Source organism: Prosopis cineraria, unplaced genomic scaffold (assembly GCF_029017545.1).
Source record: "Prosopis cineraria cultivar Desert tree isolate PC_DT_omini unplaced genomic scaffold, ASM2901754v1 PC10, whole genome shotgun sequence".
NCBI lineage: Eukaryota > Viridiplantae > Streptophyta > Magnoliopsida > Fabales > Fabaceae > Prosopis > Prosopis cineraria.
Window position 1 is genome coordinate 8,777,726 of NW_026555341.1, and position 72,089 is coordinate 8,849,814.

At 30.2% G+C, this 72,089-nt stretch overlaps 4 protein-coding genes and 1 long non-coding RNA gene across 10 annotated transcripts in view; 3 read left to right on the top strand and 2 right to left on the bottom strand.

Annotated features, from left to right (window-relative positions):
- Positions 1 to 23,087: 23,087 nt before the first annotated feature.
- On the bottom strand, positions 23,088 to 26,873 carry LOC129323038 (uncharacterized). Its single transcript, XM_054969577.1, has 5 exons — positions 26,316 to 26,873; positions 26,138 to 26,215; positions 25,360 to 25,441; positions 24,666 to 24,808; positions 23,088 to 23,494 (listed from the first exon to the last, which is right to left on the bottom strand). Exons 1-5 carry the CDS (start codon positions 26,583 to 26,585, stop codon positions 23,285 to 23,287), a joined length of 783 nt encoding a protein of 260 aa, XP_054825552.1. The 5' UTR covers positions 26,586 to 26,873; the 3' UTR covers positions 23,088 to 23,284.
- A 9,886-nt stretch (positions 26,874 to 36,759) lies between these two features.
- On the bottom strand, positions 36,760 to 38,341 carry LOC129322061 (uncharacterized). Its single transcript, XM_054968094.1, has 3 exons — positions 38,009 to 38,341; positions 37,395 to 37,910; positions 36,760 to 37,164 (listed from the first exon to the last, which is right to left on the bottom strand). Exons 1-3 carry the CDS (start codon positions 38,339 to 38,341, stop codon positions 36,760 to 36,762), a joined length of 1,254 nt encoding a protein of 417 aa, XP_054824069.1.
- A 5,996-nt stretch (positions 38,342 to 44,337) lies between these two features.
- LOC129322062 (NDR1/HIN1-like protein 12) lies at positions 44,338 to 44,958 on the top strand. The gene has a single exon (XM_054968095.1). It carries the CDS (start codon positions 44,338 to 44,340, stop codon positions 44,956 to 44,958), a length of 621 nt encoding a protein of 206 aa, XP_054824070.1.
- Positions 44,959 to 48,122: 3,164 nt separating this feature from the next.
- Positions 48,123 to 53,291, top strand: LOC129321701 (uncharacterized). 4 transcript variants are annotated; one of them, XM_054967577.1, is made up of 6 exons: positions 48,123 to 48,441; positions 49,057 to 49,386; positions 49,821 to 50,009; positions 50,912 to 51,459; positions 51,624 to 51,694; positions 52,348 to 53,291. In XM_054967577.1, the coding sequence occupies exons 2-6, from the start codon at positions 49,144 to 49,146 to the stop codon at positions 52,488 to 52,490; spliced, it is 1,194 nt and encodes a 397-aa protein (XP_054823552.1). In that variant the 5' UTR covers positions 48,123 to 48,441; positions 49,057 to 49,143; the 3' UTR covers positions 52,491 to 53,291. The 4 variants fall into 4 exon arrangements, with proteins under 4 accessions (XP_054823552.1, XP_054823555.1, XP_054823554.1 ...); XM_054967579.1 differs by having other exon boundaries at positions 48,152 to 48,242; XM_054967578.1 differs by lacking the exon at positions 48,123 to 48,441 and adding an exon at positions 48,455 to 48,907.
- A 16,674-nt stretch (positions 53,292 to 69,965) lies between these two features.
- Positions 69,966 to 72,089, top strand: part of LOC129323099 (uncharacterized) — a 5,774-nt gene continuing 3,650 nt past the window's right edge. For 2 of the 3 annotated variants that reach the window (XR_008596360.1, XR_008596359.1), the window contains exons 1-2: positions 70,209 to 70,542; positions 71,807 to 72,020. This is a non-coding gene — a long non-coding RNA (uncharacterized LOC129323099). Of the gene's footprint in view, positions 70,543 to 71,806 lie in introns of all 3 variants that reach the window. The other variant, XR_008596358.1, reaches the window with a different exon arrangement.

The window sequence follows — 72,089 nt, forward strand, 5'->3', positions numbered from 1 at the left end:
GTCTTCAAATATTTTTGCATATTCAAGTTCAAGTTTTATCGTTAGATAAAATTGACTTTATATTTTTATTTGAATAGATAAAACAGACTTTATGAGAATTATCATTCTTGCCTAATCTATTCAATCAATATAATCATACATAATGGGGAGATAACTTTCCGAAAATATTATCGTTAAGAAGTTAATTTTTGATAAGTTCATGCAACATTTACTTGTTTAACTTTTCTATTTCCTGATTTATTAAAATTAATTTTCAATTGAATATATTATTTTTAACATTAAAGACATGAGGATAAATTGGTTCATTGGCAAAAAAAAATTTATACCCAAAAAAATGGACTAAATTTCTAAAAATTTAGTACGATGACCGGTTCACATTAATATACAAGAGATTTATCCTTAAAAATTTAAAAATTTATAAAAAATTTGTCATTAATATAGAACAGTATATTATTGATAAATATAATAAATCGGTTATAATAATGTAAAATATAATAAATATTAGGTTATATGTTTGATTTAGTCTAATAACATGGGTTATACTAAAAAAAGTTCCAAAACATAATTACTGCAGTTTATTAATTTTGAAAAATTGATGATAAAATAACAAGGAGCTAGTCATGTGAGTTGTCACTCAACTAATTTAATGAAAAAGGTAAAGAGTTTAGAGTTTAGACTCAAGTTAATTTAATTCTTGATTGAGGGAAAAAGTAAAAAAGTTGTGTCATGAAGTTATATATTTGCAGACTTGGTAGTCCTATTATTATTTTCAAACATACAAACGTATCAAGCAAACCTTATGAAGTTGTAATATTTTTTTGGGGGCTTTTGTAAATTGATATAATACAATTGATTGACTCAAAGTGCCCCACTAACTATTGTCATGCATTTCCTAAAGAGAAATGGATACTTTATTGCCATGCCTCCGCAGCCTTTTCTCTATCCGCGATCTCCACTGTTGGCGTGATCCAATGACTAAGGTCCTGTTTCATTATTAAAATAAAATAAATTAAAAAAATCAACATAAAATAAATTAAATCATCTTTCTTTTTTATAATAAGCATGATAAAATTTATTAATATATATGATAAATATAAAAATTATTACACCCTTTTAAAATCTTATAAATTATGATTCTCAATTTTATAACTTGAGTTATCTATTTTTTTTATTAATGTAATTTACTATTTCTTTTGGTTATCTTATTGTTATCTTTATTTTTTTAATTCATTCCTTTCTAGTAACTCAAAAAGAATCTTAGAGTATTGCAGAGTTTTGGAAAGATACCGTTAGATGAATGCGATAGATAGGAGTTTAATTGAGATTTTCCTTTGCATTTGTAATTTTTTTGAGCTAACATGCTGCCAAATTCCATGAATCTTGGCAAATTTTTCCTCCATATGATCAAACTCGCGATGTGAAACTAGTGAAGACAAATGGTATGTTACTAGATCATGAGGTTATATATTGACCATTATCATTACGATCGCATCAAAATTAACTACTCTAAAATAAATTTGTATCATTAGCTTTTGAAACCATCAACAAAATTAGGTAATGTTGTTAAAAATATTTCAGAGCATTTCATGTCGGTGCGATATTCCAATAAGTAAGAGCATAATCAGTTAGAACTCTGGAAAGATGTGTGCTGTTGGATGAATGTGACAGATACGAGTTTAACTGAGACTTCTCTCAATTTGTATTTTTTTTTTTTTGGCATTAATCTCAACAAACTTTTTTTTCTACGACCTCCCACCAGTTTCAAAACTGTTTTAAAACTAAAAACTCTCAAAGTATTAAAAGCTCTTGCGAGCATTTACATTTAATAAAGGAAAAACATAATTTTAGATTCTCACGCTTTGCTCCAATTTTGCTATAGGCCCAACCTAAAACACTAAAAAAATTAGTTGATATTATTAAAATTACCTATTTACTTCAAAATATTTGAGCCCTAAAGGCTCTGTTTTTTCAATTAACCTTTAGCTAGCGTCAGTGGTGGAGATTGCAACCGGAGCGAAGTCTGTACAGGTTTGACTTACTTTTTTGTGGCTGTAATCAAGTAGTTGATATGATAGCTGTCGAAAATCTTTCTAACACATATATCAACACAAGATCTTGAACATATAACATTTTTTTAAAAAAAAAAATGAAAAACCAAACACTTTAAAGTGGTGACTGTTACATTGCATTGGCACTACTTATCAGATGACAAGACTGACACATTAAAAAAGATTAGCTTTCGATTAATTAAGAAATATCTTCAGATTTAATCAAATCTAGACATATAAATATATTACGTACGTGCGCCTTAGTGAAATCTGACTCCAACATTTACTTTTACATGTCTAAGAACAAATGATTAATCTCGTAGAATATCTATGGTTAAAATATTATTGATCATCAGAAAGATCATATATATAAAAGAAGAAAATGATTAAATATTGCAACAACCTCATGTCAGTTTACATCAAGATTTAGCGAAAGCGCAACATAGACGAAAAGAAATTAACCATACCACATCATGAAGAGACATTCATTTGATGATGCATTCCAAACACATACTAATTTCAACGACACTCAAAGCAACAGTAGTAGACAGATAAACCCACACACATACACGCGCACTCACACTCATATCTATATATTCAAATCCCAAAATGTCGGAATATCTCTTCCCTCTGTACCATACAACATAGTCCAATGTTGTTTATGCCCTCGAACCTGGTGGTGTTTCATGTCCCACTCCAGGGCTGTGACCTGGTGTTGTAGGACGGAAAGCATCATCTTCATTGACCTTATATGTGTTTGTGGTATAAGAAACATGCGAAGGAGCCTTCGGACTTTTCAAGGAATTATAGCTAGTGAGAGAAACTTGATGAGGTGGAGGTTGAATGTTGTTCAGCTTCCTTGATCCTGCTACTGAACTCAAGTTTAGTTGCAGAAGAAGAACGAAGAGAAGAAGGGTTAAGAGGATTGTTTTCGCAGCCATGTAGATCACCTAGAGGAAATTAAAAGAACAAGAGCTAGATCAAAACCTAGCTTTGCTAGTACTACTTGATCACTGAGATCGATGCGTCTGTGATCATCGCCTGAGGCTGCTATTTATCATGACTGCTAAGGTCCCACGTGCAGTCATATTCCACAGCCTTCAACATGCATATAAAATAAGGTTTTGGTTCACATGGAGATGTCTGTCTGAGATGTTAATAAAACAATGAGAGAGAGAGAGAGAGAGAGGTAACCGTTGGCATATTTTCCAAATGAGGCAAGTCCAGCACTTCCTCACTCTGCTAAAAATTTCCTCACAACCATTCATTCAAAAGCAAACTGGTTTTTTTAAAACGGAAAAAATTAAATGGCACGATATGACATTCATCGTTTGATTTGACAACACTAGGTACAGTAGAACATTTTGCATTAATATACACTCGTTCAGAGAGAGATCGAAATCTGCATACGATGCAAATTACTATGTTTTTATAAAGAAAATGCTTCTTCCACTAACTTAACTATGGACTCGCTCATACATATACATCTTCTTCCCCACATCCTGTTTTGGTTATACAATCATTCTCTAAAGATGAGAGTGGCAAGAAAAACATTCAACACTTGTGGCGCATTTTGAATTTTCTTGAAGAGGAATACCAATCAGTTTTGATGCAAGTCAGGAACACTTGCTCCATATGGAGAAGATGAGAATGACTGCATACCTAAATTAAAGTGAGTAGAGTCACGCCCACAGAATTTATTCAGTGATATTTTTCAGATACAGGCGGCTGTTTACAAGTCACAAGCTATATATGCTAAACTCCTAATACTGTCATCCGAACGATTTCTTTTCTAATACTGTCTATTGGCAATGACTTCTTCAAACCAGCTAGTTATTAAAATCCTTGCTTTTCTTCCATTATTTTTCCCCTCCTGTTCTTTTTTAGGATTTTTACTGGTTATCTTTGGGGAAGAAAATTAAAATGTTTAGAAAATCAAATGAAATAATGTAAATGTGATGCCTCACATTTGGGCTAAGTCTATCGGAGGTATTATCCATTTGATTTCTGACCTTCCAAGGACACTGAGTTATTCATATATATATATATATATATATATTTTCACAGGGAATATATTGAGTTCTCTAAATCTAGATAAATTTGAACCAGCCAAGCTCTGATTGCCATATCAGTGCCTGAACTGGCCTCCAATACTGTGGGTCCAACTCCAAACATCATACCTAAGCTTTGAAAGAGAGAACGAGATTCCCATATATGAAAGGGCTCAAACCCTTACTTTAATTTCATGCACTCATGTCTGCTATATTTTAAGAACGGAATCAAGCCACCCTTTTCTGATCATACCGGCTTGGAGATGTAAAATAATTGGTGATGAGCACTTTTGTCTGCTATGGATGCCCTAGCCTCTAAGGCAAACCTGCATCATTCAAAAGAAAGAATTTTTCCCTTTCTTCGCCCGACCTATCGCATGTCTGAAAATTATTTTTGTTCAGTTACATGTGATCCCATGAATAGAATCTTTTTCTTTATTTTAGGACAGTATATAATACAACTCTCCTTCGTACTCTTCCGTATGCACTTTCTCCCTTTTTTATTTTTTGCATGGGGGATTATGTTTCTTGGACCTGTCCCATGTCAAGCTAATCATGAGGGACTTAATCAGGTCCAGACTAATTTGGATTGAAGCTGAGAGACGAGTCTTTTCGATTGGAATAAGCTCTACCACCATTAATGTTACATTTTCAGGACTCAAGCTCAAAACTTTTGGTTGAACCAATTGTATGCACTTTCTCCTTTAAATTAAAGGAGACAGTACCAACTAGGGTCTCTACTTGTAGCTATACATATGTGACCATATAATACAATTAGCTAGTGGCGGCTAAACAGTAGTTTCGAAAACTAGGGGTGCGAATGAAGAATTCATCCTGGTTATCTTCCGATCAATAGGTCAAACCAAGACTGTAAAATGTTTAATTTACTCTGCAAAATTAACCATAAATCTAAACACTACCATAGTAATTAGGGATTAATTATCCTAATTACCTTACTATGGTAAAAAAAATTAATCACAGTTAATAAAAAGTTAATCATAATAGAAAGAGAAAAGACTCAATTTAAAGGTCTTCTATAGTTAGAAAATAAATATAAATTAGAGTATAAGAGCACACGGATCAGAGGCATGAAAATTCACTTTATAGTTAAAAGTATTGAAAATAATATTTAAAAGTTATTTTTCCCAAAACAGATTCATTTGCTATGGCTAACAGGTTCAAGGATATTCATTGCGACCAATGCAATAATATGCTGTAGCGAGCCTTTCTTTGTATAGTGCACCATGGTGAACAGTATAGAACATAATAATATTTTGCTGTCAACACATAGCACCAAGGGTGAAATTCTAACGCGCCTCAGATTTCCATCTAATGTTCAATTGGAGTAATTTAAGTGTTTACGAAAAGCTTAGACAATAAATTTGCTAATAGCACTAGTTTCAATTCAAAATGATATCACACAAAAAAGTTGGATGCTGAAAACCAAACTCACTTCTTTTTCACACTTAAACTATTCCAAAGTGTTAATAACCCACACCAAGTGCCAAAAACCTAAACACCTGCATAGACCAAGTCTTAAGGACTTAGGCTTACTTTTTGAATATACTAAATCACATATATACCAAATGCATATCATTTTCACTCATCAAACCCAATTTTAGCAAAAACTATAAGAGAGGTCAATATGACACAAATTCATGATTTAATCACTTTACAATCATCAAAAGTAGTATCAATCAATCAATTGTAAATCTACTTGTACTAGTATTTATGTCCTAACTCTCTGACATATATAGCTCATAACATATCATTAAGGCACTCAATACAATCATAAAAAATAATTAGCATGCATTGGTGCAAGTAAACCTAAACATATTGTTCTAAGTTGGCAATATATCATCATTTGAGTTACACATAAAGAAATAACAAAAGACAAGAGGTTATATAGTAGGAATCAGATTCCTAAGCCTTGAAAGCATTTCCCTTTTATTTGCTGGAGCTAGTGCTTATAAAAAGGTAAACAGGGGTGAGTACAACTACTCTATAACTAAGTAAAACTCTAAATCATACTCATGTAAATCAAATCAATATATGCATATATAGTGGGCATTTAAAAAAATCATAACAACAGTAAGCACAATATCTCAATATCACGATATCACATCTCATGATACAATCTAATGCATAATTATCAATTCCTTATTTCTTCCATATACTATTGACTAAATTCGTGGGACAATTCAATAGGACTAGGTTCGTGTGAATGAATTAACCCAAACTCACTAATCATGAAGAGTCACCCAGCCAAAGATGACTTACTCAATCTTGAACCATAAATTTTCCTAATTCTTGAATCTATTAGGGTGTTGCAATGCCCTACCCTATACCTAGTTCAGGGTGATAGGCAACAAATCAAGACACCTACACTTACACCCAGTCTAAGGTAAGATTCAAGAAGACTTAACAAGTGCAACCAAACATTGGGGTCACCTATAGTTTTAGTTATATAGTTTCATGTGGAAAATAATCTATAAAGTTGGAAAGCGGGTAGGCCTGGCCCTTAAGGGCTCAGGCCCTAAAGCCTAATTTTCTAAAATTCCTCCAAATCCTGAGCCTCGACCGTTATGTAAAGGGCTTAGGGCCCTGCCCATAAGACAGGTTATAAAAAAATAAAAAAATTAATATTATAATTTAACTAGAATATTGTAAAATAAAACATAAAATAAATCAAGGTAATTACTCTAGTTGGCAAGAAAATTACTTTCGTAAAACTTGGTGAGAATTAGAGCACCCATCTAAGACAATCAAAAATTAAAGGATAGGCCACCTAGCACCCATGGCAAGAAAACAGCTACGAGTTAAAAGCCGATTGTGAGAGGCACAAGAGAGAGCAGATATGATAGACTCAAGGAGCGACAGGGCAAGTAGATGCAAGAGGGAGAGATGAGTGACTCTAAGTAAGGCAGAGATAAGTGACAACTACCTGATAGGAGAGTAGATGAGTAACTATGAAATCTTTAATTTTCAAGTTGAAAGAGTGAGAGTTTTGATCAAATAAAGAAGGTTGATACAATGAGAGTTAAGAGATAAAAAATTAGAGAAGTTTAAATTTAGGTTTTTTCTTTATGCACCATTTTTACATAGATTGTAAAAAAAAAAAAGAGATAACAAGGCTTGGAGGGCTGTCCGGGCTCAAAAGTCTGATTACCTTAAAAAACCCCCATTTTCAAACTTGAACCCTTATTTAAACAAGGCTTGTAAGCCCTAGCCTTTATTCCCAACTCTAATAATCTACTCCTCTTAGGGCATCCTCCCACCTAACACATGATCATGCCACCATGCATAATATAACATCATGCACATCTAATAGCTTATAGTACAACATAAAATTCACAAGTATGCATATCACAATATAATCAAGTGTTGCAAGCATGCAAGTAGCAATTTACCATCTCATCGTAAAACTAGTTAACAATATATAAACATTTTCAACATAGTATGTTCTAATGAAAAATCAAGGAAAACCCTACTTGTATTTTGTTTTTCTAAAATATAATTAAGTTTATATTCCAATAAATTCACATTAATTATGTTCATAAAAAACCTAAATTAATCTAATAAGTATTAACATAAGTCAGAGAATTCTCCAATTACCTCAAATATTTGATAACTCAAAGGTTACCCCTAATATAACTTGCTTCTTGAGCTAGATTTAAGCTCAAAAAAATTTGTGTGACAAAGTTAATCTACAATTAACAACAACCTTACTAAATTTCAAACAAAGTACAACTTCCAATTCCAAATTCAACACTTTAACAACCTAAATTCCCAAATACTAGTCTAAACTCATGACTAATGAGTTTATTAGCATTTATTAACTTCATTTAGCTCCCAATAGCTTAAATATCAACTAACATAACACCTAACAACTCAAATTTCTCCTTAAGGTGGTCAGGGTTTGTCTAAAATCATAACCTTAACTCTAACCTTAACACTTTATAAAATTCAAGAAACTAAATTTAGATAAGTAAAATAATTCTTATTAGTCCTATTAGGACTATCGGATTCAGACCCTATGCCCTAGGTTTGAAAATGGTCATCACCCAACCTCAAATCTTAATCCAAAAACTTGTTGAGGGAAGAGAAGAGGGAGTAGAAGACTTATCCAGATGAAACTAAGTGAGAAACACCTCCAAATTGCCCTAAAGATGTTGCCCTATCATAGTATTAAAGGTTCTCCGTCGCCTCTTCTCTATTTCCTTCTATTTCTCCTTTTTCATAGCTTAAACACAAGCTGAAGATTTAAAATATTTGGCCATTTGCCACAATGAGGAGTGCATTTGCTGCTCTAGATGGCACAAAATTGGGCCTCCTAAATCTGTCTTGTTTTCTAGGCCTAAATTGGCCCAATCTACCTCTCAGATCCGATCTAAAGGCTGCACCCACAATAATAAGGTCCATTAGCTATCACTAACCATTATTAGCTTAATTATTACTTAACTACCCTTGATTAATTAACTTAGATTCAGGATGTTGCAAAGACAAAGTGAAACTAGAACAACTTTAGATATGTGATGAGATAGGACAAGGGATGACCATCAAGATGACCTGTCCTGTGTGTATATATATACATATATCTTTTTTAGTCTTTTATTTTTTTTTAGAATTTTAGATATATAGAGTTAGATCAATATTCAATATATATTTTTAGTTCACAAGAAGCTATTGGCATTACAACTTATAATTTAAGGCACTATGTTGATTTTCAGGATTACGAGATAATATATTTTATTTTATATTTGCAAGACTTCACAATATTTTATGTCTTGATGAGATTGTTGAAGGATGATCCTTGAAACAAATTGACCCTTCATAGCTAAAAAATGAAAAAGTGTGCTTGATTATTCAAAACTTGAAGATGTGGATATTGTTATGCATGGGTGTTAGTTTATTGCTTAATTCTTAACAAATTGATCTCTTTCTTATATTCTATCTTTAATTTTTACCGGAATTTTTCAGTCATGTCCTAATCCTGAACAAGACCAAATCCACTTCATGATAGGACATGAGATAGGGCCATCTTGCTTTCATCCAGTCACTTGTACAACCCTATCAAAAGCCGCTCTTCATAACAAGACACCAAATTCCTCAAAATATATTAATATTGTAAGCTAGTTGTGAATACACACACATTAATTATAAGCTTGATCCATGATTTTAACTTATATGCATGGTTAGTTTAGTTGACATACGGGTCAGTTTCTGACAAATAAGGTGGGCAAAAAGCATTAAAAAAAATTAAAAACCTATGTAGTTATTGATTATATCATTCTTAATATTTTATGTGTCACTGCCATAATTATTATTTATTGGGGTTATAGAAAATCATATCTATTCGCATTGATTTGGAATAAACATATGGTCATCTAATATATCTAAGGGAGTACACTGAGTTTATAATTTTATAATGATAATTAATTATGATAATAATGACATCAATAGTATGCATCAAATGTACTCCTTTAATCTTATTTATAGGGTGGAGGGTATTTGTTTTGGTCTTATTTATAATTTACTTTAATGATTATTATGTTTCTCTTTATCCTTTTACCTCTATTAAATGCTGAAAAGGTTATTAAATATTAAAATATTTTATTTTTAAAGTATGTATTTAATAGAGATGTAGTTGAAAACTTATTGAATTTTAAAATGGGGGATGAGATTTAAGTTTTTCTTGATTCGTATGAAACATATTCTATATTTTATAGGCACTAGCTTCAAGAATGATCAAGTGAAAGTTATTAAAATAATTTTAATCTTTTTACCATGTTAGAGTCTATTCTATCATGGCAGGGTCTATTTATTTTTATTTTTATTTATGTTAAGTACAAATTGTAAGTTTAATTTTATTAATCATAATAGACCTTCAATATAGGTCTTTCCCTTTTTAATTATGGTTAGCTCTTTTTAATTACAATTCATTTTTTTCTACCATGGTAAGGTAGTTAGGGTGTTTAATCTCTAATTACCATGATAAATTATGGCATTATTGTTAAGTTCGTGGGGTTAACAGGGCAATATTACACCTTACCTGATGGAACTCAATTCCATCTCCTCCTTGGACTCAATTACCCCTCTTCTCCCTTTTGTAACGCGTTCTCGGGAGCAATGACGGCCCTTCACCTATGACGACGATAACCCTCCACCGTCAACAACAGCGATGATTCTCTGTCATCCTCAGCCAGCAACATATACGATCCTCCACCCAATAATGACTTTCATCCTTCACGCAGCCACCGCCTTGTACGAGCATTGGAGCATAGCTAGAACACTTGCTTCAACAACAGTGATGCTTAAAGCTCTAACAAATTGGAGACATTATTAATGAGCTCAAAAGTGGGTAAATCACGTTGGGTGGAGCAAATCAACTAGCATGAAGATCTTTGTCTTCAGCGTCACATGTCGAGTAGGAGATCTGGACTGCTGATCTAGTTTAAACAAGTTTCATGATTTTCCAGTTTGGGTTGCAAATCTTTTCTTTTTGAATGAACAAATGAAACCTAGGCAAACTAGCCTCTATACCCTATCAGAGACTTTGACTCCTTAGCCACAATTGTGCTCAAGTCATCAGGTAACATTGAGAAAATTGTGATCCTAGGCAAAAGTTGTAGATGTTGGGTTGCAAATTTAATCTTATTATTTTATGTTTAAATGCTTTACTAATTGAATATTGCCATCTTCCTCAAATTTTCTTTTTGGATGGTGGTTTTTTTTGTTCTCCAATTGCAGTATTCCCATAGCAGTTGCTTCATGCGTGTGCTGGCAATTCAATAGCTTTTTTTTATTAGAAAAATTAATCTTTTAGTCCTTCAACTTTTAACTCATTTATAATTCAGTCCCTCAACTATGACTCACTGTGACTCAGTCTCTCAACTATAATTCGCTGTAACTCAGTCCCTCAACTTTTGATTTACCTATAACTCGGTCCTTATTTTTAAAATTTTTTTAAAAAAATTTTATCAAATAAGAGGGATAAAAAAAATATTCATATATTATTTTAAAATACCCTCTTCTTATTCATTAATGTGAGATATAAGTTAATATGAAAAAAAATTAATAAAGGTTAAGGGACTAATTTGTAAGTGATTCAAAAGTTGAGAGACTGAGTCATAGGTGAGTTATAGTTGAGGGATTGAGTCACAGCGAGTCATAGTTGAGGGATTGAGTTACAAGTGACTTAAAAGTTGGAGGACTAAAAGATTAAGTTTTTTTTTATTTTATATTAGTCTTTTTGAAATATAAATACAATATTAAATAAAAATTTTATCTCACCTCCATGTGCTATTAAAAAAAATTTTATCTCACCTCCGTGTGCATACCAAGCATATTTTTATACTCCTCTTCCAGCTCCATTCCTATTTCCACCTCCACTCCTATTGCCACTTTCATTTCTATCAAAAGCAATTCTCTTTGCATAAAACTAGCTTTGAGAAGAAAACATATATATCACCTAAGGGAAGGAAATTAGGATAGGTCATGTGAAAAGCACATAGTATCAAGTCAACTTGTGTACTTTAAATATTTGCAATTTTGAAAACAAAGCATGCCAAAAAAATTATATTAAAAGACTCAATCATTATCAATTTGACAAAAATAAAATCACCACGTTATCAACTAGTTCAGTGTGGTTGGTGAAGAGACTATACAAGAATTCCCAAAATATCAGTTTATATAAAACAATGACAAAAAATTTATTATGAAGTGCGAGGACTGAAAAAGACAAAAAAATAAAGCGGCTGCAAAAAGAATATATATATGTATATATGTATATATCAAACACAAGCTAGTGAGCACTTCAATGTACGAACATCAACTTGCAACATTTGATATGATGAAACCTTGGACGCCTAGGAAAGAAAAAGTATCTTGTGTTTTGTGTTTTCCATTCAAGTAAGGACGCATCTCTGCAAATCAAATGAGTAATTAACCAAAAATCTTAAGGAAAGTGAAACAATTTCAAAATATCAATTAAATCTCTGGATCTTTAAGTGACACTTTAATATATTAGGAAAAGTCTCAAACAACCTTAATATATTGGGAAAAGTCTAAAACAACTTTGATAAATTTAGGTGAAAATTTTTTAATTTTGTAATTTTTTTGTGATTAATTTATCACTTATTTTTTTATTTTTAACAAGAAATAAAATTTACAAGTTTGACTCCTAATTTTATAACTTTAAACTGATGTATTTGCAACTTTTTTTTAAATTTTAAGAAAAAACATATACATTAATATTTGAAGTTGAAAAGTAATAAAATTATTATTCAAATAATTTTAGAGATTTGTAAGTTTTATCCCTCATTTTATAACTTTAAATTGATGAATTTGTAAACTGTTTTTAAATTTTAAAAGAAAACACAAATTAAGTGTTAAAATTTAAAGTTAAAAGATAACAAATTCATTATTCTAACAACATCTATAATTTGTAAATTTGATTTTTAATTTTTAATTTTACAATTTTAAAATGATGAATTTACAATTTCTTCTTCAAATTTTAATTATATATCTAATTTAAGAAAATTTAAGCCAATTCATTTATAATTATATTTGCCAATAAACACATGAAATTTATTGATATTTTAAAATTAATTAAAATTTAAGTTGAATTAATTGATATAACATTTAATTGTCATTTTTTTCAAAATGTTCTCACAAAAACCAATAAAAACCTAGGACCGAGAAGATGATGAACACGATGATCGAGAAGAACCATGTACGAGAATACCTTTGACAGCCGTTTTCAATTAGTGGCAGGCCGGCCACTAGCATCACGCAAACAAACACCAGACATGTGCAGATGCACAAACACATGAGCTCACTGCAGGCCGCACACACATATACATTATTTAATGATATCTCACACCAAACATTGATAAACCCTAACCCTGCAAATTGACGTGTTTTAATTTATACACTCCCTCCGTCTCTATTTGTAAAAAAAAATAAAAAATAAAAAATATATTTTTTTTATTTAAAAATGTAAGATATTTTTAAAAAAATTAAGCATTTAAAAATATAAAATATTTTTAATCTTTCGAGATATAATTATTACTTTTTTTCAAAAGTACCTTTATTGATAATAACTTTATATTTATTATAGGACGTTTAATAAGGATAAATATTAGAAAATAAAATTAATTTAAAAATAAATAACTACTTTATTGAAGGTGAGATTCGATTAAAAATACCTTTTATTTTTAAATAGAAGGAGTATTACATAGTTTAAAAAAGTAATTAACTATATTAATTATGTTTAAAAATAAAAAATTAAACTATAATATCTTTAATAATTATGTTAATCAAGTCTTCATTTATTGTCCTTAATTATGACTATGAATGATAAAATTATAAAGGATAATTTAAAAAGTTTGTAATAAATATTTATTGAAAAGCATGATTTGACTTATATAAAAAATAAATTAAAAGTAATAATTTCTTCTATAAATAAAAACAAAGGAAGTATATAACAAGATGTGATTCTCATATATATATATATATATATATATATTGTACAGGGTCTAAGAAATAAGACAGAGCTTTTACAATTTGTATTAATATTGATATCAGGATCATTAATCTAGGGTTCTTAGATTGATTTTGTTTTGGACATTTTGAATGAGTACACGAGAGGAAATTAAATCCCTAAATGCATATCATTGTAAGCTATATATATATATATATATATAGCCTTGATTGAAGAGCCAAAATAAGATGTTACCTCCAAATTTGAGCTATATATACACAAATGGGCATTAGCATCAAAAGGTTACCCTAGAGCAAAGGGAAGACAGAACATATGAACAGTATTGCAAATTTAACAATATTCAAGTTAAAAATATTTTGGATGGTTGAAATAGAGAAATAACGTATCCATCAACAACCATTTGCAACAAAATACCAGCCAAAGCATAAAGGAAAACTTTATTGGACATCCATGAAACCAATAAAATTATAAGATATATAATAGATGTTGGGCATTGAAGTGATCTGTAACAAAGGGCACTAAAATGAATAGCCATGTGATTATATATGTGTATATATATATATACACATGTATGTATGTATACATATACGTATATATATAGAAACAAGATCCAAAATGATTTTATATGACAAAAAGTTAAATGAGCCAATGTTAGATAGAAAGTGGTAGAAAATTAAGGAGGTTAGAGGTTTCTATGAAAGGAATTGAGCACATAGTATTTAACCAGTAAACATTTATACTAGTAGACCATCAAGAACATACAATAAAATGTTATAACCCTTGTTTTTGACGGTATCATACAATCAATAAAATGATCAAATTCACTTAATTAATTGAATACTACTTATTATTGTCCTAATGATATGCGGTTGTTGCTTCAATGCCCATGATATCATTACATGAAAGAGATTTATTAGGTCTTATTTTATTTGGATTTTAGAGATCACTCATCTTCTCCCATTTATTCTCTTTTTCCATTTCTAGGTTGTCATTTTTTTTATTTTTAACAAGTAGAATCAAAACAAAATTTTGCTTCTGGCCTAGAACCTTGTGGTATGCACATGTTTGATGAAGTCTAAAATGGGAGTGGCTCTAGGTAAAATAGGGACTTATATGTGTGCCACCTTGCTTGAAACTCATCTTTGGAAAAAAGATTGTTAAGTTGTTTAAGTGAGAGTATGTTTAAGTTAATGTGAGAAATCTGACACTAAATAAAATTAAGTTTAATAACTAATATATATATATATATAAGTAAAACTGCAAGCAATATCTAATGACGACATGTGTCTTTAATTATATTATTTTTAAATTTTTAAAAATGGATAAAATTTTTAAAAATAGATAAAACTATCTCACCTTCAAATATCTCCCCATTATCTCAACTTCTTCAAGTAAAATTATTTATATTAATTTTAAATTTCATAAATAAATAAAATTACCTTACTTCTAAATATTTCTACATTATCCCAATTTCTTATTAACTTATTTGTCTCTGTGTATGTGTATATATAAAAGTATAACTACAAGCAGCATGCTGGAGATGACATGTATCCTTATACAATTTGATTTATTTATTTTTTAAATTTCAAATATAAATAAAACTACCTTCCCCAAATATCTCTATATTATCCAACTCTTCATTAATTAATTTATTTATAATCTCAACATTTCTAACTTTAAAATAAAAAAAATTATTTATACCTTTCACGTCTCAAAAAATCCCTCCATCATCTAAACTTTATAACTTCTTACTCATAATTATAAAATTAAATTTCAAAATTATTAAAAATTTGAGATTTTAATTTTAAACATTTGTTGAAATTACAACTAGATTTATATTTAAATTTTACAAATATTAGTAGAACCATAAGTAACATCCTCTTAATGACATGTGTTTTTGATGTAATTTTACTTTATTTGATTTTTAATTCTTAAATATAAATAAAACTACATCACCTCTCTAATATCTCTATATTATCTCAACTTTTCATTAATTTATTTATTTAAAATTTTTACTTTCTAATATAAAATATTAACGAAATTATGTATATCCACCTCATCTCCAAAAAAATCTATCCATTATCCAAATAGACCAATTCTTGCCCATAACTTTAAATTTTAATTTTAAAAATTTTGATTTTCAATTTTTTTTGAAATTTTAATTTATATTTAAAATTTCATGAAATTACTCATAATTTAAAATTTAATTTTTAAAATATTAGTATAATTTTAATTTTGATTCTACTCATAATTTAAAATAAACATAAAACTACTTCACCTCAAAAATCTCTACATTATCTCAACTTGTCAAGCCACATTAACTTTAAATTTAAAGTTGAATTTAAACTTTTTAATTAACACTGATATGTCTAATGTGGGTAGTATAGTTATATGAGATAAGGTGGTTGTAGAATGAGGTGTTAAATAGTGTTTAGTTTTTTCTAACATGGATCGGTTGCACTAATTTTCACTTATTGTGCAAATTATAAATTTATAATTACTATCTTCATTTTATAACTCTTGCAGTTTAAAGGCTACGGGCTACATGCCTTCTTTTTTGTGACCATCGATGGAGACCAGCCATCTTCTACACGTTCAAAGGTAAAAATTTTTATTTGAATTCTCAAAATTTTCTCTCATTTTATCAAACAACATTTGTTTTTTTACTCTCGATGAATTTGCTTTTCTGTGTAAGTAAAGTTTGTTTTGAGATTTCATCCTCTACCATAAAGACAAAACTAAAGATGCCAAAGTTATAATTTCTCAAACTTTATTGTGAATTTCCACCATTTTCCTTTAAAATCTATACAAAAATTTCTTAATTATAATTGTTGTTGATGCATCGAAGGTGGAGATAAAAATGATGGAGAATGTGCTCAAGCTCTGCATTATATGAGCATGAGTCTATCTTAAGCTTTACATCATATGAGCATGAGTCTATCTTATTCTATGACTTTAATTTTGTTTTCATTCAACTATGAGTCTGAAGATCTGGAATTGGATCATATTATTTTTACAAATTCTATTCATATGCTTATTTTGTTAATTTACATGTTATTCAAGTGATTGTTAGCTTTGTATTTTAGTCTTTAAGATAGAAAACCAAATAAAAAAATTTACATATTTTGCCATAAATGAAAATAAAGAAATGGATTTTCTATATTAGAAATATGTGTTTTACTTTATTGTCTCTTTTTAAATTCATCTTTAAACATTATTTGTTGAATTGATTCCTTCAAGTTATTTAAATATTAGTAAAAAAATTATTTTTACATAATAACATTTTAGATTTTTTATTTTTTTAATTATTTTTATTTATTTAAATTATTTTTATTTTTTTAGATTTCTCACACGAGCCACATACTAGTATAACAAAATGAAAGAATACATAAACTTAAATTTTAAAGTTTTAAGTTAAGATATGATATTCCTTCATAACTCTTCATCCATTTGTTCGCTTTCATGTTTTCAGATAATCACTCCCCATTCTTAGCAGAGAAAAATATATTAAGGAAAATTGACGCTTCAAATTGACTCTTATTCTTAAAATATTATATTTATGGCCCTGTATCGTGCATTTATATCCTTCCTTTCTAATCTAATTTTTATCTAACGTGAAATTAATTTCTTCATACTTTAAAATCGTCTGAAATAACTGCACTGGGCTTTATAGGAATATTAAGTATGACATTTGGATAAAATTCAACAATGATAGTTTACAAATTTATTTTCAAAAAAAAAAAATATATATATATATAAACTTTCAAAAACATACTTCATTTAACCTAACTCTAATTTATACTCTCTCTGTTTTCAAATAGGAGGAAATTTTAACTAAGTCATAGAGTTTAAGAAAGTTAGTTAATTCTAATAATTATATCTAAAATTAAAATATTTAGATTAAAATATCCTTGTAATTAATGTTTATTTTTTTTTTGTAATTTAATGACATACTATCCATCTATGGAGGCAATATGGGAAAAATATAATTAATATTTCTTTTTTTACCAGCTAATTAATTTTTCTTGAAATTTTTAGATTTGCTTATAATAAAAATAATAAAATATATTCTTATATTTTTGACAAAACTTTATTTTTGTCAAATTGTCATATATTTTGGAATGATAAAATACTATTAAAATTATCTTATAATTTAGGATGAATAGAGTATAAAATAGATTCATTAAACTATATTCTCGTTGATTCAAAATATAAGCATTTATCTTCAATTAATTTTATAATTCAAAATATAAGTAACATAATACATGTACATTTTTTTCCTATCTTACCTTTTATATTTATTAACTTAAATTTTTATATAAATATAACTCTCACTTGTCACGGAGTGCATTAGTAAACATGACTAATGGTAAAATATATATACAAAAATAAAATTTTATTGATATGAGAATATTTTTTAATAATTGTTTATATTTTAAAGCATAGAAGGAGTATAGGTGTGCATGTGGGCGAGACCTAGTTCGGTGCTAAATTTTAAAGCTATTTAGTGGAAGATTTGTCTTGTCAATCATCATGAACGAAAAAGTCTCATAATTATTATGAAGAGATGAGACAACACAATAGTACATAGATTAGCGATAGGGCATTGATCCGTGACAATAGTAAATAGGTTTTAAGAATTCAATGTCTAGACCATCGAGCTCCCTCTCTCGGGTCCCATTTGTTTAGTCGCATTCTGGAAAAATTAACTTGGTTTTCAATGTACTATTCCAAGCAGTCTTGTTGGAAGCTTTTGGTTCTTAATACTCTGTCCGCCCTTTGTTTGAAAAGTTTATCATTTACTTGAAAATTAATAAAATTATAATAATTTTTTAATTTTATCATTAATAAATATTATAATTATTATCATGACAGTGAGTAAAGTACATGATTAATATTTCTTGATAAGTTTAAAATTATTTAATTATTTAAAATTATTATGACACCTCTTGTATTTAAAAATAAAGGGAGTATAAAGCATTTGATGGGATATTAATTACATTTTTTTTAATATTACTCTTATTTAAACTCATCATAAACTATAAAAGAGAGTATATTAAAAATTTGAAAAAAAAAATCATTTAAACAGGGATAAAATTAAAAGTTTATTCTTTTTTTAGACAAAATTAATAACTTAACCATCATTTTTTTATTTAGTGAGATAGTTAGAGGTTCTTTATAATAAAAATTAAAAATGTTAAAGGCCGGTTTGTTTTTTGCTTTTAAAAACTATTTTTTAATTTTTAAAAACAAAAAATTTAAAAATTTGTTTGAATTAGTGCTTTTTATTTAATTTTTTTAATTATTTTATTTTTTTAAAAAATAAAAAAAAATAAAATGGAAACTCATTATATTATAGTTGATTATTGAAAATTATAATTATTATGATCAATTTTTATTATTAAATCACCATTATTAATTGTGTATGATCATTTCTATCAGTTTATTTTTAATTCTAAAACTATTTTAAAATTGGCATAATCAAATGAATTTTTCATTTTATTTTGTTTTAAAAATAATTTTAAAAACTATACACAAAATAATTTTTTAAAATAAAACATGAGAACCGAAATCAAACATCCCGAGAGTCATTCTTTCTTTTTTTTTTGGCAATTTTTGATGCACAATTCCATAAATGTCTGTCTGCAAATTCTAAAAAGATGTGCATTATTTAAGAAAAAACTCTTCACTAATCTCACATATCAAATTACTAGTATGATTTAAATTAAGGGGCAAAATGGAAAGTAGCTTAATTTTAAGATAAATTTATTTTTTAAACTAATTTTCCTTAATTTTGGTGAGTTAATAAGACATGACTTACCAATAAGATTGAAAAAAAAAAATACCATTGATTATAAGGAGGAAAACAAAATTGAAAAAACCATGGGCGTTTTGCATTGGGGGCATTATAATGATTGTTATATGCAATAGTGATTATGATATAGTGGAAACATTTTTAAGGACACACTTGTTTCATTTTATTTTAATATAAAGATGGATAGTTTAGGTTTGATTCTATGATAAGTAGGCCTATAAGACAAACCATGTATTCATATTTTATTTATCCGACGATTTATGTAATTAAAAACATAAAAAAGATCCCAATAAAGAGTTGACACGCTAACAGCGTTTGAGATGGCGGCTTGCTTTCTGCCCTCCATACATTGCAGTTGGCGCCCAAAGCCTCTCTCTCGCGGTGTAAATACAATTTTTTTTAATTTTTTGATAAACACTTTTTTTGATTTTTTTTTTTAATATATGATTCTGCAATGAACGCACCTTCTCTCATCTCACACTTTGCTGAACTTTTATCAACATCAACTGTCCAGATTAAATGTTTAAATTTTAATTTTATATTAACATCAACTGTCCAGATTAAATGTTTTTAATTTTAATTTTATATTTATTAAATTGAAAAATATTAAATTTAAATTCTTTATTAATTTTGATCAGCCAAATAATCTGAATATTTAATTTGGACCACCTGTATCAAATCTCGAATATCCACATTATTTCGATAATCATATTTAATAAAAAATTATATTAAAGAATGTATAATTAAAATGTTTAATCTAAAGTATTCAAATTAAATCTAAACAGTGTAAATTTAATAAGGGGTCATGAAGGGTGGGAAAAAAGAAACTAAGTCCTTTTGCATGATCATGTTCAGCGGTTCAAACATTGTTGGTTGGATTAAAGGTATTCTTGATTTTTAACGAAATTTTTATATCTAAAAGTTTAAATTAGTCACAGAGAATCAAATTTCTTCTATTCATCAATCTAACCATAATCAAATTTTTGTAAGGAGTCGGGGAAAAACTAAAATTTTATTAGTTTAGATGATTTTTTTTTTTTTTTTTTGGGACCTGGAACTTTAGATGATTCACATTCAAGCTAACATGACATGGTTAACCACCGAAGCAATTCCACCCCTTTAATAACCACCAAATATATATATGTGCTATGGTGGATATCAACCTTGCTTGTATATCATCATCATCATCATCATCATGTCCTTTATATCATCAGCAAAGATTAATCAGTCACCATTACCATTGAAGAACTAAATTAAAGAGAGTTCAGTCTGGTACACAAGGCTGAGAAATCCCACAGCGTTTGCATTCGGTGATGAGCACCGAACGCTCATTACTACGTGGCCAAATCATAGCCTTTCATTTTATTTTAAAATGATCTCAACGTTCATTTTAAATTAATTTTTAAATATTATATTTATTAATAAAAGTTTATAAAAAATATTGATATTAAATTTGGATTGTCTTCTGTATTTATTTAAGAATGAGAATCATGATACTCAGAACATTTGATGAGATCTGAATCATCTAAATTTAAAAATTTTATTTTTAATTACATTTATCAAAATAATTTTTTTAAAATATAAAAAAATAATCAATTTATTTATTATCAATTTGGCCGATACAAATTTAATCTAAAAAGTTTAATTTAATATTAATTTTTTTATAACTTTTATAATTTGACCATTCAGATATATTTTAAATAGTTCAATGATAATCTAAATGTCTTAGTTTAATATCAAAGTTTTTCATTATTTTTACATAACATATATATGTATTCTAAACAACCTAGATTTAACATCAAAATTTTTTATAATTTTTATATTAATAAATATAATATTTAAAATATTTAAAAATTAATTTAAAATGAATAGTAGAGATCATTTCAAGATAAAATCAAAGGTTAAAATCTGGCCACGTGCAGTGCTCATCACTGTGATGAGCACCAAATTTGAACTCCATCCCACAAGGGATTGATGGTAAAAACAAAAATTTTGAGTGTCAAAACTCTTAAATGCCTTCTCTCAACTCTTTTTCTCTGTTTTTTATTATTTAAAGGATATATAGACACTAATTCATGGCAAACTTGAGAAAAACTCATGACATTTTCATATCACTAGCCTACAAAGTTGTTAGTCCTTTTTCTTGATTACTGAGTTATTTGTCCTTTCTGTAACTCTAATGAGAGAAACTCTTTAACATTTAGTTAATATACCTCTTTTGTTCTCAATATATAAATCCTTTTAAGGACTTTAACGCAAGATCCCCTCCACATCTGTTTACCACATGAAAAATTTTCCCCCTAAAATACCCCTAGTTAACACTCCATTTTTCCTACTCAATGGAAATTCACAAATGCTGTCAATTAAATACTATGGTAATTCTATGAAAAAAAAATTACGCACTAATTACAAATAACCAATTTAAGTCTTTTCTTTTTTAATATTTGTTAGGTAAAAGGACCCTACAATTAGAACTTAAGGATTAAGGAAGTAACATATTACTCATAATATTTATATACATATATATATATATATAGAGAGAGAGAGAGAGAGAGTATCATTCAAGAACCACAAAAAGGACTTTGTTGCATTGAAGGACCAAAATATTTTGAAAATACTCTATCAAGGCCTCAGAACCAAAGTGAAACTTGTTGCTGGAGCTTCGGTGATGGGGCTTTAACTCATCTGCTAGACCACCACCAAAACTCTAACCCCGGCAACAATTGTGGAGGGGTAGTGTTTTAAATAAAATAAAGGAAGAGTATTGTAGTAATTGATCCAGACAAATTAATTACATTTCAATTTCTTAATCCTTACATGCTATGTTAGAATCATCATTTAGTCCTTTCATGAAAGAGTGTTTTTTTTTTTTTAATGAGATTCTTCCTGCTTCCTTCAACCCTATTCATAAGACTATATCCATTAGACTTTAGTAGAAAACTCTTTACAAAACTCAATAAAATATTTATAACCCATTTTCAAAATATCCTCATTTCTTTTACCTTAACCTTAATTAATACTTTCTTTAATTTTATTTATAAATCATTTCCAACATGTTTTATCATAAGAACCAAAGAAAACATTTAACTTCACTCACTTTATCTTAAAATTTAACAAATTTTTACATTTACCCTTGACACATATTCTTAAATTTTATTATTAACATTTTTTATTCAAAGCATTAATAAGAGCAAATGTAAAGAGAAACATTAAAAATTGACAAATGCTTTATAAACATGATCATTTTTTTCCCTCTCTTTATCTTATAAATAGAATAAGGGGAGTAGCCTTTTTCCTCTCCCCACCCCCCCCCCCAAAAAAGAACTATACCAAGATGTAATTTTGAAAATAAAGTTGTAAAATTTTTGGACATTTAGCTAATCTCCTAAATCTTTGAAAAATAGTTAACAAGGCCTTATAAAAAGGGCAAAAGGGCTAGAGGGAGTATCTAATTAAATAAAAGAAACCACAACAAAAATCGGCTTTGCATAACTATCAATTTGATAGTGGGAGCTACGTTCCATTACCAAGGGTATCGCATAACAGAGTGTTGCAATGCATTCAAACCCGTTGCTTTATTAAATTTTTAACTTTTTTTTGAATTAATTTTTTATAACTTATTTAACTTAACTCTACAAAACAGAAGCAAGAAGAAATCAAGACAAGCATGAAACAACATCATATGCATGTATGTATACATATATATACATACATGTGTGTATACATACATACACACATATATATATATATATATTAAACATTGCACATCTTAATATATATACAACACAGTAATGTGGATGACTTACTTCATCTTCCTAGGATACTTTATCCAAAGGTTGATATCATGATGCATGCGGGAAAGACCTCATTTATCATCGTTCAGCTTAGACAGTAGAAACAGGCAACTAGAGGAAAGCATGACGGAAGCACAGAAGCAGAGCAGATCCACAGGAGTGTGTATAACAGCCTTCTTACTCCTGTCAAACAACCCTATCAGAAGTAGCATCACTATCACATGACCCAGCTTCGTTTTCAGTTCATTCACAGTCTTTATGTCCAGCCATTTTGGTCGTTCCTGAAAGGGATACACAACAATACTTCTCTTAAAATTAATGTTTCGGACTAACAAATTAACAAGGCCATAATTTTGCAAACTACTATATTACATTTTGGAGCACATGTCAGTAGTACAAATCTCTGCAGCAGCAATACATAGAGATTGGACTGTTTTCATAAATTTTGCGTACAGGGAATCTAATTGGGATGCTGATTTGTTAGCTAAATATGGACATGGGGGGGCCTTTCCTTTTGAAATCTTTGATCAATCTCCACCTTTCTTGCAGGAGGTGGCATGTGAAAGATTGGATCTAGTTTGATCTTCACTTTGTTGTATCTTTGCGCCTATTTTTTCCTTGAGCAATTGATTTCAGTTTCCATTCAAAAAAAAAAAAAAAAAGCCTCTGCAGCAAGGGAACGTTGAACTGTATGTTTCATTGGTAGCTACAGTCAACCATAAAAATTCTTTTTTAAACAAGAATCTTATTACAATTATAATGTAACTTTTGAACTTGTCTAGGAACACCATGAGTGTTTTTGTACGGTAATTAAGCTTCAAATCTCATGTCAACAATGTCTGAGCAAAGCAACTATCAAGGAGGATGTAACTTTCACCCAACAGAAACTTTTAAGAATACCACAACCACTGCCAAACATAGATAAACTGAACGGAAGTTTTTTTGACTGACCAGTGACAACCTTCATGAATTCTCTTGACAACAATTCTACATTTTATATAAGAAGAGGATGGGAAAAAAGGAAATTTACATCCTGCACATCTCTCTATATAAAAGCACAATTTTTCAAAATGTAAACTTGCCAGAGTCATGGTTTAAGTAATCTATCTCATATTTAGATCAATCCAACTTCTTTTTTCCCCCAACTTTCAGATGCATCAGACAGTGAAAATACACATCACGCAAAAGCCTCCTCCCTATGCATGTCACTTGAGCAAATAAACCAGTTGCTGTTTTGGCCCAAAAAACAAGAAAATGCTATTCACAAGTGACACAGTACAATGCAATACCAAAGGAAGGAGCAAGAGTTTCATTTAAGAAGTGCTTTTGTAATAATATGGATAAACTTCATCACCTAGTGGTCCCGTGACACACAAGTTAGATAAGTTGGGATAATCAGCAGGTGACCAACAAGCAAAGGGGAAAACAGAAAGAGTATGTGCAAAAGCTAACCTTCAGAGGGAACAAACCAAAGAGATTGGATCTGTAAGAATCGTTTTGATCTGGCAGAGAGCCTGCACTACCAAGATTACTGACAAAGAGCTCATAGAGACCCATTCCAAAAACCAGCATAACGGTTCCTAAAAGATAGACATCTGCATATGCAACAATGCAAAAACGAGAAAAATTATGAGACAGAAATGGTCGTATATCAAATGTCAGAAAAGTGTTTAACACTGGCAACAATCTTAAAATTAACATAATTAGTTTATGCCACGTTCAGGCTTCATAAGCAATTGACATTCCAGTGAAAACTGAAGAATATTAAAAAAACAAATTAAAACTATACCACTGCAAATCTAAATTTGTGATCATTCAGTTCTTGATATCATCTTGAAAATTAAAATGGATCTACTTTTAATAATAAAGCCAAAGTACAATACCCTTTGATACATTGGTAAGAGCTTATCTTATCTCAACACGAAAATTAGTTGCTAACTGCATCAAATTGATCTCTAGTATCAATTCAAAAATGCGGTTAAGGAGTATAGGCAATGTTAAGTATTTCTTTCTTTAATTTTCTCTTTCGGAAAAGACGCGACTTGATTTAATAATTTGCAAAAAATTGTTTATGTCAATTTGTTATATCCTTCTCTGTCAACAATCAGTTAGAGTAGGTCAATTTTTAGTATTTAGAGATACTCACCGATAGCTTCTACCAGCATCAGGATTACTTTACTTCGATCAATGAAATATATCATAAAAGTCTCTGCAACAAATGTGCAGCCCTGCATGTTAAATGGTCAATAACATACAATTATTATGCAATAGAATGAGATAATCAGGCAAAGTAAAATGAGTGATCAATGATGTTGAAAATCCATTCAATCAACTCAATCAAATTTATGCAATTACAAATTTCCTTTCTGATAAAATTTAAAAGCTTCCTCTTCCCCCGGCTCTACCTACCTCCCTGTTCAAAGGTATGTTCATCTCCTTAGAGCTTGAGACTGAAAGGTACAGGGGAAGTACAGAAACTGACGGGCATATTGGAGTAACTATTAATGTGTATATATACATATAACCATATTTAACCCAATCATCTAAGCTTCAGAATTAAGGAGTAAGGCTTCAATGTCCTTCTTGATCAACAAAGCCGCATGCTTAAGTGAAAGCATGTCCTTTTTATGGCAAAAAAGGAAAGGAAGAAGTAAAAGCATGCTTTTTATAAATGAATGTCGGCGTGTCCAATTAAGACCTAAAACCAAAGAGCACATGGCTATAAATCAATCACAACAAATAATCTAAAGATGTCATATGACTATCCCAACTATGACAAATTAATTATTAATTAAATAGCAAGAGTGGAGACGGAACTATTTATCCTCAGCCGCGATTCTGTACGAACTCGTTAAAGCGGCAGATGGGTTCTCTCTGCGTGATCTGTGTTTAAAAAACCAACGATAGTAGTCTAACAATTGTACCTTGATAAAACATAGAAACGATCCGATTAATGAGCCAAAAACTCCCAGAATAGCCAGAAACCGGCATCTATAAATGACCTACAAAATCCATTGGCCAAAACAAAAAAAGGAAGCAGAAATTAAGCTTGATTGTGCATCACAAATAATTCCAAAAGCTTGTACCGTACCAAACTCTTACCTTCTCTATCTCTTCCTCAATAGCTTCCAACTTCCCAGGTTTCTTCTGAGATATGCGAGAATTCGACGCGATAACAGGCGATGAAGAATTTGCCGCAGAAGAGACAGCAGACCCTGAGGTGCTACACCCGCAATTTAGAAAACTCGATCTATGATTCCCGAACTCAGAAACCCTTTTGGCACAGGGGCTCAAAATGAAATTATGGCGACCGAGCGGCGCCGATGATGTTGTTCTGGAAGTTCCTTGCGTCAATGCGTGCGAAAGTCTCATTGTCACGGCTTGAAATTGAAAAAGAGGAAGAAGAAAAGCCTAGTTGCAGGCAAGTGACGCACTAACAGGGAGCGAACAAGAGAGAAAGATCGAGAGGAAATCAAATCAAATAATCATCGATGAAATTGAAATGTTAGTGTGCGTTCGAGATATCAGCCACGTAATATGGTATTTACAGTGAAAGTATGCACTACGTAGGAATGAGAGCTTCGTCGAATCAATCACGTAGTACAGCCCATCTGGAAAGAAGGACGAATAGAGCGCTTGCAACGCCTCAACTCCGATAATAATGACTTCATTCATCGAACCACTCTGACCTGCCTCCATAAAAATCTTCCCCAAAAACGACAAATTTGGAATTTGGAATCACCTCGCTCGGACTGATTGATTTCGGCAGAAAAAACAAAATACCACGTGATATTTTTTTCTTTTTTAATGAAAAACGAAGCAGATCCCAAAACTATACTCTTGTTAATTTCACTTATTTGACCAAAATCTTATTTGTATGTTTTAACTTTCAAGAGTTTTAAAAAGAAAGGAGAGATAGTTTAAAAAATAATTTTTTTATTATTTAAAGTGAAAATTTTATTACAAGAAATGTAGTATAAAAGAGTTAATTTTTTTTGGGCACAAGAAAATTTAAGGAATTTAAGTCTTAAGAAATTATGAGCTAAATCTTTATCAGTTGAATCTATTTTTATTAATCAAAACTAAAAAGAGTTAAGTTTTATTAGTTAAAATAAAAAGCATAATTCTAATGGTGGGGTGTGTGTATTATATTATGTTATTATAAGGGAAAATGGCAATAAAATTTTATCAAAATATATAAATGACAATCAAATTTTTCAAAATTCATAATTTTTCTAAAGTTCTTAGGTATCTTTTTGTCATTACAAAATTGGACCGTTTAAAATAAAATTAAAAAAGGGTTCATGTAAAAAATTATGATTTTTTATTCAATTCTTACGATTTACAGAATGAAAATTATGATTATTTGAATAAAAAATTTTGATTGGTTATTTTTAAAACTTGAATTTTAATGATAAAAAAAATTTTACATCAGAAGCTGTAATTTTTTATTTAATTCTTATAATTTAAAAAATAAATGTTAAAAATTGCTAGAACAAAAATTATGATTAAAATTGATTATTTTCATAATTCGTTTATTAATCATAAGAGAAATTTTACATAAAAAGTTATGATTTTTTTTTTCAATTTTTACGATTTATAAAGCAGAAGTTATGATTATTTAAACAGAAAATATGATTGAAAAAAAGGAGCCACACCTATTATTTTTATTTTAAAGAAGGGGTCATTTAGTCTTTTAACTTAAAATCATTAATGTCAGAAAATTAGTTAGGGACTTTAAAAAAAATTATGACATTTTAAAAAAATGTGATTGTCATTTATATATTTTGATAAGATTTTATTGTCATTTTTTATTATAATTTTATATTTTATGTATAGTTCTTTAATAGTATTTAATTTTAATAAGTTTTATATTTAATATAATTTAATAAAAATCATAAAGAATTTATTAATAATATTAATATTTATTTTTCATACAAATTTTGCCTCTACAAACTAATTTTTCTAAGTCCATCATCAAGCATATGCAAAGTTTCTTTTATGATATGCCATTTATTTTTAACGAAACATGTAATTTTTTTTCATATATTTGAATATGTTTTTTGCATATTCCCAAAAAAAGTCTTCGTGTCAATTTTTTTATAAAATATACCTTATATTTGAATATACTTTTTGCATATTCTAAAAATAATAATCTTGGTGTCAAATTTTTTTATGGAATGCACTTTAAATTCCAATATGCTTCTTGCATATTCTTAAAAAAGAAAATCTTCGTGCCAAAATTTTATATGAAATACATCTTATATTTGAATATATTTTTTTGTATATTTTAAAAATTGTATCAATTTTCATGAAACACTTAGTCACCTCAATTTTTAGGATATCCTTTTGTAATATTTTGAAAATTTTGCTCATTTTTCATAAAAATCTATTTTCATATTATGAAAATCAAATGTTAGGAATGAAAAATAGTCCCTATATGAGCTTGACAATGAAACTTATAAAATATGGAACAAAATTTACATATTGAACAAATTGACATCATACATGGTTCATGTTTTATAAACTTTACATTGAGTTTAAAATAAATTTATTTTACATGAGGTATTGCAATTTTATATGGAAAAATGATTCATCCACAGGAGATAAAACTTGAAAAAAAAATATCATCTATACAATCTTTACAAAATCTCATTTATATGAGTTTTGAGAATATAATTTTTTAGAATCTTCTTCTAGTTCTTCAAAATATCCTCTTCTTCTCTTTTCCACCAAAGTTGCAACTCTTCTCGATATTAGTACATAAAAAAAGTTTCACATCTAAAAATTAGAAGATAAATCACAAGTATATAAAATTAAGAAATATTTAATCAAATGCCTTAAGCTATTTTTATGGAGTATATACTATCCTTAAACATATGTAATATAAAAAATCTAATATGATATCAAGTGCCATTCGATTAGATACTAGAAAAAAAGAAAAGAGAGAGAACGAAAAAAAATGAAAGAATGAAAGAAGAAAAAAACATGAGATTAAAAAAATGGAAAGAGAGAATGAAAAGAAAAAAGAAGAAGAAATTGAATAGACTTAAGGCGTTTGAAATTAAAAAAGTACAAGCTCAAGCAAGAAAAAGAATAATAATAAAAGAAGAAGAAGAAAATAATAAAAGGAATATTAAAACATAAAAGAAGTCTCACATCTAAAGATTAGAAGATAGATTACAAATATTTAAACTTAAAAAGTATTTAACAAAATGATTTAAGCTATTTTGATGGAGTATGTTATTTATAAGCATACTTAATATGAAAAATGTAATGCTCAAAAGGAAGTCCTTGCTTTATAGAGTATCATATTCAAAGGAATAAGGAACCAACATCAATTATAGTATCTTGTAATGCAAAAAATGCAAAGATCATTCCAAGTGATCCATCGAACATCGCGACATCAACCATAATATCCTATTCAAAGAAATAAGGAAACATAAATATTGATTAAAGAAAAAAGTCTCACCCATAATTAAGGCATATAAAAGTAAGTTTTTGAGGACATCAATACATTATCAAATGATAGCCAATCAACAAAGCCTCAACATCTACATTTGCACCCTCCATTCAACCATATTCATTCTCCATTTTGTCTTCCCACCTAGAAATAAGCATAATCATTAGTCAATCTATTAAAAATAGTTCATTCTTTTGTATTCAAAAATAGAAGTAGAGGACTAACTTTAATTTATCATAGCACATACATGCTTTACAATTGCAATTTCCACAACATACAGGACACTTCTTAGCAATATCTTCCTCTCAATTGAGAATACCTTTACAATATAGCAAATACATGGAGGACCAAAATTAACCGTGATATTAATTGAACATAATGTTTGTGCATTCATTGATAATAGAGAAGAAGAAATTTTCTTACTCCAGGATCATTCTTGTTTACTTTAGTTGTCCCTTACTTATTAACTTCAGATTTAAAAGCCCTCCTTCAAATTAACAAAGGGATTAATAATTAAATACATACCATTTCTTGCCTAAATATAAAGATTCATATTCAAAAATTTAAACTCAAGTTGTAAATCCATGAACAAACTTGCAGTTGACATGATATGATTCTGGTACACGAAGTCATGCAGCAATGGATCTAATTTCTTTTATTGTGTGGTTCACAGCATTAACAAGAATAGGAAATAGGTGCAAATTGCAAAATTCTTCTAGTACATAAAACCTAACTTTCAAATTATGGAGTAATTACAAGATTATGGAAGACTCAATTCATCTAGTTCGAGACTGCCGAAATGCACTAAAGAGATGTAAGAATGTTGTTCGAGAGGATTATTGGAACACCTTTGCATCTTGAGTTAGGATAGATTGGATTAAATGGAACTTAAAGAATGAAGCAAGCAAGGGATTCACGAGAAAGGTACAATGGGTAACACTGATTAATTATATTTCCTGGGATATCTAGATGGACTAATGTAAGCTTGTCTTTAATGAGGATGTGCATATGAACATGTCCTAGCATATCCTTGATGAGGATGGTCTTTTGAGACCAAATGCTCAAGGGTGACGTTCTTGGATAGAAATAATGACTATAAATTGAAAGTACATGGTTCTGTTATCATGAATGGTAATAACAACTACGGAGGATATATTTGTGATGCTCATGATTATTGGATTAAGGGGGTTTTTATGAAACTTGTCAATGTACCAACTACAATTACGAAGCTCCTTGCAATCATGAATGGACTGAATCTTTGCTGGGTAGAAGGCATATGCTTTATGGACATTTTTTGTGACTATACTGAGGCTATTTTATTTCTGACAAAAGGGTGTAAGGATTCCTACCCTTTTAAGGATATTGTTAATGATGCCCATGTGTTATATCATAGGAATTGGAGTGTATTTATCCACCATATCGATAGAGATTCCAATACTTATGCTAACTATTTAGTGAAACTTCCCATAGTTTAGATGTCAATTTTTTTAAATTTGATCACCCTCCACCTCTTATACAAGAGGAGGCAATTAATGAAAGAGTCCTATTATGTATTAATTCTTTGATGTAATCTCTTTCGAGTTATGCTTGCTCTTTTCAGTATAAGAAAAATTATAGAGTAATGACTCACACCACAAGAAACATCTGCTCCTTCTTAAAATCCTAATCTAGTTTATTCAATATCCTAGTAAAGAAGCCTAAGCAATATTGTGTTCTCAAGATTCAATTGATTCCTTCAAATTTACAAGTTTATATACACTACTTAATTTAATTGAGCCTACAAGCAAGCTTTCCATGTCAATGTAAATCGTTAAAGCTTCTATCTACCTTATGAAGCAAAAACAATTTAGGACTTACTGATAAATCAAGAATTTTACAAACAAGTGGCAATTCCCGATTCTCTTAATCAATGTATCAAGTGTTGCATTAGAAATTAATGCCTAGTTTTCTTGTTTGGTCATCAACTTGAGATGGAGAAAAAGAGAATAAGAGAAAAATGAATAAGTTCTTTAAGAAAAATTCAATAATAGATTACCTTGAAAGGATGCATCTGACATAGAGGCAAGTACCACCTAGGGTCCCATGCTTCTCTATTCAAGTAATCTTAAGATCCAATTCAATAAACTACTCCAACTAATTGAAGCAAATAATTGATTCTTGAAGATGGAGTCTAAAGAGGTTGAAGACAAGCCCTAATCAATGAAAGGTAAACTAAGGCAACTTGAACAAACTCAACGAGAAAATCAAAATGGGTCAAGTTAAAGACAAAGTGTAAAGAAAGGTCCTTGGAGGCTCAAAACTATGACTAATAGATGAGCATCATGCCTCACCATTGTTCATCAACGAAGAGGTAGAAGTTTGATAAATAATAATTTTATATATTTTTATCCTTTTAATTTAGATTTTTAAATATTTATTTGAAGCTAATTGAGTTTAATTAGATATTATTTGATTTTATTAGCCAATATTCAGTTTTAAAATTTTAACTAACTAAATCTTTGATTTTAAAATATAAATAATATTTTTACACAGGTGCTATTTAATTTTATTTTATTTGTGCAGATTTTTTTAAATTCAATTTAAAAGATATTGATAGAGAATATTTTGAATAAGAAGAATTTGGGCATGCTTGGAGATCAAATCAATAATTAAATCTTTAAAATTTTGTTTGAATTTATTTTGGGTATTTTAGTGTAGTTTTTAATTAGGGTTATTCAAGATAATTTTATCATTTTAGTAAATTATTAGATTTTATTTGTTTAGAGTGACGCAATCATATATATATATATATATATATATAAAAGGGAGGAGCAGACGGAGGACTTGGACAAAAAAGAAAGAGAAAAAATGTTGGCGGCATGAGGAGGAAGGAACCACATATGCAGTTGCTATTCTTCTTTTTCTTCAATACAGATAGCCTCTTTTATTTTCATCTCATATTTCTTAATTTTTAATTTTATGGATAGTTAATTTTTTTTTGATGTGATTAATCACAAACTATGATCCTAAATTTTAATCAAAGTCTTTAATATTCAGAGAAAATTTTATTTTAGCTTTATTTCAATTTGCTCTTCTTCTCACTACCTCTGAATTTTATGCTTTAGCTGCTATTGCTGATTAGAGTAGCTTTATTGTATAATTTTTGAGTTATAAATTTTATATAAGGTTTTACTTGCTATAATCGATTGATATGGTAACATAAGAGTAATTTTGCCTAACGTAGGTGATTATACATGTTTTGTTTCTGGTGTGGTTAACATGGAACAGTTGTTACGTTGTGGGTTAAAGGAGATTTTAATTAATCTATAACTTAATTTCTTGTTTAATTTTTGAATGATAATTTGAGAAATAAATAATAAAACCAGAATAATAAAGTTAAATAAAATTAATTTAATTTGTGGACGAGGAAGATTAAGTTTAGGTGATTGGGTTGTGATTAATTACGCTGCTTGTGCTTGATAATTTTCTTAGCTGAATTTTCTCTATTTATTTAATTCTAATTTAGTCTTAATTTCATCATAAAAAACCCACCCATTATTTACCTTTTCATAATTATAATTCAAATAGTTATTCTATTGACTCTTGAAGAGACGACTTAGGTTGCGCTTTACTATAAAATTTAGTTTTTATTAATTTTGGTGTTATTCGATAATAGTGTCAAAGTTGCTATCGAAAATTGTGATAGGCAATAGAGAGAAGAGAGCAGAGCATTTGGTTATGGCATTTTGATCATTTGAAGCCTTGAATTTATGCTACTAAAGGACCTTATTCCAAAAAAAATTTCTAGGCCTTATAAGCAATTAAATTTGTGATAAAGTCTTTTTTGGCAATTATTTATTCTATAACAAATACTTGTTATTAATTTAATTAACATACTAATATCCATTTGTTATGATTTGAATAAATATAAATATATTAAGTATATAAAATTAGGTACATAATTCTTATCGTTATAAAAAATATTAGTTAAAATCTTGATTTCTTAAAAATGTACAATCCTCTCCATTTTTGCCCTTTTAAAAGTTCCTAGGAACACAAGCATGATCTTTAAATATAGAGAATTTATAGACAATGAATAAAAAAAAACAAGGGTATAAATTAAAAAAATATAAAATTTATCCAATACCAATATTTTGGACAAAAGGATGCTTCTAAAAAATGACTTATATATAATCCAAATAGAGTATTATTCTACTAGAAGAAACATGAGGGACAAACATCCTACATGATACATTTTTATTAAACAAGAATCTTTTTAATACAAAAGGAAAGTAAAGCAAAACAAAGAAAAGCAACAAAAATTATGTCACATGTCCATTAACAATTGTTCTCAAGGAATATGCCTCTATAGTATGAAGACCCGAGGGGAGCTGCAATGCATACTTAGCTAATTGACTAGCCTCCTTGTTTTGATCTCGAGTCACATGTTGCAATTTCACTCTCTAATCCCTCTTCAGTAGCAATTGAATATTGTCAATAATCATATCCTCCACATGCAATTCTTTTCTTAGAATAAGTGACATGGCTTCCATGCATTCACTCCTCATCAATACTTTTCTGAGTCCCCTATCCCTCACAAGCTTTAATCCCATATAACAAGCCCAAAGTTTAGCAGTAATAAGGCTATCTCCAGGTTCTAAGTGAAACATAAAGCCTCATAAGCGACAACCCTCACCATCTTTAATCACCCCTACATCCCATACCTTGATATGCTCTCAAAAAAGCACCCTTAATGTTCATATACATGTCAAAATCCTCTACTTGACATAAAGAAATATTCAAATTGATGTTCTCAACCTTGCATCGACCCTTGCCTCATCATACTTTTTGCATCATGCATGCAGTGAAGAATGCCTTCGAAGTACCTGATGACAACATCAGTGGTAGATACTCTCTTCTCAAATACACATTCATTTCTTCTCTTTCATAATAGCTAATAAATAATCACGAATAACTCTTTCCAATACTCCCCCTATCTCCTTGCATTAATCTTCAAATTCCACCCACGCTATGTCCTCAATGGAGAAGAAAAAAATTGATTCCTCTTAAATGGCTCAATAAGTCTAAGCCAAACCTCTTGAGCATCAAGAAATCTTGAAGAACATGCAAGATATACTCCATTATTGTAACACATTTATCATATCTTGAGTCATTACACAACTTCTACCTACAACGTGACCAATTAATTAGCAATCTTTCATGCAAAGTCTTGCATCTTTGAGGGATATTTAATTTCCAAAGTCAATTCCATGTAGGATCATTTTCAATAAGCTTGCCTCTTAACATGTCATGAGCTTATTGAGAGAAAAAGATCTATGTTTTTTAGCCTTCTAACAAACAGTTTTAGCTCTAACTTAGGCAGTGATTTTCTCAAAACCTTTCTCTACACAAGATGTATTAACCCTAAGGATAAGCTCATTTTCACACTTGTATTTTGCACAAATCACTTGAGCCTATAAAGAGTACCTCCTTTCAATTAATCCTCATCCTGCCTTCATCATGAAAGCATTATTTTGCTATGCCAGATGTTTTGTACCAAGTCTCCCTCTTGTTTTCAACTTACACACTTCATCCCAGTTAACAAGGTGCACTCTCCTTCGAGTATTATTAGATCCTTACGAGAAATTTCTCACGTGTTTCTCCAACTCATCACGAACATTAATCGGGATAGGGGAAGTTTGCATAGCATATAAGGGTATAGCAAAAAGTATAGATTTAGAAAGAATGTGTTTGCTTGGAAGTGAAAGAGCATTAACTTTGTCAACCATAAATAATAAGTGTGCCTATTTACCCTCTCATGAAGAAGAGGCACTTTGAGGTATCTCTTTAGATCACCTATTCTTCTAACCCCAAGAAAATCAGTCAACTACTTAACCCGAGTATGATTAACACTCTACGAGAGGAAAAAAAAAAACTCTTACTTTGTTCAAGCTTACTTTCTACCCTAAGCCAATCAAAATGTCTCTAGGGATTTCTTAATGATTTGCACTTGATCAATAGCCACTTCCATAAAACTTACCAAATCATTAAAGAAAAGATGAGATAATGTTAGGCCATTTTTAGTTAACTTAACTGGTCACCAATTACCATTATTAGTCTCTTCTTAAATAAGATGAGCCAGAGTCTCAATACATATCACAAGCAAGTAAGGGGAGATGGGATCACCTTGTTTAATTCCTCTTAAAGGTATGAATTTTTATATTCTAGTCGACTACAAAATCCTATCTCGATCTATCGTAAGTTTTTTCAAAATCATTCTTGATAGCCATAAATCCTTTCTTACTCTCCTCATAAAATGTATAACTCCTTGAGCAATAATAATATTGTCATAATTGAGTCATCCAATTACAAATCCATATTGATTTGGAGCAATCACATTAGGTAGAGCAATTTTGATCCAATTTGCCAGAACCTTTATGATAGTTTTATAGAACACATTACATAGACTTATCGAGTGAAAGTCTCTAATAATCTCAGGATGGTCCTTCTTAGGAATAAGGACTATCATTGTGCTATTGACTTCATTAATACTAATGGATCCACAAAAGCCATTTTTACAAATCTCACCACTTTAGGTCCCACAAGGTGCCATTAACTCTATTAGAAAAAGAATTTGGATTTGATAACTGTATTACATCTGTATTGTTGAAATTCAAATCAACGGTTCAAATAAATTCACTCATTCATTAATCTTAAGTAAAATATAAATTTGTAACTATTGACATGAATTTTAATATATTAAATGAATGCATGTATTAAGTACAGTCATCGAATTTAAATAAACAAATAAAAAAAAGAACATTAAACCCATCAGCCCGAGAGAGGGACTCTCCTTTTCTTTCTCTTTTTTTCTCTCCTCTTCTCCCATCTCCACCCCTATATTATTTTATTAAATGGTTTTTTTTTAAAGATAAAATTAATGAAGGGTGAAGATACAAAAGTGGAGAGAAAAGGAGAGAGAGAAGAAAAGGAGTCTCTCTTCCCCATCAGCCCTGGAGATTTTAGAGCTCCCGTATTGAAGATAGCTTGTTTGATTTCTTCTTCTGTCACAGTCTCCAATACGCCGTAATTCACTCTCATCAATCAGAGCGAAGGACTTCTCGCCACGTTCCAAGCGCACCCGTCCTCCCTCTTCTCTAAAAAAATTCTGAAAAAAAAGCTTAAAGCGATACGCATTGTTTCCCCTGTATCATAAACCCAATCATTGGAGTGGTTCTTCAAAGCCTCTTTTTTTCTCTCTTCTCGCATTAGCTCGAGCATGGAAATATTTGGAATTTCTGTCTCCTTGAACAACCAATCACACTCTGCTTTTTGACCCCAGAGAAGATCCTCTTGTAACAAGATCTCCTCTAGCTCTTTCCCAATATGTGGTTGTAATTTTTCCATCTTCGAAGGATTAAAACAATTCACTACTACTCCATTCAAAACACCAAGTCTGTTTGGCAAGTGCCATTTTCTCTTTCCAAGATGCTCAAAAACATCATAGCTCTATTTTTCAGCAGCAATATTAGTAAAGTTTTCCACATTATGACCCCAATCATCAGTACCAAACTAGATACCCTTCAACATGCGAGTAACATCATTATGAAGTATCCATGCAGGATTGATTGGCAACGAATCAAAACACTCGTTCCTGGTGCCTGTATGAAGGCACCTGCTCCTTCAATCTTAGCCAAAGAGGCCTATGATCACGACTTAAAAAAAGGAAGGTGTAAAACAGAGGCATTAGGGAACTGTTCAATAAAAGCATTATTACCAAAGACACAATCAATTCTACTTTCACTTCCTTCACGACGCCGAGTGAAGTAAGGACCCAAACAACCCAAATCAGAAATTTCCACCTCGTCTACCCACCAAACAAAGTCGCGATCAATGCTAGCTCCTATGCGATACATAGACTTTCGATCATAGGTAAACAAAGTACTGTTGAAATCACCTCCTATGCACCATGCAGCATCAATCTCCTCATTAATATTTCTCAATTCAGCCCACAAAGTTCGAAGCTTGATGGCATTTGGACTAACGTAAGCAGCCGCAAAGAACTTCTTGCAAGTACCATCATCCAAGCATAAATGGAGAAACTGATCATGAAGTTTCAAAATCTCGAAACACCATTTATAATCATCCCACAGAACCCACAAACCACTGTTAAAACCTTGAGCTTCAACAACTTTAAAATTTTTAAACCCCAACAACTGAGCCAGTCGTCGGGCTTTGTTACCGCTAGCTCGAGTCTCCAAGACAGCAAGAAAATCCACAGAATATTTTTTTCAAAATTTCAAACCTGTTCCCCCTGCAATTCCAGAATAAAAAGTTCACAAAGAAAGGTTACCTGAGAGGGACAAGCTTTAAAGCTCGCCTTATCCATAAGAACGTCCGCAAAGATACTTTTGTGTGCCTGCTCTTGCATGGGAATTGCATTAATTGAAGACACTATCTCGTCCGACTTTGCCACGTGTTGAAGACCTCTCTGGACAGCCTCCATTAGATCCTCTTCAACTCTAATTGTAATATCAAGACCACAATCATTCTTCAACACAGTCACTCCCACCAAATGTCCAGACTTCACAAGTCCATTAGAAACTTTTAATAAAGATGGCTGCATAAGGCCTGCTTCCCCTTCCTTATCAAACACCCCAAATGGATTTGATAGAGTTAGGCCCATATTGACTCCCCCATTTCTCCACCGTGGCCGATCTGCACGGGGGATATTTTCCTTCCCTTTAGATTTAACCTTGAATTCCCCATTCGTTTTATTTCCTACTGGGACCCAAATTAAATTACATTTTGAGAAATTAGTTAATTTTTTTAAAATTATATATTTTAATTTTATATTTATTCTTATTTAATAGGATATCTTAATTAAAAATACTTTTAATTACATCCCTAATAAAAGGTATTTTTAAAAAAGTATGATTAATTGTACTTTGAAAGATTCAAAATATCTTGTATTTATGAACATTTTATATTAAAAAATATTTTATATTTTTTGACAGGGTGAAGCAATGTATAATTATAATATAAACTTTGCTAGTTTATAAGATTTTTTTTTGGGCCAAAAGATTATTAATCTATATAACCAACCATATTATTGGAATATTGGTTAATGGTATCATCATCATCATCGTTTATTCGTTAATAACATGTACAAATGTATGGATAATAATAAAAGTACATGCACTCATGTCGAGTTTAATATATTATTAACACATTTTTCTATACATTAAAGATTATTTATAATTAATAATAAATACTATACTGCTTATTAAAAATAAGGGATAATATAATTTTTAGTTCCTAAACTTTCTTTCAATTATCAATTTAATTCTTAAAATTTGACTTACAATTTAATTATTATAATTTTTAGTTAAAGAATTATAATGATTGAATTGTATAGAGTTAAAAAAATTTATACAACTCAATCATTTTAAGAATTAAATTGTTTAAATTCAAAATTTAAAAATTAAATTAATAATTGAAAAAAAGAACTAAAAATTATATTAATACACACACATAACGCTTGTCTCCCACAGCCTGGCGGGGGGAAAAGTAAATGAGAGGTCCGGCAATTTATTTTTATATTTCTTATTGATATTAATATTAATATTTTATGGTATTATATTATATCTTTTTATAGATATTGTAATGCAAGTATGGATATCCATACCCTCCCGAAGAATTGTTCTTTGATATTAAAGCTAGATAATCTATAACATAAATGATTTTTTGGGAGTATTTTTATTAATATAATATATATATATATATATATATATACATCCAAATGTTATACTCTCCCCTATATAAAATATAAACAGTTTTTAAAAAGCTTTACGTATTAATAAAATATTTATTCTCATAAAAATATATATATATATTTTTTTAATCTTGTGCTATGCTTTGTTTGTATAGAAAGAAAACATGAGAAGAAAATAGAAGGGAAAATGATTTTTTTCCTATTTAGATGAAGAATAAAAAATGAGAGGAAATAAGAGAGGAAGAGAAAATGGGGTGTGGAATCAAATTGCTTTCTCCACAAACGGCTAAATTTTAGGAGTAAAATCTTTTCTTCCACCATTTACCCTCCTGTCTCTTCCTCTTATATTTTCGACCCAGGCACGAAGCAGCATCGTCTTCCATTCTAAGTGCTCTTTTTCACTGCACTCTTCTTCCTTGACAAGGTTAGTGCACTTGTAACCATGGAATAATGTGGCTGAGAAAATAATCAAAATAATATGAGCTCGTTGCTGCAATGTAAACCCTCATTATCTGATTTATAAATTATCTCTAACATGTTTTACTGAAATTAAATAAAACTTTAAAATTTATTAACTCTATTTAAAAATTTAAGAACTTATTAATTTTATCTCTATTATACACACATATATATATATATATATATATTTAACAATCTATTTTATCTTTTCAAATTTAATAAAAGATAAAAGAAAAAAATTATGGTAAAAATTTAATAATACGAGTTATAAATGGGATCAAAAAATTCTTCTAAAGTAAATAAAAGCTCCTTCTCAATTTCTTTCCATTTCTCTCTTTGGTCTTCTTCATCTCCCTCATCTCAACCTCTTACATTTTTCTCATCTTTTTATAAGAGTATTTTTCTTATTTTCATAACAATATTAATATTAATGTTTATCTTGACATGTTGCTACGGAACAATAAAAGAACAATACTTAAATATTTTAATTTATTCAATTCCCCACTTAAATATTTTAATTTGTTTTTTAAACTAAGAAAAATGGTGAATATGGACCCAATTGATGTGAGCCCAAAAACAAACTAGCTTGGGCTGGATCTTTATTCCAGTGTAAGGAATTAAAAGAGTTGAAAAATGAGCAAGCCCAATTTTTATGGGTCTGACCTTTAAGAGCTCAAGTCCTAAACTTGATTTTTCAAAATTCTTTCAAATCATGAGGCTTGGCCCTTATGTAAAAAGTTCAAGGCTCAGCCCATAAGCACAATTATAAAAAATAAAAATTAATATTATAATTTAATTAGAATGTTTTAAAAATAAATATAAAATAAATTAAGGTAAGTACTATAGTTGGCCAAAAAAAATTACTTTATTTAAACTTGGTGAGAATTAGAGCACGCATCTAAGACAATCAAAGATCAAAGTATCAACCATCTAGCACCCGCGACAAGATAATAGCTACGAGTGGAAAGCAAACAAATCATGAGAGGCGTGAGGGAGAGCAGATGTAATAGATGTGAGGGCGATTGGGCAAGCAGATGTGGAAGGGAGAGCTGAGTGACTTTAAGTGAGGCAAAGATCAGAAACAAGGCAGGGATCATCGACGGATAACGAGAGAGCAGAGATGTCAAGTGAGGCAAAGATAAGCGACGGCCAATAAAAGAGCATATGAGTGACTGTGAAATATTCAATCTTGTGGCTGAGAAAGTGAGAGTTTTGATCAAACAAAGAAGGTTAAGAGAGTTAGAGTCGATAAATCAACAAGGAAAAATTAATCTTTTAGTCCTTCAACTTTTAATTCACTTGTAACTCAATCCCTCAGCTATGACTCACTGTGACTCAGTTCTTCAACTATGACTCACCTATGACTCAATCTCTCAACTTTTGAATCACTTAAAAATTAGTTCCTTAACTTTTATTAATTTTTTTCATGTTAGCTTATATCTCACATCAATGAGCAAGAAGAGGATATTTTAAAATAATATATGAGCATTTTTTTATCTCTCTTAGAAATTTTTTAAAAAAATTAAAAAATAAAGACCGAGTTATAAGTGAATCAAAAGTTGAGGGATTGAGTCGCAGCGAATTATAGTTGAGGGACTGAATTGCAGTGAGTCATAGTTGAAGGACTGAATTACAGGTAAGTTAAAAGTTGAAGGATTAAAAGACTAATTTTTTAATTAAAAATTAAAGAAGTTTAAGCTTTAAATTTTTCCTCTACGCACTGGTTTTACATAGATTACAAAAAAAAAAAAGATAATAAGGCTTGAAAGATTGCCTGGACTCGAACTTATTTTTTCAAGACTTATCAGGATTAGGCCTAAAAATTCAATTACTTTAAAAATTTTTCATTTTTTAAGTTTAAACTTTTATTTAAATAAGACCTGTTGATTTGAGCCTTCAAGCTCCACTTTTATTCTCATCTTTAGAAATTAAAAGCACGCATTCTGGATGCATATCTATGATCACATCCATTTCATGAAAACATTCCACGAAATAATATATCGTGCCAAAAAGAAAATATTCGACAGAATATTAAATTATTCTTACATGTACTTGCATTTGAATTCTTTTCTTTATCTGCACATTACATACGGTATGAGGGTGCACAGACGTTCAATATTCTGCATCTTGAGGTCAAGATAAGGACAAACTTTACCACGTGCACTCGTGATAAAGGAACGACTTGGCTTTGTTTGTGTGTGTGTGTGTGTTTTTTTTTTTTTTGGCAATAAACAAAACTGCGACAAATAAATCTTTTATCTTTCACACGGGACATACATTTAATATATTTTCAAACCTTAAATTAAACTTTAATGTTCTCTGTTCTCAACTTTTTTTACTAAATACATATCATTATAATTTTATGTACAAAATAATTTACTTCCTCCTATCCCAACGGTATGAGCTAGTTGAATAATTTACTTTAGTCTTAAATGTAAGACCTGTCCTCAATACACTTTATTCCTTAAAATTTTGTTTTTGAATATAACTTGAGTCGAGAAGTGTGAGCTAACATTCAAAGAATTCGTTTTTTTTTTTTTTAAATTTCTAACGAACTTTTGCCAAGTGGTTCTTCATCTAACAATGAACCACAGGTATAAAAATCAGCCAGTGGATTCGTATTTTTTCAACTTGAAGATCTTTTCATTTGTCTCAATTTTAAGTTACATTAATTAGATTGATTTAAGTTGGTGTCGTCTTCCCCTCCCAAAACTGAGGATGTGATTTTAATGTATTAATATTAATAATATTAATAAAAAGAGTTATTATAGAATAGATAATATATAAAATATAAAGAAATATTTAGGTAAACAATATGCACCATATTATTTATAGTCTGTTCAATTAAAATATTTTAAGTAATCTAAATAAAACTTTATGTGACATTTTTTTAAATTTATTTTTTATTTATAACAAAATGCACGTTTGATTTATTGCTTTTTTTCTCTCTACTGTTATTAATATTATAATTAATTTATATTTAATATCATTTAAGTGTTTTGTTTTTATTAAATAGATTACAAATGATGTGATGCACCCAGCCTACCTATGCATTTCTCATAAAATATATACATTTCTTGATTCATTCAAAAACAAACATCTTAACTATATAAACTTTTCCTTATTTATTATAACTCCTTACGTAACCCTTCATAAAAATTTCTTAAATTATAAGGATATGACTTAAAAAAAACACATATCTTTTTTATTTTAAAAATATTCCAACAAAATGTACATTAAGAAAGATTTGGATTCATGATATTGGTCGAAGCGGAATTGCCATTAGTATTAAAATCCAGAAAGAAACATCGATCATCAGCAAAAGTTAGAAAGTTACACATTAAAATTGTGATTTTTTCAAACAACTTGATCGAGAAGTGACCTTAACATTCGAAGAGACGTATTTCTTTCATCTTTGAGCTTCCTAAAAGCATCAAGGTCTAGTTGATTCAGCAAGCTATCACACTTAAAAATACTACTAATAGCAAAAATTATAGAAATTAAAAAACATAAACAATCATAAAACATTGTTTAAAAAAATTATAACAGTACATAGGTCTTTATATTTTGATTACATTTTACTTTTGGTCCTTCTTTTTGTTGTTGTTCTCAAATCCTTTTGTTCAATCCATCTACAATGTCAACCTTATAGTTTTAAAAATATACACGAAGACTTTGAACTGGCACCAACAAAATTATGTTTACTGTAATTATATATGTCAATCTTTTTGCTCACATGTAAATAAATTGACAAGAAATGATTAAAAATAAAAAGTAGAGAGGAAAATCTTTCTTTTTTATTTTGGCTTAATTAAACAGAATGTGGTAAGGGAATTAAAGATTAAGTATACGTCACCAAAGAAGTTAAAAGAATCGAGTATACGTTAGCAAAAATCAACTCTATCGATGTCAGCTCTTGATCCTTATATGTATTTTTTAAAACTTCACAAAATAATTTATAAACGGATCAAACTAACAGGATTAAAAAATTAATAAAATTACAAGGACAAAAAATGACAAGTCAAAGTACATGGATATATACTATTATATTTGTTTCAATATTCTTTCTTAACATGCATGAAAGCAAGAAGCTAAGTAATTAAAACTTGTGTCAACTTTTTTTAGAAGCAAAATGTACACATCAAGGAAGATTTGGATTCATAATTGGACAAAAAGGTTGATAGTATAGAATAACAAAAATATTCATTGTTGGACACAATTAGACCTCTGAAAGAAACATGATCGGCAAAACATGAATTTTGCTTTAAACCAAGGAAAGGAAGATACCTAAACCTTCCCTGTCCCACCATTCAAAGAACCTAACCTTCATGTTCTTCCCCAACACTTCCTTTAATCTTCTCTCACATCAACCACCTCACAACATACAAACAAATATCACACCTCACAACAAATTCCTCGATTCGCTTCTCATCTCACACAAACCTTAAATGCCTCCAAATCCGATGTCCAAGAAACGTCTCCACCAAGGCTCCCACGACCGCACCCACCTGCTCGTGTGGCTCGCCGCCATCTTGTGCACCGTCTTCGCCATCGCCGTCATCGTCGCCGGCATCGCTGCCTTCATCGGCTACATACTCATCCACCCTCGAATTCCAACCCTCAGCGTCAGCTCCGCCCACCTGGACCTTCTCCGGAACGATCTCGCCGGGCTTCTCCAGACTCAGGTCACCGTCTTGATCCGGGCCCAGAACGGAAACGGTAAGGCCCACGCGTCGTTCTCGGACATAAAGTTCAAGCTGAGCTACCAAGGGCAGGGCATCGCGGTGCTGCGGTCGGATCCGATCAATGTGGCGAAGAACAGTTCGCGGTACCTAAACTACGTGGTGCAGTCGTCGTCGATACCGCTGACGCCGGAACAGATGGCAGACGTGACAAACTCGTGGCAGAGGAATCTGATAGGGTTTGATCTGAAGGGAAATGCGAGGACTCAGTGGAGAATAGGGCGATTAGGGTCTGTCAAGTTCTGGTGCCATTTGGAGTGTATGCTCAAGTTTCATCCTCTTAATGGAAGTTACATTCCCTCTCGCTGTACCACCGAATCCAAATGACTCTTTTCTCATTTACCAAACAATACAAATATGTTTGGCATCAAAGAAACGCATTAATTATATTGATCGAGCTAAAGTGGAGGTAAAATAAGAGAGCGTTGAAAATTGTAGTATAGTTTAGGGATATATTTAGTTGATTGTTTGAAGCTAATGCTCCTCAGACCTCGAATGATTATTGTTGATTCCATTTTCTGGAGAAAGGCAATGAATTATCGGCCCAGATGCGAGACAACAAATGAGGTTGGTGGCGAAGATGATGATGTAACTTCACTACTTTTTGGCGACTTTATTTTATACTGACGCTTTTCTGCGGTAAGTACATAGCTAGGCGTTTGCCTCTGGCTTAGTTGTTAAGGAATCACCAAATCAGTAAAATCTTCACCAAGAGTTTAAAAAGGGAACAGAACAATGTTTACACACGTTTTTACTTCATGTGAGTATGCATTTGCATTTTACAGTAAAAGTTTTGTTATTTGGGATTCAATATAGCTTTTGAATATCACTTAATAGCCTAAATGTTATATAATGGCGCACCAAACTGGCTCTTCAAAAGATCAAATCCTTCCTTAAGTGGAACTTCCACCTAAAGAAGGATTTAAACCTGTGGTGTGGTGTGTAACTAGAGAGCATATTCCATGCTGGCCGAGATGATCATCATGGGTAACAAAGATTGGTAGTTTAACTGGTCTAAAGATTTAACTTATAATTTATAAAGTCATTAGATTCAAATTTCACCGTTGATATGAAAACCTTATTAATAGATATTATAATTGTTGGGATGTAAAATGTAAGTTGATTTTTGATTTAGTATAAGAAAAAAGTCTTACATATTGATTATAGTTATGTTAGAGAAGAAGTATATAAGTAATATATATATATATATATATATTTCAATATCTTAAAATTTTGAGTTAATTTGGAGTGTTATATTCATTTATATGCATACCATTAGATCATCTAGCTATATTCTTTCCCTTTTTGGGATGTTCCTGGAAATCATCTAACTTTTTATTCCACTCCAAAAAAGATAAGCATGTGGTTGTGCTCATACCAAATTTGGACTAAACAAATTAAGCATGGGTAATTTATTATTATGATTTTAATAATAAAAATAAATTTTTAACTAACATATTATCAAAAAATAAATTTATTATTTAAAAAATTACAAAATTTAAAACTATAAATATTATCCGTCCAAATAAATGTTGAACAGTATTAATCTGTTGAGCACATATTGTGATAAGCACTGATGGGTTATTCCATGAACCCTGAAGCACGTGGCGTGCATGCCCTGTGGATGTGTGCGTTGTAATGTATCTGTGCGTTTGACTGTCCCCTGTGGGAAAAAAACTAAAAAATTTGAGGTAAAAAAAAAAAATGCTAAGGTTCTCTGAAATGTTGGACCATCCTCTGGCTGGCCAGAACAGAAGTCAGACCTTCCCCAGACTTAATTAAAATCATGTCACAAGATCGCTTAAGTATTTTTGTGGCATTGTCTCCTATTAATTAAAAATTTAAAAATAATGAAGGCATTACCTTCCCCCATTAAATACATTGAACTTGAAATTTAATTTTCATTCTCATTCTCATTTTATGGTCCCCTTCTTCATTCTCATGTTGATGGTGATTTTTTCCATCTCAGTAATGATTTGAGTTGCAAAGTATCATCAAGGACAATCATCAATCTCTACTAGAAATTTTTTATATATGCTTAAAATTTTTAAAGGAGATCCTCTTGTGGTAGAATATTTTGGGCATGTCTTGTTAGTCCCCTCAGAGAGTTTGTGATAGTCATAGGAATGTGAGTTTGAAAAGTGATTTTTTAGAAGCTTTGAATCTGATTAAGGATAGAAACAGTGCTATTTATGTGAATTGGGAATTGATTCAAGTGTGCCAAAATCTGCTTCACCCAGAATGGACTATTGATATTTGGCTATATTCGTAGAGAAGAAAATATTGAAACTAACCAAGTACGCAAACATACTCTAGCGATGTTTTTGGATCTTCACTTTCTGCTTTTGGAGGATTTATGCTCCTTTTCTTCTTGTATTGTAGGCTATAAATTTTTATTCCTTTCTAAAAAAAAAAACTGAGAGGACGAGGTTCATATTTTAAATGTGAAGCAAAACTTTAACATCTTGTATAATAATTAGGATTCTCATTTCTTATCCCCTCGCTGGAATATTCAAGGCAAAACATATAAGTGATGCACGCGCGCAAAGTTCGTTGCTTGAAGAATTTTTTTAGTAGGTGCTAAACTTAATTAAAACAATATATTCATTCTGATTTTATTTATAAGTCCCATTTTAAAAGATCCATTTGATTATATTTATAAGTCATAGTATAACTTTTTAAATAGTATTTCAAAGGTATTTTCAAAGTCACCACAAGTAACAATATTACTTTTTAAATTTGTTATATAAAAATAAATTTAAAATTCTACACACTTTTATTTTTTATATTTTTTTATATTAATATTGATAAGGTTGATAAAAATGTCTAGATAGAAGGAGTATATTTCTTTAATAATAAAAATATACTTTTTTATAATAAAATATGGATAAGACTTATATACTTAATTTTACATATTTAATATATTTATATCCAATCAAATCATGACAAGTGAATCTTAATATATTAATAAAATTAATAATAAAAATTTATTATAAAATACATAATTTATATGAGATACATATATCTTAATTTAATTAAAAATAAAATATAAATTTTCATATAATGTCAAAAATATAAGTTTTTTTCATATGCGGATCACTGTTAGACTTTGTCAATCTTGAATTTTATGTCATTTCATTTGATTTTTTTTCCCCGCGTCTTCTCGTAACTATCGCATCTGATCGGAAAAAGAGGCTGAGGTGTTTGTTGGGCTCATTTTCTGGCATCACATGACTATGGTCTAAGGGATAAGAAATTAAGGATGGCAATGAATGTACGAATCTTAATTAGCAGCTGAAATTGAAAATTAAATTAAATTAACTTAATATAACTTGCAACCAAATTCAAATATGCAACATTCAAAGTGACTAATCCTTAAAAACCTCATTTTGTTGGCGGAAATAAGATAAGTGCCCTTGGAGCAAATATATAGCAAATATAATAATGAGGATATCATAGGTGTATAGCACAGAGACGATCGAAACAAAGGACACAGGTGATGCCCGGGACGAGACACGTGGCACACATGAACACAATGGATGCCGGCGTCCTTCTTGATCTCCGATTCTCCACTCCGTTCCCTTTCGTTTTAATTCACATCGTCTCAAAATGTAATTAATAAAAAAGTTCTGAACTTTTCGTGCGTGGCAGCTCGAAGATGTTCGCATTGCCACCTATGCTTTGTCTGAAGTTTTATTTACGCAGCCCCAATCTGCATTTCCAACCCCATCTCCTTATCCTCTTCCCTCTTTCACTCTCAGCTTATCAACTCTGCTCTGCGTCATTGTCTCTTTGCATTTTTTCCTCATCGTAAGTTTTGATTTAGCCTTTTTCTTCGATTGAATTATCTGTGCTGGGTTTCACATTGTAAGCTCGAAATTCAAACGATGAAGATCAATCGTCGATTCTCTTTTGTCGTCTCAAATTGAGGACCTGTTGCTTGTGGGTTTGATTCAATTTGCTCTTGCTTCTTAACTCACTTCTTCCCTTGGCATTGTTCACTTCAGTGATTAAATGTTGATCGTTGTCGTTCGCAGATAATTCATGTTCTCGTAAAGGCTGTACTTCTCCTTTTGCTCAATTGGCTTCTAATTTCTATCATATGATGCCCCTCTCTGTGTTTTGTTTGTACTCTTTCCTTTCACACTCAACGATACCGTACTAGTCACTCGTGAGTTTGCATGTGTGGGTCTTCAAGCTTCAGTGTCCCTTCTTAAGTAATTTTATTTTTTTGGTGAACCCTTCCTAAGCAATTAGCTACTAGCTAGTGTACCAGGTGCCATGTGTTTCCTCCTTTTTCCTCCCTGTCTTGTCTCTTGAGTAAATATTCATAATCTTTTATTACTTTTAGGTTTTCATGGATATTTTTCTATGTATTTCTTTTAGTCCCATATTATTTTTCATGTAGATTTACTGATATTGCAGGATGCTGAGATCAACAGTACTGGTTTAACATTAAGGAAATGCTGAACATGTAACAATTGAGGGGAATATCAGTCACTTTATTCGTTAATGGCATTGATTCCTGAGTTATTGTCTAATATAATACTCTTGGTGACTGGGCCTTTTGCTTTACTCAAGCTGCCATGCGTGTTTATTATCAGAACTGCATTTCTTTTCATTTACACTTGGACAGAGTTGGTGAAGGCCACTTTTAGGTTCCATTTGAACTTAATATTGAGAATTATATCATGGGCAATTGGTATTGTCTCTATACCTTCAAGAATTGTGAGTGCCTTACGAAGAGAAAGGCAGGTTAGTTTTTACCCTGTGGTGTGTACACGGACATGTTTCAATTCATGATCTGTTGTTTCCCTCGCACCTCCCTTTGAAACCTTTAAAAGGGCATTTTGTTTGCACTTATGGTTGAAAGTAAGAAAAGAAACTAAAAAGAAGAAGAAGCAGGTAAAGCCCATAATCTTATTTGTACAAACTATTATATAATGCAAATAGAATTTAATAATCTGTCAGCTTAAGGATTCCAATTTATAGATATACAGGAGATGTTGCTACTGCTCATCCCAGGTTGCAATAAAACATATAACTGGATAAAACTGTTTGTCCTGCATTTTCATAGGGTCCTTCTGACTTCTATGCTTCCTCGTCCCTAAGCATCACAGTTTATCTTTTTTTCTTGGGATGAACATCGTATTGGTTTGAATCTGAGGCTGGTTATGTTTGTTGTGCAGCTAGAACAACAACTACAAGATCTACAGAATGAGTTGGAGAATATAGTTGGGGATCAGAAGGTTCTTCAAGAACATCTCAAGATGGCCATTAGAGAACGTCAAGAACGGAAAAGGATGGAGGCAGTATTATCAGATCTTGAAGAGGAGCATGATATGGCTATTGCAAAAATTGAACAGTTAGAGGCCAAGGTAACAGTATTTTATTCCTTTGTATTTCTTGCTCTTTCACTTGCTGCTATAAACTCGTCTAATTGTTGAATTTATCACCTTGTGACTGACCACCTGTTGATGATTTTTCATCAGAATAACAAAGATTTACCTTGCTTTGTTTATTGAAATCCTACCGAAATTACAACTAAAGAAACTATGTATGTCTTGCTTTCCCATTAATGTGCATTGTGATTTGTAAATGATGAATTTCCCCCTCAAATGGCCGCAAGTAATTTTTGTGATACTTACATGATATGGTTGGGAGTTCTTCCTCCTTTTAAGTCTCATTATAAGGGTGAGGATGTCTCTATTAGTGTCTAAACTCTAAAACATATTAGGTCATTAATCTTTGGAAAATCTTAGGGCGTTATAATACTTTTGTTCTAAGGAAAGTAGCAGCTGCAGAACATCATTGAAGATGCAAAAGAAGCCATTAGTTTTTAATCTTACCATCCTCTGAGAGGTTTCAGTTTTCAGCTTTATATGGTGGTCAGTGATTTATTACTTGCTGAGGTAATCATGAATGAAATTTCCCTTTCTTCCAAGTTCGTAGACTCCAAATTTAGATTTAGCATAACAAGATTTGAGACAGGAAATGTCACCCCATATTCTCTACTGTAAGATTGCCTGAAGTTGGCGTCAGTTCCATTTGAAGATATGTAAGAAAAGATGTTTGGTAACATCTAATGGCTTCGAATTTGCTAGAAACCTTGCTAGAATGTTAGATCTCTACTTATTCCCATGATTTACCTTCCTTTACTATCACTGCTTTATTATTTTCAGCTTGCTTAGTCCATTCTTGGGACAAAAGCCTATGTTGATCTTTCTAAAGGCTGCAATTCATTCCACATTTAGTGTTCTTACACCCTTCTCATTTACAGTTGCAGGATCTGAATGATGAGAATCGTAGGCTCAAGGAAATTCAGGGCAAGGCGCGCTGGAGCTGGAAAGATCAAAATGACACTGACAATGGCCAAATCATTGGTGGCAACGACTTTGGCAGTTCTCATTCTATCCTTTCAGGGAACTCCAATTATAATGGGAGTGAAATCGCATTTCAAAGCCTAATTATGCACAAGGACATTTGGGAACATGAGAGCAAGAATACAACGGAGTTGCTCAAACTCTTGAAAACAGGATCAAAATCCGGAACTGCTCTGCCAGTTGGACTGGAAACAATGTCAAAAGAAGTAGAAAGGAGCGATGTACTCGATCATCGCCGGGATGCTGCACTTTCCCAGTCACTTTTCAGTGCTTTTTTGTCCCTGTTAGTTGGAGTGATTGTGTGGGAAGCTGATGACCCATGCATGCCTCTGGTGGTAGCTCTCTTCACAGTGGTTGGCATGTCCTTGAAGAGCGTGGTTCAGTTTTTTTCCACCATCAAGAACAAGCCTGCATCTGATGCAGTAGCTCTATTAAGCTTCAATTGGTTCGTTCTTGGTACTCTAACCTACCCTACACTGCCGAGAGTTGCTCGTTTGTTGGCTCCAACACTGTCCAGTCTTCTACGCCAAACAATGATCAAGATTGGTCTCTTGTATTTCTAGCCTAACAATACTTCCATCCCTGGCCTAAATGCTCTATTACTTGCAGGATGCTCGGCGCTACGAATCTGTTATGGTGCATGCTTCTTTTTTGTTTGTACAACATACGGAATATCAGTTGTAAGTCGTAGCATGCTTTTTCCCCTCAGATTTCTGGATCCAAACAATGGGATAGATATTGTGAAAATCAGTTACCCCCCCCCCCCGGCACCTTCTAGAAATTCAATAAGAGTGTGCACAATTTTATGAATTTGGTTTGATTTGATCATGTTTCTTCTGGGAAATTCTTCTTTGTGATATCCAATATTGTTAGTGATTAGCTTTCAGAATTGTTTTGGGTCAAGAATACAGCATAGTTGAATAGGAGGAGGATTTAATCCATGGGCAATATCTGTTCTGACGCATGTTAGGCTGTGACTTGACTATTCGTTTTCAATTTGAGGTTTGGGTCCCATGCAGAATACCAAATTAAATATATTTAGTGAGAGAAAAAGATGAAGAGGAGAGAGATTGGGTCTAGATGCAGGGATTCAAATCAGACCCCTCCTTAATTGTTCTCTTCTGAAACAAACGGAACCAAACTCAAATTTTGGTCCTTCAAAGATGCTGATATCAAACTAGTTTTTAATGCACACAAATCTGATATCATCTTGTGTTTTGTTAACAAAAACACACCAAGCCTCACATGTTATAAATAGTGATGTTTATTTTAAAATGTATTTAGCTGTAAAATATTCATATGAATCACTAACCTTCATTGTTTTGTTGTGTAGTTGTCTTGAAGGGTTTTTTCTTGGGAAAAAAAAATAAAAAAGAAGAAGAAGAAGAAGACAGCAAAGTGTCTTTAGTTATTCAATGGTGTGCCAAGAAAGGAGAAAAAAAGCAAGAAAAGAAAGTGGAGAAGGTTCTGGCCTAACAAGCACACATAATATAAAAATATAAAAATACTAATAAGAATACATTATTGCAGGCCACATTGCCACTCCTGTCATTTTCTTCCCTAATATTGAATTTGAGAGTGCATAGTGCTTCTTGGACCAATACCCACAATGATTTGTTTACTTGATTTCAGAGTGATGTTTGATGATAATGACCCATTCCATAATTTTCTGTGTGAGCTTTTGCTCAAGCATATCCTGTTCTGCAACTTGATGAATGTGCTGCGTTTGAGGACAGGTTCTTCAGGAATTTATTACGCTTTATTATGCTCAGTCATTTTCCTCAGTCATTGCATGACCAATGCAATAACTTTGACTTTATTAATACTTCTCTTTCTCTTTTACACCTCCCTAATGCTATCAGAATAAGTTTGAAAGCTGAAAAGCGCAGTCTAGTTACTCACAACTTACTCCACTTTTAGCATATATTCTTATGGCCAAGAATTGTCTGTTTGATGTTTAATTAGTTGTATTAACCTCATAATTCAATTATTAACAACAAATCAAGTAGGAGGGAATTAAGGGTCTGTTATGTTTTACCGTCTTCTTGCTATGGAAGGAGACGAGACAGAGACAAGTCGCAGAGATGCACATCGGAAGGAGCTGCCATGAAAGTGACCTGGAACAGTTTATTTCGTAAGATAAAAGGGAAAATACAATGACTATGTGATGTATTTTGCTTTCGTTTTGTTTTTAGTTTTATAACTCTATATTGTTGTTCTCAGTTTTTGTAATTTGATTGGATTAAACTGTTAGTCTTTATAGTTTTAAAATTATGCATAAAGGGGGCTTGCATTGATGAAGTTAATTTCACTATAACTCTTTGTTGGCATGGTAAAAAAAAGTTAACATGAAAATAAATTCACCAGATATGATTTAAAATTAAAAAAAAAAGTAAGGGGAAAAAACTTCCTTTTATAGGCTTAAATGGAATGTGAGAAATGAAGATGAGCTTCAATACACATGTACGCATAAACAAAATTAATTCCATTGATGCAGTTTTTGGTCTTCATGTACAATTTTAAAACTAGAGAGACTAAACAAATAAATCAAGCTAAAAGAATTGAAAAAAACATAATAAAATTATGGTGATTTAAATCAAAGATGTAATCAAAATATAGGGACCTACTACAATATTTTCCTTAAAAAAATGAGCAAGTTGGAAATGTGAGGGACCCAACCAATAGTGGCGCGTGCTTGGTCTGTCGTTAACCCTCCTGTGCGGCCAAGAACACTACCTATTGCTATGATTATTGATGATGTGATTAATTTTTCAAACTCTGTTTCTCTGGCTTCCACGTGAAGGAGAAAAGCTTGCAATCATCTTCGCGCATCATTATCATAATCTACGTACACCTTTTGTGGCCGATCTGTTTTTGTTAAATAAGCATCTGTCCCATTCACGCTCTCTTGCTTAACAAGGAAACACTATCAAATCCAGCGTTATACCTTTCCTGTTAACGACAACTCGTGTATTTTTATTATTGTGTTGGTCCATGAGAACGTGATCATTCATTTCTGCATCACATGATTGTGTCTTGTAAGAAAATTCTTCCCCGCAATATAGATGCCTGAATAACTACATTAATACTTTTTTTTTTATATTACTTGCCCACGCTCAATCAATGTCTTGAGTTTGCCGAAAATTTAGTAGAGAATATTCTAATCTAAATTGAACATTGACTGACTCTTTTGGATAGGCCTTACCACTTGAAACTATTGGTTAAGCTAAAATAATATTTTACTGATTGATTCAAGTGTTGTGTGGTATATTAGTTTTTTTTTTAAAAAAAATTGAGTTTGGTTTAATGTGGAGAGAAATTGGGTAAGGTGGTCCAGGAAAGAGGAAGAGGATAGTGAGAAGCAAAGGGAGGGAAGTGGACGACACTCAGATTGCGTGTCGTTTTCGATTGGAAGAGTCATGTGTGGTCGCGGAATGGAATCAAAAATTTCCAACCAGTCGATGTTGGATATGGTGATAATGTTCATCCTCTCCATCAAATCTCTCTTTCTTCCCCACCTAAAAAAAGAGAGCGTTATTTTAAATGTTATTGGCTGCAAATGATAATAATAATTCTCTGAATATGATATTTGAGGAATATTGAATTTATTCTATTTAAAGTAAATAAATTTTTTAAAAGAAAATCAGACACTATCCAGTCACACATTCAAGGGGAGCAGGTGGCAAGCGCCGAGCGAGCCCCCACTTAGTTTCACTTTTGAGGAAAATTACCCCAAGATGCAGGCGGTAATTAATGAGGGTAATAAAGTAAACGGAAATGTACTTTTTACAGCCCTTATGATCAGAGCCTTTTTTTTTCCCCAAAAAAAAAAGTCATTTTTATAAGAGATTTTACATATTTTTTAAAAAAAATTAATTTTAATTATATAAAGAGACAGAAAACTGAACTAATTTAATAAACTTCATATAAAAGGGATAATTGTAAACAAATAATTGAAAATATGGACATATTAAATGAGTGTAACTAATTTTAGTTAGTGTTCATAATTTGTGTTAAAGTTATTGAAAATTTTTTATAAAAGGGACTTGTAATATAGTGATAGAGTAGATAAAAACTCTACTGACTACATTTTTATTGAACATTTTTTGTCAGCATAGAATTTTTTTTCTATGTTTTCATGACTTAAGTCTCCATTAAATATTATAAAGCATTTTTAGAGTATGATATTAAGAATGTAAAATGTTTTGAGTCTTTCAAGATTAATTAATATAGTTTTACCAAAAATATCCTTATCAATTAAGGATGTAATTATCAAGGTTGTCTAATCAAGACACTCATTAAATATATTTTTTGATTGAAAACACCCATTAAATATGGGTAAACATGAAAAAGTGTATAATTTTAAAAATTATCAACTAACTCAATTAAGGTATAATTCAATTAAAAATGTCTTGTAAGATTGCACAAGAGGAATATTTATTTTCCAGAATTTTAATTATTGGATTACATCCAGCCATTTTGTTTGAGAGCAAAATAGAAAGAGATGATTTGGAGAAAAAGGATTTTCTTGAAGGAAATAAAATGATGAAACTCTCATGAAGACAAGTGTACGCATAAACTCTTTTGTAGTATTTATATAATAAAACATCTTCAACTATTTTATCAAAATTAAAGGAAAGCAATTAAGTTATTATTTTGTCTAAAAATAAAAGAAATTTTTACTTTGTTCATATTAAAATAAAATTTTTAAGAAATTTACAGAATTTAAATAAAAATAATATTAATAAAATTAATTAATACTCTTTCCATCTCAAATTATAGAACAATTTGAAAGGAGTTTATCTGTTTTAAAATATAATATACTTTGCATAGATTAAGATGTCATCAAATGCACAAATTTTAATATCACTTTTTCTTTCTCTACAATTAATTTTCATCCTTTTTTTAATATATTAAATTATAAATATTTTTAAAAGTTCATATTTTTATCTTGAAAAGATAAAATAATTAAATATATTTTATAAAATTTATTAATATAATATTTTATTTAAAAATATTTTATAGTTTAAAACGGATAGGGTACTGCGAGTCATTTATATTTTATCCCCAGCAAGGGTACTGTAAAATTCGTGATTGCCGGTTTGCAGTATCGCTTAAATGTTTGGGACACGGCATGCCGACATGGTTTGGTTGTTTTACAAACGCAAGAGGGAATAATTAATGTGCCAACATACATAGAGGTTCATATACTCCCACTCACACTTGGTATACGTAAAACAAATTCGAATTTTAGAAAAAAAAATAATTTTTAATATAAAATATTTGATAAGATATTAATTATATTTATTATTATTAGTTTTATGTCAAGAAGGTCCACAACTTGTGGACTTTTTTGATAATAAATTTTCTTCTATGAAACTTCTTTATAATTTTTTCAAGTTTATTTTAGTTTCAAATAAAATTAATAAGTTAATTATTTTTTATTTCAGTGAAATAAATAAAGATATCTTATAATAGAATTAAAAGACAAGACAATGTAGAACTATAAATATTAACATTCGAATTGTTTAATTAAATATATCACGCACCAGCTGTGTGAAATAATTATATAGTTCTGTTCAAAAAATTATAATTCAATATTTGACAAAAAGTCAAGAAACTAGTTCCTATCTTTTTAATCATAATTTTTGTCATTCATAAAATATTTTATGAAATTGAAAATCATAATTCATAAAATTTTTAGAGAATGTAATAATTTTTATATTTGTAGTATATAATAATAAATTTATCATGCTTGCCATAATGATAAATGATGCTTTAATTTATTTTTTTTAATTCATTTTATTATATTCATTTTTAGTAATCAAACGGAACCTTAGGATTGATGACTTTGGTAGCCGCTGCTAATCTCAGTTATTGATGCTTTTTATTTGGTTGTCTCATTATGATGGTGGTGTATTAATGGTAAGTAAAATAAATAAATAAATAAAAGTTTACTCATACTCTTTTTATCTCAAATTATAAAATAATTTTAAATAAAATCATATATATTAATAAAGTTTATTAAATATACTGTACAACTTTATTTAAAAAAAGAATATAAACTTTTAAAAAATACCCTTCATTTAATAATCAATTTATGAAAGAATATTAAAAAAGAGAATATAATGGAAGGGTGATATTAAAAAAATATCATTAATGAAGATTTATTTTTATTAAAGTATCTTATATTTTGTGACTATCAAATTTTTCCTAAAAATATTTTATAATTAAAAATAGAGGTAACGATACCTTTTCATCTCATTTCACAATAGTCGCCTGTTGACTAATTAGGAGTTTGATCCAATAACTCCTTATATTAAGAGATAAGGATAATGTCAATTCAGCTATAGGCTCTCACTAGAAAAAGAGTAGTTGATTATAGTTAATAGACAAAGAGCAATTTGATGAGGGGAAGATTATGAAGGCAAGTTGGAATGCATTATTAAGGCCCCAAAGACATCATAATGGTGCTCATAAAGTTAGGGACAAAGAGCTTCATTTCCTTCCTATGATGTCGGTTGTTTCTCTCTCTTTTACTCCCTTTGTTAAAAAATATAAGATATTTTTAATCAAATCTCACCTCTCAATAAAGTAGTTACCTACTTTCAAACTGATCCTATCTTTTCATATTTAATTCTATTAAATATCTTATAATAAATATAAAGTTATTATCAATAGGAGTATTTTTGAAAAAAAAAATAATGATTACACCTCAAAAGACTAAAAATGTTTATATTTTTGAACATCCAACTCTTTAAAAAATGCCTTACATTTTTTAACAGAAGGAGTAATTAGATGTTTGCGCTAAATTTAAAATACTATCCTGATTTTAAATATATTCTCACCTAGAATATTTTTAGTATACCCTCCTCAATCTTATTTATAATTTTTTCTAATATTTTTATTAAAATTAAAAAAAATCTTAAACATTATTGATTCTATCTAAAAATTCAACAAGCTTTTAATTTTTATTCTATATATATATATATATATATATTAAAATTAAATACTCTAACATTTAATAAAGATAAAAAAATAAAGATGAATACAATAATTATCTATGTATCCTGTAAATAAGATTAAAATAAATACTTTTTCTCACACCTATAAATAATACCAAAGGAGTATGATGCTTTTAAAAAAAAATAATTATTAATATAAGTCATGTAAAGAGTTATTAATTACTATTTTTTTAAATTTTACCCTTAGTAAATTATTAAAAATATAATTTAATATTTCTATATGACTTTTCTAATTTTCAGTCTTCTACCGTTTAATGGGGCAAAATTGAAATATTATTTTAATTTTAAGATAGACATGACGAGTGAACCATATTTCTTTAATACTAGTGAGGGAGTTAAAGTAAATTACACTCCATATATTTAAAATATTTTTAATCAAATTTTACTCTCCAATAAAGTATTTACTTACTTCAAACTAATCTTATCTTTTTATAGTTAACCTTATCAAACACCTTACAATAAATATAAAGTCATTATTAATAGAGGTACTTTAAAAAAAAGATAATAATTACACCTCAAAAGACTAATAATGTCTTATATTTTTAAACACCTAACTCTTCAAAAAATGTTTTATATTTTTTAACGGGAGGAGTAATAAAAATAGGAGGGATGTATAATACTTCTAACTATTTCATCAAAACAACTCAGAGATAAAAAATTAAAATCATTAAAATGATTCAAAAGTAAAATTACTTTCCAAGTTTACCTCTGTTTAAAAGCATGATATAAAAAAAATCATATGAAATTACAAATAAGGGCAATTTTTGAAAATGCTAATTGATGCTCTAATTCTAACACAAAATAACCGATATACTGTGAGATTATCAAATTATTCTCAAAGGTGACTGATACATAAGATTAAGGGAGAAAGTCACATATTACCTAAACAAAAAGGAGCAAGCCACATGGTTGATAGTTTATAAGTCATGTAAATTTTTATAATGTTTATATTATTATATTTAGGTCATACATATCCAAAATATAAGTCAAGTTTAGCGATAGCAAGGCTGATTTGCTTTATAAGCTCAGGAATATTTCGAAGCATATAGGTGATGCTACTAACTCGCACAACATGGAAGAGGAACAAAGTAGGTTGTGGAATGAGTTAGAAGGAGTGTTAGTACAAGAAGAAATTATATGGTTACAAAAGTCAAGATGCAACTGGTACGTACAAGGCGATAAAAACACTAGATATTTTCACATTATGACTAGTACCCGTAAACGAAGGAAGCTGATAGAAGCACTCAAAGGGGAAGATGATGAGTGGATCTATGACACGGCAACTTTGAAAGGTATGGGGATTGATTACTTCACTTGTCTTTATTCAGAGGATTCTCCTACACCAAACAGTATTATCTTTAAAGGTACACTCCTTAAAATCTCAAACGAGATTTAGAGGTGCTGGGAAGGGAGATAACTACCAATGAAGTTAAACAAGCTCTTTTTTCTATGGGGCCTTTGAAAGCCCCAAGTCCAAATGGGCTTAATTCGCTTTTCTTCCAGAATCATTGGGATTTGGTAGGGGATTCGGTCGTCCGCTTAGTGCAACAGATCTTCCATACCCCTGAATTGATAAGCAAAATCAACGACACCAATATTATATTAATTCCAAAGGTTCATACTATGGAGTCTATGAAAGACTTTCGTCCTATAAGTTTGTGCAATGTTATCTATAAAGTGGTGACTAAAGTCTTAACATCAAGATTGAAGACTATCATGCCTAAAATTATCGCCCCTAATCAGTATAGCTTTGTTCCTGAAAGACACAGTACAGACAATATTATTGTCGCCCAAGAAATTATTCACTCTTTTCGCAAATGCAAAGGAAAAAAAGGCTTTATGGCTTTGAAGATTGACTTAGAGAAAGCTTATGATAGAGTTCGTTGGGGCTTATCGTTACACAATGTCTAAAGGAATTGAATATTTCGAAGGAGTTTGTGGACCTAGTATCCAAATGCCTTACTACTGCTTCTATACAAGTATTATGGAATGGGGAGAAGGGGGAAAGTTCATACCTTCAAGGGGATTGAGGCAGGGAGACCCCACATCCCCTTACTTGTTCGTGTTAATTATGGAAAAATTTGGGTCAGCTAATTTAAGGAGAAGTAGCAAATGGAAATTGGTTTCCCTTTCGCTTCAAAAGACATGGGATAGGAATATCTCATTTATTCTTTGCGGGTGATCTCCTGCTATTTGCTAAAGCTAGTTTAGATCAAGCTAGAATGATTAAAGCTTGCCTTGATGATTTTTATAGTATCTCGAGGGAAAAAGTCAATAGTGCTAAATCTAGGATTTTTTTCTCTAAGAATGTGGGGCGGATACAAGCAAAAGAGATTAGTAGTTTTTTGGAATTCACCTCGACGTCGGACCTGGGGAAGTATTTAGGTATACCTTTGCTCCACAAGAAAGCTACAACAGCCACGTATCAACATGTGTTGCATAAGATGGAGACGAGTTTCTCAGCTTGAAAGGCGAACTCTTTATCCCTAGCTGCCAGGCACATGTTAGTCTCATTAGTGGTAGCTGCTATCCCTTCTCACACAATGCAATCAATAATGTTACCTACCAGCACATGTAACGAGATAGACAAAAAGTGTAGGCAATTCATATGGGGGAGCACAAACACCCATAGGAAGATGCATTTGGTCGCGTGGGAAGATATGTGTCAGCAGAAAGAAGAAGGAGGACTGGGTCTTAGGGAAGTGCATAGACAAAATAAGGCTTTCATGATGAAGTTAGGCTAGGGCTTGATTAAAAGAAGAGATGCACTTTGGGTCAAGATTATGCGTGAAAAGTACAAGTGTGGAGAAGACTTAATCCCTAAAGTAGAGCTTCAAAGACATGTGTCTAGTGCTTGGAAAGGAATATGCAGTGCCTGGAATGACATTATGAATAGTATTGCCTGGCAGTTGGGACATGGAAACCACATCAGCTTTTAAAAGGACCGGTGGTTGCCTCACCATGAACCTTTGATGAGTTACATTATTAATCCTGTGTCTAATGAAGTATGTGTGGAAATGGTGGATTAGTATTTTATAGCATCTAGTAGCTAGAACAGAATTAAATTCGAAGAGCTCCTGCCTTCAAGCGTGGTGAGGGAGATCCTTCGCATGAGTAGAATAACTGATGAAGATGGGATAAGGTGGAGATGGTTTAACAATGGTGAGTTCACAACAAAATCTGCTTACCAAGGTTTGTGTCCCATTAAGAACACGACTCGGAGAAGCTTATGGAGGAAGATATGGAAAGCTCTTATACCCCAGAGAAATAAGACCTTCTTGTGGTTATGCTACCGGGGTAGGATTATGACCAATATGTTTCGTGCCACCAGAGGGTTACAAACGAACACCAACTGCTCCGTGTGTACTAATCAACCAGAAGACATTCTGCATATGCTACGTGAATGTCGGCTAGCAACAGGCCATTGGGAGAGATTAGTTCCATCCGAAAGGAGTAACACCTTCTATTCTATCGAGAATTATGTTGAAATGGATTAACTGGAATATGACGCTAAGTTTTTTAGTCAATAGGTATAGATGGGACGTGTGTTTTACTATTTTTTGTAGACAAATTTGGATCAATAGAAACATGAGGATTTTTCAACAAAAAGCCTTTGGTGTTCAAGCAATACTTGCACAGACATTGGCGGTGATCAGATGGGGAAATCTAAGATTATTGTAAGACAGTACGGATGAGGATCGAAGCTTGTGGCGTACCCTTGTTATAGGAACAATAGAGTTCAATATTGATGGTGCTTGCATGACTGAAAGTGGTATCGCTGGTTGTGGCGGTGTCACTAGAGATCATGCAGGGAAGACCTTAGGAGGATTTATGTATCATATAGGATTGGGCTCCAGTTTGAGTGTGGAACTTTAGGGAGTAATCTAGGCTCTTAAGAGAGCTTAGGATATGTCATGGGTTAACGTGGAAATTGAAACCGATTGTAGAGAAGTCCTAGTTCTTTTACAACAGGATGAGGCGAGTAGTCACCCAGATAGAACATTGATTGATGAGATTTAGAGTATGAGGAGCAAAGATTAGTCTGTGAAGCTTACATGGTGCAGTAGAGAGGCTAATTTGGTTGCAGATAGGTTAGCCAGGGAAGCTCTCGGTCAGATGTCTGATGTGGTGTTGTTCGCGAGTCCTTCGAATTGTATTTTTGATGCTCTGAAGTTTGATAGCAGGGTCTAATACCCTTGAGCTATTCTTGATCGAAAAAAAATAATAGTTAAATGGAAGTTATATTAATACTTCCTCCATTAATGCAAGGTATTTTTTGAGAGATTAAATATTCAAAAATGTAAAGCATTTTTAATATTTTGAGATATAATCATTGTTTTTTTTCAAAATTGCCCTTAATAAATAAATCATTGATACTTATTTTAGAGTAAAACATTCTATTAAATATAGATAAATATAAAAGATGATGTTAGTTTGAAGGCAAATAACTACTTTATTAAAGATAAAATTTAATTAAAAATGTCTTATTCAATGTTATTTTAAATTATAAGACACTTTTAAAACAAATTTAATATCTTAAAATATAAGATACCTTGAAATGGATAGAGTTTCATTAAATATGTTTATGCCAGCATTATTCCTCTTCTCTTTCCATTTAATTTCTGTTATTATCTCTTTTTAATATATTGAACGAAGGACATTTTTAAAAATTTATATTTTTATTTTGAAAAAAATAAAGTTATTAAGTATGTTTAATGAAATTTATTAATACATGAGATTTTATTTAAAAGTGAAAAGAAATACTTTGAAAGTCTGCTTCCATTAAAAATCAAGACTGCATCAATTATGAAATGTTAATTACTTCTAATATATTTAATTGTACAAGATGGCAAAATAGAAACAAAATATTAAATGCTCTAGATATAATATTATCAAATTGGACTTGTATTTGTTGGCCAAAAAACATTGAACTTGTATCTTGGATAAGACAAATATAAGAAGAAATGACTTATATTATGAACAAGATGAGCACACTCGCAGAACTTGAAGGCCTTGAAGAACCTAACAGCTTTTTAAAACTATTTAAAACGACTCCCTCCATTACAAAAACAACCTCAGTTTTGAAGCTGTGCGTGCAAATTAAAAAAATAATAATAATAAATTTTTTTTAAATTACATAAATGATAAGTTAATCTTTTGAACTGTCATAATTTTATTAAAATTTTTAGAAATCTCTTTATCAATAAATTTTAATTTGAAAAGATCATTTTACCTTTATTTTGATAAGTTGTATTTTCTCATTCAATTATTGTGATTCTTTGAAGAAAAATTGTGATTATTTAGATAAAAGTTGTGAATGGGGCTTATTATTTTGAGAATTTATTTTTCAATGATAAAAATTATATTTAATAAATTGTGATTTTTTGATTAACGCATGCAATTAACAGAATAAAAGTTATTATTCCTTAAACAACAGTTGTGATTGGGGCATTTTTTAATAACAGAAATTATATTTAATAAGTTATGATTTCTTGTTTAACTCTTGAGATTTACAGAATACAAGTTATGATTAGGGTTTGTTATTTTCTATAAAGGTAAAAAGATATTTTTATTTTAAAATTTATTGTTTAAAAGGTTTTTGGAAATTTTATTAGAATTGTGGCAGTTTAAAAGATTAAATTATCATTTATATAATTTAAAAAGTTTTTATTATCATTTTTTCAATTAAAAAAGCTTATGATTATATTAAATTTTAAGAGATATAAAGCATTTCCTCCATCCTAAATTATAAGACATTTCTGAAGGAATTTCTCCACTCAAAATATAAGATACTTTGAGTAAATTAAGATTTCATTAAATATACCAATTCTAATATTACTTTTCATTTTTATAATTAATTTATGTCCCTTCTCTTTTTAATATATTAAATTATGAATATTTTTAGAAGTTATATTTTTGTTTTTGAAAGGTAAAGTTGTTAAGTATATTTAATGAAGTTTATTAATATGTAAAATTTTATCTAAAAATGTCTTATGATTTGAGATAAAGAGAGTAATACTTTTCTTAGTTTCTAAAATATTCTAATTTATTGTAGTGTCTTAAAATTTTATTTTTTATTGTCGAAGGGTAGATTGTCAAAAAAGAAAAATCATGAATGTTTTCTTGAAAACCTTGAGCCACGGTTGTTATAAAATATAGTTAAACCTTCAAGTGATAGGTTGTTTGGGAACGGTGGGAAGTATTTAAGAATTAAGGCTGTAGTTTGGATGCTTCACTCTTGCTATAAGATTTCGACCATTTAAATTAAATTTAAATAGTCTTAATTAAAATTTTATTAATTGTTAATTTTTCTGTAAAAAAAATTTTATAGAATAATAATTGAAAATTTTTTTTTCAGATTGTGCCTCTAATAAAATGAAAAGTTACTAGAAATATAAAAATACAATAATATTTAATCTACACAATCTAAATCGATACTCATCACCATCAAAATTGATATTCCAATATTTAATAGCTTGTTTAACTTATTAGTATAACTATTCCGGTCTTCAATATAAGATGATCTAACTAATTTCATGCTTATTAAAAAAATATTAGTTATAATTTTAAAATTATTTTTGAAAAAAATAACTTTCTAATTTTATCCTTCCTTACAAGTAATAACTATAATAAATTGTTATTTAGAAATTCAAAATACAATAAATAAATAAGGATTAAAATTAAAAGCATCAATTACTGTAATTTTGTCTATATCAATAATTAAAAAAGCTTTTAAATTTTATTTTACATTAAGGACCGGAGGGAGTAAGCATTTGCAATTTTGGCATTGAATGCTCGGATGGCCGTTTCTCTGACTTTTGGGGTTGGAAACACGTGCAAGCTTCACGCTTAACCAATGAAGAAATAATAAAAATAATAAACAGCACTCTACAATTACAAATAAGACCAGAAGAAGTGATACACGATATAAAACAAAATAGTACATTTCATCGTGGGGAAAAAAAACTGAACATGTAACACCAACTTCGAAGAGACAACACAGAGGACAATATGTTCATATTGTCAAAAAACAGGACCACCCATTCAAACTGTCCTAGGGGCTTCGTATCATTTCTGACTTGTCAAAGAAAAGGCAATAATAATAATAATAATAAAAGACTATCATTTCTTACCGACTTCTTGATTAATGTAACTTAATGTGATTCAAGCGTTCTATTTAAAGTAATTTAAATTAATTACATCAAAAGTTCTGCTTTTTCCACTCTCCCATGTCATTAACCTTTTGGAAACATAGATTAGTGGCCGATTAAAAGAATACCCACCCATCAGTATTGCACAGGAAAGTGGATTTACGTCAGTGTCTTTTTTTGTGTGTCCAATTTGTCAAAAAGATGGTTGAAAGTATATTATGCCATATTTGAATATTCCCTAGGGTGAATAATGTAGAAGTCTCAATTAATATAATTAATTATTTTTAAGTTCATTAATAATTAAGTTAATTTCTTAAACTCAGTGGTCAATGAATTTGAGAATAATTAATTATATGAGACTTTAAAGTAATTCTTTTTATTTTTTATTATATAAAAATTAAAGCAAGCATGAAGCTTGCTTTTGAGTTTCAATTTTTTAGGATTTGTCGCTTTTATTTGGCATAGATTCGATACAAGTTATGAATTGTATTTTTATTAAAAATAAATGAGTAAATTATTTTTTAAACTCTGAGTTCAGTGGTATCATAGACCATGGACTTTTTTATTATGTAAATTGTTCTCTTAATTGTTAAAAATGGTATAATTTGACCCTTGTCATTAATAAAAATTAACTTTAATTATTAGTTTATTAGAAAATGATAGAAAAGTACATCAATAATTATAAAAAATGACAAAAAATTGGTATTTTTTGTAATTTGTTGTGCCCTTGTCTTAATTTTTGGGGTCCTTTTATGGTCAACTAATAAGCAAAGTGAATTTTTGTTAATAGTGAAGGTCAAATTATACTATTTTTAAAAATCAAAGAAATAATTTATATAATAAATAAGTTTACGGTCTATGGTATCACTAAAAGTAAAATTTAAGGGGTAATTTACTCATTTATCTTTTTACTAATAAAAAGTATAAAGACAACATTACTTTAAAAATATAGATTCAAAAATATGTGAGATTCTAAACTCTTTTTTAATGTATTTTTACTTTTTAACATTTAAAAATGTTACAATTTCTCCCCTCGTATATCTATCAAAACATAAGAACATTGACTGTTTAATTCTATAAGAAAAAATAGTTTGACTTAACTGTTAATGTCCTTGCATTTAATGGGAGGCAACAAATTGCAACGCTTTTAATTTTTGAAGGGCAAAAGTGTACCAAATTTTTTTTACCCTTCTAGATATTTTTGGATCAATGATTTGAAGGCAAAATTGTATTTTCACCCACTAAAAGGCGCACACACACCCCCATATTAACAATTAATTTATAGGTTGAACATAATTTTAGATTGAGTTGTTGGTTTGGAGGTTTCCTACTTGATGCATGTAAAGTGGCTTCCCTCTTTTACAGTTGGAATGCTGAATTGGATGTGGTTATTCAAATCTTAATATTTTTATAGAGTAATTAAACTTTGATTTGAACTATTGATAACAATAACGATGGAGACGTAATGATGAGAAGTTTAGTGAAAAAAAATTCAGGGACATGTATTTATATGTTTATTGAGCCACATAAGCTTTTGAAGACTCAGACTTGTTTATTTATTTTTTGTCAAGAAAATAATGCAGTTTCATTTAAAATTATATGTTTTCATGCTGATGCATATGATGTTAAGGAGAGACAGAGATGACTCGCTTGATGTATACTATAAAATTATTTGAGAGTTTTGTTTTACTTTTTTTTTTTATTTGGGCGTGCAAGCATGCCTTGCAATATGTCCACGATGTTGTTGACATTAAAGTGAGAATCAATCCTCCATTATGACGACGACGAGGACTTTTGTCTCTACATATTCTTGCATGCATGTTTCATTATTGCTTCCCTCACAAGCTTTCATCTTATTCGTGTTTTGTGATTAATCACCGTGGCTTCCTCTATCCCCTTTGAATTTTTTTTATTGATAATAATAATAATAATAATAATAAGTGAGTTGAACCCTAAAAACTTATTTGAATCAGTGTATATTCTAATATTTAAAACACACTTATGAAAATATTTAAACATTGTTCATAAATAAAGTTCTCGTTTAACAGTAAAATTTAAACAAACTAACTTACCAATTATGAGTTGGGATAAAACTACATAACCTTTTTAGCTTTTTTGAAATCAATACACGTGCATGACTTTCTTTTGGTGTCAGCGGACATTTAATTAAGAAAAATTTACTTTTTTTATTTAACTGAATCTCAGCAAAATAAAATAATTAGTTATTTTTAAATTAATTTATTTTTTATATTTATTCTTATTGAATATTTTATTTTTTTATATTTATTCTTGTTAAATATTTTAAAATAAATATAAAGTTATTATTAATAAGGACATTATTAAAAATAATAATTATACCTTAAAAGATTAAAAATATTTTATATTTTTAAATATTCAACTTTTTAAAAATGTCGTATATTTTTTAACAGAGAGAATATCTTTTATCCAGGGATTTTTATTGTGTACATCCTCATCGTTATTGTTATGAGGATGTAATAATAGAAGGGGCTTTGTTTAGTTCATGTCAATATTTTTAATTCATTTGATGTTATTCAAATAAAAATATTAAGTCCATGACAAATGTTTTAATAATGATTTGCAAAGGAAAAAAGACGTTAGTTAACAAATTTAATATTCCATCCATTCAAAAATTAAAGCATTTTTAATCAAATCTCACTTTCAACAAAGTTTTTATTTACTTTCAAACCAACCTTATCTTTTTATATTTGCCCTTATTAACTATCCTATAATAAATATAAAGCCATTATCAATAGAGACACTTTAAAAAAAAGATGATGATTATATCTCGAAAGATTAAAAATGCTTTATATTTTTAAACATTTAGCTCCTTACAAAATGCTTTACATTTTTGAATGGAGGGAGTAAATTTTTTTAATTTTTCTCAATGTGAGTGGCCACATCTCCGGAATGTTACCTGTTATTTCTTTTAATACCATGATCTATGCAGTCAAAATTTCAATGGAATGCATTTTCTTAAGGAAAATTTAACTAAAGTTTCTTTCTCTAACAGTGGGTAAAATATTGTATGAGGAAAAGTTTAAAAATTGAAGAAGAATCAACATGAAAAAATAGATACTCCCTCCATTAAAAAATATAAGATATTTTTTAAAGAATTGAGTGTTTAAAAATATAAAACATTTTTAATCTTTCGAGTTGTAATCATTGTCTTTTTTTCAAAGTGCCCCTATTAATAATGACTTTATATTTATTTTAAAGTGTTTAATAGAGATAAATATAAAAAAATAAAATTAATTAAAAAATATGCAACTATTTTATTAAAAATAAAATTTAATTAAAAAAATTTAATATTTTTAAACAGAGATATTATTTTTTTTTTTATATTCCGTGAAGATATTTTCTCCGCAGAGATATAGATATTTAGCAGAGTAGTAATTCAGGAAATGGAGTGAAAAATAAGAAGATATGATGTCATACTTCCATGTTTGATGACGTGTCCCCAATTGGATTCAGAGTTCAGATTTATCGTCTTACAGCAGTCCGTACAGGAACGAAACTTCTTGTTTAATAACTCCGATGACGAAATCTCCCAGCACCATACTCGCGTTCTGAGCGACACGTTGGATTCGCATTAGCTGACACGTGCGTTCACTGTAGCTCAAGAAAGTAACACCGATATTTCATGAAAAAAGACCATTTCAAATGTTTTCAAAAAGATCATTTTTAATATTTTATTAAAAAGATTATAGCTAGACAGCACTAAAAAGAATAGATTTTTTGTTTAATTTTACTTTGTAAGGTTACTTCCACATTATTAATGGAGTTAATAATTTAAATAGGCTGAACTAATTTAAACTTAAATTGAACAAACTTAATTTTTCAAAAAACTTGAATGACTAAATACGATCTTGATTTATTTAAATTTTAGGTAGCTCAAATACTCACATTTTTACTTTAAAATTAATTTTGATTCTATTCTTTTCTTTAAAATTCATTAAAATATATTTTTGTATTTAAATAATGTATAAGACTCAACTTTTTAAGAAATATGTATTAAAATACATTTTAAATATTATGTTGAGATATATTTTAAATTAAAAATAATAAAAATATGACAATAAAAATATTTTTAATTAAAAATTAATTAATACTTATTATATTTATACATTTTATATTGGATATTTGGGCCAAATCTGAATCCAAACTTGACCGAATTTATATTTCAATAAATTGATTAATTATCTTTAAAATCATATGCTCTTTCCATCTCTACTTTTATTTAACATGGTGTTTTAATTTAAAAAAATTATTAATTATACATCTTAATTAAATTTTTTTTAAAAAATATATTAATTATATTTTAAAAGACTCAAAATATTTTATATTTTAAAGGTTTCACATTTTTAAAAGAGGAAGTATAAAATAATCTTTTCAATCAAAATACTTGTTACATATACAAATCATTCGAGTCTTCTAGAATGGTCTCGTTGCCAGAAGAAGAAGAAGTTAACAATAACATCCAGTCATTCACCTATGGTTTTTATAAAAACATTCAAAATAATGACGGAGTAATTGAAGTGAAGAGAATAAAAGTTCATTGGATAACTTGTAAAATGCTTTTATAAATACAAATAGCGATCAGTCATGATGAGAAAAATCTGATTGTTTAAACGTAAGATCTTAGGTTTTAGTTCGTTCAAGTTCTATTATATTAGTAGGATCCTAATATTTCTTCTTGTTTTTTGTCCCCCCCCCCCCCCCCCACACGAGGATACTAGTACTTCTCAATTCTCAAAATCAGTGAATGGCACCTATCGTAATTTCCTCTAAATCCATGACCAACTTCCTTGAGGGAGAACCTCCTCTCTTCCCACGCTCACTTTGAGAATAAAAAACCCACACGCCTTTGGTGGCCTCTGGGCGAGTGGGCGGTGATATTATACAGTACGTCAAAACCTTACTGGTGTGTAACCGCCACGTGTGCGAATCAGGTTCGTCTGTTCCCTTTATAAATAAACCTAGGCTAACGCAACCCTCACTCGTCATACGTAGGGTTGTGTTTAGTTAGCTTTATTAGGGGACGGTGCGGCCTCTCCTCACCCACCACGGAAGGGGGAGGGGAGAGAGAGAGTGAGGGCGCTGTGTTGGGTGTTAGGGGAAGACGATGATTTGGTTACCTCACCGCGCGGTCTCTAATTCGCTTGGTGCAGGTCGGGAACCGGTTCTGCTTCAACTACTTTGCCGGATGGCGCGTAATGGACGGTTCCCTTCCCGGCGTTGAATCGGATCCCGCCTTGCATCAACTGAATCGGAGACCGCGGTGAAGCTTTGCATGGATCTCGGTTTTTCTGGCGATTATTGCTCAGATCTCAGGTCGGAGTTCTTATAGTTAGGATTTTTATACTCATCGAATTCTGGTGAATCAGATCCGAATATTTTAGATTTGGTAGTTTATCTCGATGTTAGTTGACATGGTTGATGTTAATCTGCTACTATAGATCTTGATACCTGACATTGGATTTTTTTTATTCTGAATCTAAGAACTATTAATAGATACGGATGAAATTTCCATGCTTAGATTTGATTTTGTTTTGGCCTGAGATTCGATTCATTTAGTAATTCGAAGCTGAGTTGATGGTTTAATTTTGAAAATTCGGAAGGGAAAAGCTTTATAATTATACCATTCGAGCAGAGTCTAGTCCCTGCTGTGTCTGATTTAATCTAATGTAAGTGTTTGATTCATAAATAATTTTGACACTTGGTTGAAATTCGATTACTAGGTGATACAAGCATCACCTACGCGTCTTTTTCTTTTTTTTTGGGACAAAATCACCTACGCTTCTGGGCTGCGACATTATTTACTTTGTTTCTGGTACATATGCTGGTTCATGCTGCTTTTCAGTGTTACCTTCGTTTTAGAACAGAAGCAGTAGTTTTAAAATTCTTTTCTTTCTTTTTAAGCGTGTCCTGTGATATACTGAGGAGAAATGAAAGGCCTGCTTGGTTGGTAAATTAACCATATTAGTGTAACTCGTCTCTAAAACTCCAAATGATTAAATAAGGGGCTGTCTTTGATCTTTACAACGTCAAACCAGTAAGTCTTGACTCTCTTTGGTTTGAGATTTATTTGGGAATCTGAAGGATGAAGTGTGATGAATTCAATATACCAAAAGGAATTCATATCTGTAGAATGTATTGTTAAATTTGAAATAATACGAGAAGTGAAATGCAAGTGGTACAGTTTTTAAAGTAATAAACGATAGTTAACATCAAGCTTGTGTATTAGATTCTGATTGCCCAGTGGAGATATGTTAATTGGTAAGACCCTATACTTAGTTTTAATTAGTTACCGAGATCAAGAGCTCTGTTTCTACAGCCTGGCAGGAAAAAATAAGGACTTTCCAATCTGCATCTTGTCACTGAATCTAACTTTTTTCCCAACACTGCTTATAAAAGTTTTCTTATAATAATTTTAATGACAGTGGACCTAACGGGTGTGTTCAAAGATACCTAATTACCTCTTGCTTAACATGTGGGTATGTGATCTGGAAATCCAGAGTTCCTTCAGTTTTTGTTTCTTTTCAGTTATGACGCATCTGTTGGTTGTTCCTTTCTCACATTACCATCTGCTATGAAGGTGTGGTGCAGACCTTACAAATATTTGCAGTCTAGTAAGTCCGCAAGAATTATTTATGGATGCCATTTGAAGTAGCATCTAACTCAAATCTTAAGCTCCGTGAAATTGGGGAACTCCTATGCATTTGAAGTGTGAAGATTAAATGTTCTGATAATCAACATTGGAGTCAATTTATCAGTCCAACAAATTTCAAGATGAAAACTGCTGTTGTTTGGTAATTATGTTAATACTTTATAGTTTGATGTTTCTCAGAAAATTCTGAGATTCAAAAGAACAGTGTTTA

Coding starts and splice junctions, on each gene's coding strand:
- LOC129323038 (XM_054969577.1), bottom strand. CDS start 26,585: ATGAGACTTTCGCACGCATTGACGCAAGGAACTTCCAGAACAACATCA. Junction 26,216..26,315: donor TTGAGGAAGAGATAGAGAAG/GTAAGAGTTTGG, acceptor TGGATTTTGTAG/GTCATTTATAGATGCCGGTT. Junction 24,809..25,359: donor GATGCTGGTAGAAGCTATCG/GTGAGTATCTCT, acceptor TTGCATATGCAG/ATGTCTATCTTTTAGGAACC.
- LOC129322061 (XM_054968094.1), bottom strand. CDS start 38,341: ATGGGCCTAACTCTATCAAATCCATTTGGGGTGTTTGATAAGGAAGGG. Junction 37,911..38,008: donor TTAAAGCTTGTCCCTCTCAG/GTAACCTTTCTT, acceptor GCTGTCTTGGAG/ACTCGAGCTAGCGGTAACAA. Junction 37,165..37,394: donor AACAGTTCCCTAATGCCTCT/GTTTTACACCTT, acceptor GCTGAAAAATAG/AGCTATGATGTTTTTGAGCA.
- LOC129322062 (XM_054968095.1), top strand. CDS start 44,338: ATGCCTCCAAATCCGATGTCCAAGAAACGTCTCCACCAAGGCTCCCAC.
- LOC129321701 (XM_054967577.1), top strand. CDS start 49,144: ATGGCATTGATTCCTGAGTTATTGTCTAATATAATACTCTTGGTGACT. Junction 49,387..49,820: donor CCTTACGAAGAGAAAGGCAG/GTTAGTTTTTAC, acceptor TTTGTTGTGCAG/CTAGAACAACAACTACAAGA. Junction 51,695..52,347: donor CAACATACGGAATATCAGTT/GTAAGTCGTAGC, acceptor TTTGTTGTGTAG/TTGTCTTGAAGGGTTTTTTC.